This window comes from Trematomus bernacchii, unplaced genomic scaffold, assembly GCF_902827165.1.
Source record: "Trematomus bernacchii unplaced genomic scaffold, fTreBer1.1, whole genome shotgun sequence".
Classification (NCBI taxonomy): Eukaryota; Metazoa; Chordata; class Actinopteri; order Perciformes; family Nototheniidae; genus Trematomus; species Trematomus bernacchii.
Genome location: NW_022988043.1, coordinates 24,909,260 through 24,981,348, shown reverse-complemented (window position 1 = coordinate 24,981,348; position 72,089 = coordinate 24,909,260). Strand labels below are relative to the sequence as shown.

Genomic DNA, 72,089 nt, shown 5'->3' with positions numbered 1-72,089 from the left:
AACCAATTATTAAAATGTGTTTGTTAAATTCGGCATCATGTAAGTTGTGCTGACAGGTACACACACACACTGCTTCGTGCTTCCCCGCAGCGAGGCTCCTCAACCCCCCCCCCCCCCCCCCCCCCCCCCCCCGTTGATAATTCTCGATCGTTGGCACGCTGATAACAATTAATTTTTTTAATGGCACTTCATATCAAAAAGGTTGCCGACCCCTGCTCTAGATGATAGGAAAGGAGGTTTCAAACTTCCTTTATAACCTCCTTTAGCTTAGGAACCACTGGACCTCCCTTTACGAAAGGAGAGGAGAAAATGCTGCCCCACAATGCCTTGCAGCCGCAGCATTTGCCGTCACACAACATTCGGCCGTTCACGGAAACAACCGATTATGACCGAGAAATGATATCATGAAAGTTACGATGCTTATTAAGCTTTTTAAAACGTATGTGGTAAGTTGCCGAAGTGCTTTGTTTTAAACGTTCATCAGTATTATAATCAAAAAGATAAATATGAACGTTAGTTTTTACTGAAATGATCAAATAAAGTCAACATTTCACAGTCTTTACTGAGCTGTGTGGGGTTTGTTCAACTTTTAAAAGATGTTTGAATGGTGATATACACAGTGATAGATGTTAAAGGTGGGGTAGGTAAGTTTGAGAAACCGGCTCGAAATACACTTTTTGTTATATTCCATGGAATGCTCTTAACATCCCGATAGTAATGAATATCTTAAGTGCTTTGACAAAAAATCCATAAAAAAAAAATGTCATCTGTGGAAGCCGTAGTACTGTAAAAAGCACGACCAATCATTTTAGCCGGCCCGGCTAAAATAACTGGATGGCCTACCTGCCTGTCAGCTTTCCATCTGTGCACAAACTTATCTCGTGCCCTCATTGGTCATGCATTCGTGTGTGTTGGAGGAGGGGCTCTGTAAGGAAGATTTTTTCCGGTTGTGTATTTTCAAATTCTCGCGCACTAGAGCTGGTTTCTCAAACTTACCTACCCCACCTTTAAGGACTAACGTTTATAATAAATACATTTGTATTTATTTTAAGATCTTTTCATAGTTCATACAATCATACGTATTGGGATCATTTGTATTAATGTGGACCGGAGGGAGAGGGTGACGAGCATAAGTTTCACTTTCCTTTTTTATTTCAATTCCATTTTTGGTCATGAAGAATATGTTTCTCTGTTGTCCCCGTTCATAAAGCATAAAACAACAGCATCAGAGCACGGTGCAGAGTCTCTTGATGCGTTTACAGTAGTCCGTCGTTCTTATTTAACATCCATGTTGTAGTCCGCTGTATAGAAAACTGTAGTTTCCATAGTTTCCCCACAGCAGCAGACCCACATTTATGACGTCCGCTGGCGCATCATAAACACGTCGGATAGTGAAAGTGCAATCGGATTCTCTAAAGTACAGCAGTCTCTTCTCCTAAGTCCTTTTGAATTCTCCTATCGACTATCCCTTAACCCCGTGACGTTTCACACAGAGGTCAAGGAATAGACGATAGGGTTAGACGTTAGGAGCTGATTTTTTGACTATTCGACTGGAACGTCTCTCTCACTCATCACTCACTCACTCACAAACCACAAGTGAGAATATAAAGAACAAAATAATAACTTATTCTCACACAACAAATAACAACTGTACATACATGTCATTTCCTATACCAAAGTTTGAATGTAGGCCTCCTGCAACAACCTACATTGTAACAGAACATTTCCTATTGGGAATTCAGTTCAACCTGGTCTCACCAGAATGCGTGACTCCACCACGACTCCTTAACACCGCATTGCGTGGTGGAGTCACGAACTTTGCTACATTTACGTGTCTGCACCACGCAAACAACCCCAATGTAAAGTGAATGAGGCTCCTTTGTCGTGGTGAACACACGCATTTCTACAACGTCCAGCAGTGAGCTTTTATTCTATAAAACGTTTTTAAAATCTACTTTATAGCTTGTAGTAACTCACAGGAGGCTTCTTTTATTTTATTTGTATTCATAATAATTTTTATTTTTCGTCAGAATGTATTATGGTGCATTATTCACCAATGTTTGTTCTCAAAAAACAATGCATTGTGTGTAATACAACTGTGATTTTTATTAAATTAGTTCGTTTTTAAGGAAGACCAGAGCTTCAGCTGTGTCAAAGAGATTGTTCCCTTTAGTTAACGTTATTTAAAAGATAATTATATTCCTATTTGATTAAGTACCCTTTATTGTATTACGGACCCAAAGAGCTGAGCGTCCATTCCCATTGGATAACAGAGCATTTTACACCCGGAAGTAAGTATTCTCCTTACTGTCCATTGATTTTATTTACAGTGATATCTGCACTACTCATCAACTCAAAAACACCAGATTATCCTTGTTAATTACACAACATTGATTGGTTTAAATTGTGTACAATGCTTTTGTATTTTCCCCTTTCGATTCGGAGAAACAAATATTTGTTCGTAGTGTGTGGATGGCAGAAGGCACTACACTACCCAGAATCCTCAGCTATGGGACTACACCATGTGCTTAGAACGTGTCCTACCCCCCCCCCCCCCTTAGGTCACAGGCTCCTCCAACAGTGCAACACAATAAAACAGATAGGCTACACAGAACAAATAGTGCAAGTAAATACAAAAAGAAAAATAGTAAAATAGTAAAAAGTGAAATAGTGCAATACGAGTCTATATACAAGTGATTGGATTATGATATATTAGATAAATCATTTCTAAGTAGCAGCCAGATGAATGTTATGGATGTTGTTTCTAAGTTCAGGTGTTTAATAGTCTTATGGCCTGTGGGATGAAACTGTCCCTGAGTCTGGTGGTTTTAGTCCGGATGCTGCAGTACCGCCTGCCAGATGGCAGCAGACAGAACAGTTTGTGGGGTGATGGGGGTCTTTTATAATCCTGAGGGCTTTCTTTAAGGTTAACCTGGTATTTTTACTCCACTACATTTATTTTAGTTACTTTACAGATTTGGATTAATGATGTGAAATATAAACAACCCTTAAATCAGACTTTAGTTACACCTGAGTAAAATTCAGTGAATTCAGCCAACAATCAGGCGAGATATTTGGTAGTGGGTGCTTGAGAAGACTAAATATTTATCTGCAGATCCCTAAAGCATATTCATTACTCGTTATTCTCTACTAATAGTTAATTAAAAACTGTATATAATGGCTATTTTGCACATCCCTTTCAAGATTTCAAGATTTTCTAAGGTTTATTGACATATCATATACACAACTACGGTGTAGTTATGCAATGAATGAAACACTTGGGTCACAGGTTCATCAACAGTGCATCACAAGACATCTATCGATATCTGTGTACCTCCACCATTAAACATATTCTGCACATTTCTTGTACTATCTACATACATCTTATAAGAGTATAATTAATATGTATAATATCAGTTAAAATAAGTGCTTCAACATAGTTAACATTGAAGGAAAGTTGATTGTCAAGTTCCAAAACAAACCATGCAATATATTAGACGTTAAGTACTTTGTCAGGCTTAATATCTGTAGATACCCCCAAAGCTTTTTTCTTATTTAAAAGAAGACCTTAACCTAAAGTATTCTTTAATGTTTAAATAAAGCCTTATTAGTTTGTCTGTTTTGCACATCCTCCTATCAGGCACTAAACTGTTTTATTGTAGAGATCACTTACAGTATCTTCTTGATATTTTCTATTCTATATTATTTATATCATTGACCTTCCACTTTCCCAGTATATTAAGAGTATGTACTCTTAATATTTAAATGTTTTCATCAAATATAACACATTCAAAAGTGCTTTACAAAAATGAAAGACATTAAGAAAAAGGCATTTTAAAACAGTCAATAAAAAGCAACCCAATCTACCTGCATTGCATTACTCTAAACGTGTAATAACGTGCTTTAACCAGTAGGAGGTGCGGGTTAAAAAACTGTCAAGTTTACAGTGTTAACAAAATAAAATATACTGCTGTTTCTGGTTTAGTTTACGACGGATATATTCTGTTATTGTTTTGATATTTGTAACACAAAAGCGATGTAAAAAACCCACAGCAACACAGAAAAGATGGTCTTAACATGACCCAGCGGTCTAGTAGTTAATAAAAAACAATAATATCAAAACAAATTATTACTACTAACTTTATTGTGAAATTAAAATAGAACGGTAAAAGAATAGTTTCCGGTCCATTCTGAGGCCCGATCTCTGTAGATAAATAAAGAACTACGACAGATGTGTAATGTTTAATGCAGCCAAACCATTCATTACAATGCATTCATGTGATGACTTTCAAAGAGTAAAGCAAGCACTGCTGAATAAAGTATGATTTGATCTTTGACGAAACGTTTTTTTCATTGGAATGCAGTTGGAGGTCAACCAATCACAGAGCTTGAGGCAAAGCGGAACAATAGCTGAGGATTCTGGGTAGTGTAGTGTCTTCTACCATCCACACACTCCGAAAACATATTTGTTTCTCCGAATCGAAAGGGGAAAATACAAAAGCATTGTACACAATTTAAACCAATCAATGTTGTGTAATTAACAAGGATAATCTGGTGTTTTTGAGTTGATGAGTAGTGCAGATATCACTGTAAATAAAATCAATGGACAGTAAGGAGAATACTTACTTCCGGGTGTAAAATGCTCTGTTATCCAATGGGAATGGACGCTCAGCTCTTTGGCGTAATACAATAAAGGGTACTTAATCACATAGGAATATAATTATCTTTTAAATAACGTTAACTAAAGGGAACAATCTCTTTGACACAGCTGAAGCTCTGGCCTTCCTTAAAAACGAACTAATTTAATAAAAATCACAGTTGTATTACATACAATACATTGTTTTTTGAGAACAAACATTGGTGAATAATGCACCATAATACATTCTGACGAAAAATAAAAATTATTATGAATACAAATAAAATAAAAGAAGCCTCCTGTGAGTTACTACAAGCTATAAAGTAGATTTTAAAAACGTTTTATAGAATAAAAGCTCACTGCTGGACGTTGTAGAAATGCGTGTGTGCACCACGACAAAGGAGCCTCATTCACTTTACATTGGCGTTGTTTGCGTGGTGCAGACACGTAAATGTAACAAAGTTCGTGACTCCACCACGCAATGCAGTGTTAAGGAGTCGTGGTGGAGTCACGCATTCTGGTGAGATCAGGTTGATTCAGTTACACAATACTAATGAAAGCCTCCAGGAGCAGATGAGCCTGAGGGCTAATAGCTCATCTTCAGTCTGCTGATGTTTGCTATTGCCATTTCTGTGGTGGCAAAGTAAAAAATTAAATAAAAAAGATAACAATTAAGGACAAGTTATGCGCTTTTTCAGCTTTTGACCTCGGTCACAGCCTTCTCTGACCCGGACCGATTTGACCGATTTGCACGTCAGGACCGCTATGGGCCTCCACCAGAGTTTCCTCTGGCTTCGCCCTGCCCAGGCATAGTTCACCATCTTTCGTGTCCTATCGCACGCGCACACGCTCACGCTCCACCTCCCCGGCGGTGCGGGCGAGACGGGGCGGTAATATTTTTTGTAGCCTATTTCAGATTCCTCCGCGTACCACTAGCGGGCCTCAGTCTAGCTTAGGAACCTTCCTAACGGAGTGAAATGACCCGGAAGTACCTCAGTGGCAGCCATGATAAGAGCCATTCGAATTCTCTAGGAGCAAAGGAGGTTTGAAACTTCGGTTGCGGTTGAATAGTCCGTTTTGCTTAGGAACCTTCCTAACGGAGTGAAATGACCCGGAAGTACCTCAGTGGCAGCCATGATAAGAGCCGTTTGAATTCTCTAGATGATAGGAAAGGAGGGCCCAATCCCAAACCACGCCCTACACACTACCCCTCCGTTTGCGCGTTCGCACGGAGGGTCCGCCACATTAAGTGCTGTTCCTAACCAACGAGTGTTGAGCAGTGTGGAGGGGGAGTGGGCTATCAAGCCATCAAAACAGCGAGTCTGCATCGGTGCTGACTTGAGACCGGTCTCTACCTGACCGGTCTCAACACTGTGTGTGTCCGTCAGGAAACACGCTGTTTACAAGTAGTTCCAGCTAACATCCACTGATAAATTGCGATGTTAACAACCTCATGATAACCTCATATATTTTTTTACTTAGGATCGTATACCTGTGTTTAGTCTAGAAAAAGGTAAATGTGTGCCTTTTATTATAAAGTTGTGTATATTTACAGATTGTTGCAAAAACTAAGAAGCTTATAAAAATCAGGTTTAAACCTAAAAGAGCTTTACAAAAAAGTAACACAATTAAAGATGTTTTGAGTTTTATTTTAGTTATTAATTTTAATTTTTTGTTTAAGAGATTCTGATTTGAAACCGTTGTTACATACAGTTACGGCATTTCCTGTTTCTGCCGGAGAGAGGGGAGTTTGTCCCAAAGCTTGCAGCTGTATTTACTCCCTCCATCTGACAGGAGGGAGCCTCATTGAGCTGAGAGTGTCACTCCACGGAGTTCACCCCGTCACGGAGGGGTAGTGGGTAGGGGTAGTGTTAACATTCAGGTAAATATGTTACCAATTTGTGTTATTTGTTGTGCATGACTGGAAGCCAATAGCGTAACAGGTTAAAGGTCAATGATGGGTATAAATAAAGCCACGCCTCCAATGTGAGGGTCCGTTGAATGAAATGCCACTGTCTCTGATGTTTCGTTACTCCGCTTATTTGGATGCTAAACAGCAATGAAGTTATGCTTACTCTGCTAACAGGTTATGGGCCCAGAGACACCCAAATAAGTATTTCCGGCGTTTGTCCACCGATGGAAAGTCGCAACGTAGCACGTGTGGTGGATTAGCAAGCTAAGCTAACGCCATGAGCAGGTTGGGCGCAGGTTCCAGTACCCGCTGGTCTCGGTTAGTGTTTGACGGGGATGAAAAGAACTAACTACTATACGAAATTCTTGGGCCATCTTCGCTTACAGGGACTGAAGAATACTATTTTAAGGAGTCCTACGGACATAATTGAGGAAGATGAAGAGGCGGACGATGAAAGGAAAAATGAAGAGGCTTATGCAGAGCTTATCCAATTTCTTGATGACAAAAGTTTGTCCCTTGTAATGAGGGAGGCGGCGGATAATGGTCGGCAGGCATTGAAGATTTTAAGAGACTATTATGCTGGCACAGGTAAACCACGTATTATCAGCCTATATACTGAACTGACATCACTCCTAAAGTCAAGCAGTGAAAGTGTGACGGAGTATATAATACGTGCAGAGACCGCCATCACCGCTTTGAGAAACGCGGAGGAGAAATTAAGTGATGGGCTTCTTGTAGCAATGGTTTTGAAGGGACTGCCAGAATCATTTAAACCATTCGCCATACACATCACGCAAATTGACCGGATAATAAGTTTTGCTGAATTTAAGACTAAGCTCCGCAGCTATGAGGATACTGAGCGAATGCGCACACCGCCACCAGAGGACAACGTCATGAGGGCGCGGGAACAGTTGAGAGCGAGACGACCCTCTGTACCAAGAGCATGGGATAAAGGAACCAAGTGTGCGGACATTGTTTGTTATAGATGCGGCCTGAGTGGACACAAGGCCGGAACGTGCCAACGTAAGCTGTGGTGCAGTCATTGTAAGAGCAACACGCATCGGGATGCAGCCTGCAGGCGGAAGCAGCGACGGGAGGACGACGCGCGGAAAGCTTCGGATGAAACGACTGGCGAGGAGTATGCTTTCCGAGTCAACGACGTAGACAACAAGGTCCAGCCAGGACGCAGCATCACCGAGAGAGGACTGATGGTGGACACAAGGGCGACTTCACATAACGTCACGGATGTAACAAAGTTCAAGAGGTTTGATGATGACTTCCAGGCTGAGTCCCACTGTGTGGAATTAGCTGATGGTACCAGGTGCAATGGTGTAGCAGAAGGAAGAGGGGACGCTGTTATTATTATGGTGGACAGCATGGGGAAAAGACACAAAACAACTCTGAAGAAGGCGTTGTACATCCCATCGTACCCCCAAGACATTTTTTCTGTGAAAGCAGCTACTACCAAAGGAGCAACGGTAACCTTCAAGCAGGGCAAAGACGTCCTGCAACACAAAGACGGTACAAAATTTCACATTTATGAATTGAACAGACTTTATTTCTTGAACACAGTAAATGATGAATGTGATGACCAATGCAACAGGTGTTATGATTTACAGACATGGCATGAGATCCTGGGACACTGTAATTATGATGATATTCAGAAGTTACAGAATGTTGTTAATGGCATGTCAGTTAAGGGTAAGGTAAACAAACCTCCACATTGTGATGTATGCACTAAAGGGAAGTTTACCCAAACCAGGAACAGGGAGCCTGATGTAAGAGCCAAAGCAGCTCTAGAGTTGGTGCACACAGATATAGCAGGACCAATAGATCCGCAATCCAGAGAAGGCTTTAAGTATGCTTTATCATTCACAGATGATTACTCCAGTGCAGTGTTTGTGTATTTCCTTAAAAACAAAAGTGACACAGTGCAAGCAACAGAGAGATTTCTGGCCGATACTGCCCCATACGGGAAAGTAAAATGTATCAGGTCAGACAATGGCACAGAGTTCACAGGGAAACATTACCAAGCATTACTATGCAGTAATAAGATTAGACATGAAAAGTCAGCACCGTATTCCCCACATCAAAATGGCACTGCTGAAAGGAATTGGCGCACACTTTTTGACATGGCCAGGTGCATGCTTATAGAAAATGAGATGCCAAAAAGTATGTGGACCCATGCAGTACAGACAGCAGCTGTAATAAGGAATAGATGCTTTAACAACCGCACAAAACAGACACCTTACTTTATGCTGACAGGTAGACGGCCTAACCTTTCCAGAATGCACAAGTTTGGGTCAGTGTGCTATGCCTATAAGCAAGACAAAAAGAAACTGGACTCAAGGTGTGAAGAGGGAATTTTTGTTGGATATGACAAAAATAGTCCAGCCTACATGGTCTATTTCCCTCACAGTGGAAAAGTGCAAAAATCTAGACTTGTGAAGTTTGTGACCAAGACCAATTCAGAAAGAGAAACACAAACAGAAACCGTCTCTGATGATGATTTTGAGGTACAGAACAAATCTGGCAAAATCAAACGTGATACTAACGTAAGTCCAGTATCTATACCTGTGGTAACAGAGACAGAAGACGACAAGAGTGAGCTTAGGCGTTATCCTTCAAGAGTGAGGAAGAAGCCAGCTTACTTATGTGACAGTGTATGTGGTAAGGAAAGTGAGGATCAGCTACTGACAAATATTGACTATTGTTACAGATTAATGTGCAATATCCCTTTAACATTTAGGGAGGCTGTAACTTCATCTGAGTCAAAACAATGGGTTATTGCAATGGATGAAGAAATGCAATCACTAAAAGAGAATGACACATTTATCCTGACTAACTTACCTCAAGATGAGAAAGCAGTGGGGGGTAAATGGGTGTACGATATCAAAACCAATGTTGATGGATCCGAAAGATACAAGGCACGATGTGTAGCCAAGGGATACAGTCAGAAGAGGGGTGAAAACTATGATGAGACATTTTCACCTACCGCTAACCTCACCAGTATCAGAGTGTTAATGCAAAAAGCAGCACAGGAAAATCTGATTTTACACCAAATGGATGTTAAAACTGCTTACCTACATGCACCAATAGACTGTGAGATATACATGGACCAGCCAGAGGGTTTTGAGGTCAAATCTAGTAAAGGTGAAAAACTGGGTTTACAAGCATACAGCGATGCAGATTGGGCTGCTGATCTAACCGACAGACGTAGTATGTCAGGTTATTGTGTTAGCCTTAATGAGAGCGGGCCACTGGTTTCCTGGAAAACCAAAAAGCAGCCAACTGTTGCTTTATCAACTTGTGAAGCCGAGTATATGGCTTTAGCAGCTACTATGCAGGAGTGTATGTACTTAATACAACTACTGGAGGGCATTGACAAATGTGAATATACACTACCTACGATTTACGAAGACAACCAGGGTACAATAGCGTTGGCAAAGAATCCTGTTAACAGACAGAGATGCAAGCACATTGACATTAAGTATCATTTTCTGAGGTCAACTGTGGAAGGGGGAAAAACAAATCTGATTTATTGTCCAACAGACCAGATGGTGGCAGATGTTATGACAAAACCTCCACCAAAGTTTAAGTTGATTAAGTTTGCAAAGTTTATGTTTGGTGAGTAACAATTTCTGTAAGGTAGAGAACCTTATAATGTTTTTATTTGTTAAAAGACCACAAATGTGTTATCAAGTGGGGGTGTTAACATTCAGGTAAATATGTTACCAATTTGTGTTATTTGTTGTGCATGACTGGAAGCCAATAGCGTAACAGGTTAAAGGTCAATGATGGGTATAAATAAAGCCACGCCTCCAATGGGAGGGTCCGTTGAATGAAATGCCACTGTCTCTGATGTTTCGTTACTCCTCCGCTTATTTGGATGCTAAACAGCAATGAAGTTATGCTTACTCTGCTAACAGGTAGGGTGTAGGGCGTGGTTTGGGATTGGGCCTACCCAGGCCCGGTTCTACGGGGATGCATAAGGGAGAGTCGTCAGTTGAGTCGTTATGCACCATCATTTGAAAAATGAAAAGTGATATTACATATATAATAACAATAATAATAATAATAGTAGTAATAATAATAATAATAAGAAGAAGAATATAGTTGAAATAAAATAAATTGTAATTGTGGTTAAATAACATTGTCTGCTCCATTTATTTGGTCAATTTAAACGGTAAGTAACGTTATTATGTCAGGTGCGCGTGACCTGTGACGCTGCGCGTTCGTCATCTGCAAGGTGCTTACACAGCAGTCAATGATGGACATCAGAAAATGGTTAAAACAACCAGCCCTTATCGCCAGCAGTAACACTGCATCTACTGCAGGTAATAACAGTTCAGATCATGGGGACATTACGTTACCCGCGGCCACTGTCGTGGACACTAACATCCTCCCGCCTGACTCGCCGGCTTTGCCCGCCTCGCCCACGGAGGCGGAGCAGCCGCAGCCGTCTTCGTTGCCCCAAACACCGCCACCCCTCGGCGGCCCGCAAGTGCCAGAGGACCTCGGCAAAACAGAGCCTGCCCAGGTATATTTAAAAAAGTACCCAACTCGCCTGTACAGTGGGGGTAAGGCGCTCATTTTGCAGCTCATGGTTTCAAAACAGAGATTGGCTGGAATATTCATGTAAAAAATATGCTATCTTCTGCTATGCATGTAGACATTTCGGTCTTAAAAGGGGAGTGATTTTTAAAATACCCATAAAGAAAAAGTAAATCTGTTTACAGTTCTGTTTCATATGGGTGTTGAGATGTATCCATAGATCTCTTCATTTTGCTCTCAAAGTGCACCAGATTGATGCTTTTAACTTCAATATTTAAAAAAAAATCTTCCCAAGGGAGCATGCCCCCGGACCCCCCTAGAGGCGGTGAGGAACCCCTAGAGGGTGTTAGGTCCATTCCCCACTTAAAAAATAGCACTTTACCACTGCACCCTCTCTAATCTTAGAGAGAGTGACCCTGAGTCATTTTGTTCTAGAACCGGGCCTGGGCCTACCTGACCGGACTCAACGCTGTGTGTGTCCGTCAGGAAACACGCTGTTTACAAGTAGTTCCAGCAAACATCCACTGATAAATTGCGATGTTAACAACCTCATGATAACCTCATATTTTTTTATTTAGGATCGTATATCTGTGTTTAGTCAAGGTAAATGTGTGCATTTTATTATAAAGTTGTGTATATTTACAGACTGTTGCAAAAACTAAGAAGCTTATACAAATCAGGTGTAAAACTAAAAGAGCTTTACAAATAAGTAACACAATTAAAGATGTTTGGAGTTTTATTTTAGTTATTCATTTTAATTTTTTGTCTAAGAGATGCTGATTTGAAACCGTTGTTACATACAGTTACGGCATTTCCTGTTTCTGCCGGAGAGAGAGGAGTTTGTCCCAAAGCTTGCCGCTGTATTTACTCCCTCCATCTCCAAAACGCGCAAATATTCACACGCATGTTCGCGCGTACGTTCGCGCGTATATTCGCGCGTATGTTCGCGCGTATATTCGCGCGTATGTTCACACGTATATTTGCGCGTATATTCGCCCGTATTTGCGCGAATATACGGCCGTTTTTACAAAAAAACGGGCGAAATATACGCGCGTATTATGGCACTTTGGGCTTTCCATACTGGCAGGCTGACTGAGCGGAACCTTTTATCTGGAAACCATGATTCCTTCCGGAAGAAAACTAGGCTGCACCAGCTGGCGTTGCACTAGACCAGTTTTCTAGGTAATGTAACAACTGTTTGACTTGCAAAGTAGGATAACAAGTTGTATCATACACGGTAATGAGGTATTAAGTTGATAATACATTCATAACCTGGCTCACATTTGCAGCTTTACCGTTAACAGGCATCCGGTAACGCGTCGCTTTAAAAGTCAACCCCTAGGTGAGATACCGTAAATGACTGCGACTATTAACTGTTAGCCCTTTATCTAAGGGTAACTGCAGCTTCTGAAGAGGTCACAGACCGCTTGTTGTAAAGTGTATTCCCTGGGACAGATGTGTGTATTTTATATGAAGATGATTTTATTTTGCTGTTAGCGTAAGTTGCGTCTGACGGACACCATGGATGAAGAACCAGAGAGAGCCAAGCGCTGGGAAGGGGGCTATGAGAGGACTTGGTAAGATTTATCTAGGGAGATTATTGTAGATGTATGTGCTATAATTTGACGCAATATTGTCTAATGGATGTGTTACAGGGAAGTGCTGAAGGAGGACGAATCTGGATCCCTGAAAGCCACAGTGGAGGAGATCCTGTTGCAGTCTAATGGCACTTCATATCAAAAAGGTTGCCGACCCCTGCTCTAGATGATAGGAAAGGAGGTTTCAAACTTCCTTTATAACCTCCTTTAGCTTAGGAACCACTGGACCTCCCTTTACGAAAGGAGAGGAGAAAATGCTGCCCCACAATGCCTTGCAGCCGCAGCATTTGCCGTCACACAACATTCGGCCGTTCACGGAAACAACCGATTATGACCGAGAAATTATATCATGAAAGTTACGATGCTTATTAAGCTTTTTAAAACGTATGTGGTAAGTTGCCAAAGTGCTTTGTTTTGAACGTTCATCAGTATTATAATCAAAAAGATAAATATGAACGTTAGTTTTTACTGAAATGATCAAATAAAGTCAACATTTCACAGTCTTTACTGAGCTGTGTGGGGTTTGTTCAACTTTTAAAAGATGTTTGAATGGTGATATACACAGTGATAGATGTTAAAGGTGGGGTAGGTAAGTTTGAGAAACCGGCTCGAAATACACTTTTTGTTATATTCCATAGAATGCTCTTAACATCCCGATAGCAATGAATATCTTAAGTGCTTTGACAAAAAATCCATAAAAAAAAAATGTCATCTGTGGAAGCCGTAGTACTGTAAAAAGCACGACCAATCATTTTAGCCAGCCCGGCTAAAATAACTGGATGGCCTACCTGCCTGTCAGCTTTCCATCTGTGCACAAACTTATCTCGTGCCCTCATTGGTCATGCGTTCGTGTGTGTTGGAGGAGGGGCTCAGTAAGGAAGATTTTTTCCGGTTGTGTATTTTCAAATTCTCGCGCACTAGAGCTGGTTTCTCAAACTTACCTACCCCACCTTTAAGGACTAACGTTTATAATAAATACATTTGTATTTATTTTAAGATCTTTTCATAGTTCATACAATCATACGTATTGGGATCATTTGTATTAATGTGGACCGGAGGGAGAGGGTGACGAGCATAAGTTTCACTTTCCTTTTTTATTTCAATTCCATTTTTGGTCATGAAGAATATGTTTCTCTGTTGTCCCCGTTCATAAAGCATAAAACAACAGCATCAGAGCACGGTGCAGAGTCTCTTGATGCGTTTACAGTAGTCCGTCGTTCTTATTAAACATCCATGTTGTAGTCCGCTGTATAGAAAACTGTAGTTTCCATAGTTTCCCCACAGCAGCAGACGCACATTTATGACGTCCGCTGGCGCATCATAAACACGTCGGATAGTGAAAGTGCAGTCGGATTCTCTAAAGTACCGCAGTCTCTTCTCCTAAGTCCTTTTGAATTCTCCTATCCACTATCCCTTAACCCCGTGACGTTTCACTCAGAGGTCAAGGAATAGACGATAGGGTTAGACGTTAGGAGCTGATTTTTTTACTATTCGACTGGAACGTCTCTCTCACTCATCACTCACTCACTCACAAACCACAAGTGAGAATATAAAGAACAAAATAATAACTTATTCTCACACAACAATCTTCTGCTATGCATGTAGACATTTCGGTCTTAAAAGGGGAGTGATTTTTAAAATACCCATAAAGAAAAAGTAAATCTGTTTACAGTTCTGTTTCATATGGGTGTTGAGATGTATCCATAGATCTCTTCATTTTGCTCTCAAAGTGCACCAGATTGATGCTTTTAACTTCAATATTTAAAAAAAAATCGTCCCAAGGGAGCATGCCCCCGGACCCCCCTAGAGGAGGTGAGGAACCCCTTGAGGAAACACGCTGTTTACAAGTAGTTCCAGCAAACATCCACTGATAAATTGCGATGTTAACAACCTCATGATAACCTCATATTTTTTAATTTAGGATCGTATATCTGTGTTTAGTCAAGGTAAATGTGTGCATTTTATTATAAAGTTGTGTATATTTACAGACTGTTGCAAAAACTAAGAAGCTTATACAAATCAGGTGTAAAACTAAAAGAGCTTTACAAATAAGTAACACAATTAAAGATGTTTGGAGTTTTATTTTAGTCATTCATTTTAATTTTTTGTCTAAGAAATGCTGATTTGAAACCGTTGTTACATACAGTTACGGCATTTCCTGTTTCTGCCGGAGAGAGAGGAGTTTGTACCAAATCTTGCCGCTGTATTTACTCCCTCCATCTCCAAAACGCGCAAATATTCACACGCATGTTCGCGCGTATGTTCGCGCGTATATTCGCGCGTATGTTCGCGCGTATATTCGCGCGTATGTTCACACGTATATTTGCGCGTATATTCGCCCGTATTTGCGCGAATATACGGCCGTTTTTACAAAAAAACGGGCGAAATATACGCGCGTATTATGGCACTTTGGGCTTTCCATACTGGCAGGCTGACTGAGCGGAACCTTTTATCTGGAAACCATGATTCCTTCCGGAAGAAAACTAGGCTGCACCAGCTGGCGTTGCACTAGACCAGTTTTCTAGGTAATGTAACAACTGTTTGACTTGCAAAGTAGGATAACAAGTTGTATCATACACGGTAATGAGGTATTAAGTTGATAATACATTCATAACCTGGCTCACATTTGCAGCTTTACCGTTAACAGGCATCCGGTAACGCGTCGCTTTAAAAGTCAACCCCTAGGTGAGATGCCGTAAATGACTGCGACTATTAACTGTTAGCCCTTTATCTAAGGGTAACTGCAGCTTCTGAACAGGTCACAGACCGCTTGTTGTAAAGTGTATTCCCTGGGACAGATATGTGTATTTTATATGAAGATGATTTTATTTTGCTGTTAGCGTAAGTTGCGTCTGACGGACACCATGGATGAAGAACCAGAGAGAACCAAGCGCTGGGAAGGGGGCTATGAGAGGACTTGGTAAGATTTATCTAGGGAGATTATTGTAGATGTATGTGCTATAATTTGACGCAATATTGTCTAATGGATGTGTTACAGGGAAGTGCTGAAGGAGGACGAATCTGGATCCCTGAAAGCCACAGTGGAGGAGATCCTGTTCCAGTCTAAGAGGAAGAGGTGTGTGTGTGTGTGTGTGTGTGTGTGTGTGTGTGTGTGTGTGTGTGTGTGTGTGTGTGTGTGTGTGTGTGTGTGTGTGTGTGTGTGTGTGTGTGGTGTGTGTGTGTGTGTGTGTGTGTGTGTGTGTGTGTGTGTGTGTGTGTGTGTGTGTGTGTGTGTGTGTGTGTGTGTGTGTGTGTGTGTGTGTGTGTGTGTGTGTGTGAAGGTCTATGAGGTTCAGAACTCCGCTACGTGTTCCTGTAGCTCATAGAAAGCAAACCTTGGTGTTGGGCCTGTAAACCGTGAGTTGCAAGGTGCTGTGTCATGAGTAAGAATTCACACTTGACACTTGCCCCTTCTGTTGCTGAGCTAACCCTAACCTGCCATCTCCATTCAAAGGGCCGTGCTTGGTTTCAATGGAGCCGCTCTAGCTTTCACCATTACAAAAGGCACAGCGCCCTTGATGTTATGTACTTACATGTAATATACTGTTCCAGAGCTGGCTCCACTTGCATCTGCAACGTGGTTTAGCTGAGCCAATGTCACTTCCCCAAATCCACCCGTTTCAGGCCTCTATCAGCTTTAAACTCTTCAAGTTTGCAGAGCTCCTTCAGCAAACTTGTGCAGCCATGGCTGGTACAATATCCTCCAAACAAGTTCCTTTCTGCACAAGTCTTGAAGAATCCTTTTGACGGATAGGACCATAGGTGCCAAGATTCCTAAGTGGTCATAGATTGAGCTGACATTAGATAGGATATCATCGTAAAGGATTCAGAAGAAGATGCCCACCACCAAAAATTATTGTAAATAAATACCATATAGAAAAAAACCACACCTTACATGTGACTCCTATAGATTATACCAAATGTCTTTTGCACTGCTATATTGTCTGTTGAATGTTTTCCCCTGGCTGCTGTATTGCTTTATATTCATTGATATAACAGTCTGCACTGGCCACTTCCAAAAAGAAAGCCGTTAATCCTCCAAAATGATTGTTAGTATAATCTTATCTGCTGCTCTTTTCTCCTCATAGGGTGATAGAGAGCCATGGACAAGTAAGGCTTGGAATGGTAAGTGAGTTCTGCATCCTTGCCACAGAACCTTCAATGTTCTGTATGCTTCCAAATAATCCCAAGGTTTCCAGGATCGCATGAAGGCACCTATTCCACCACAATACCTTTTTATACATTTTAGTAAAGCCCAAAATAGCCAAATAACCTTTTTGGTCACCATTGTGTATACAATTACTGTTTGAATGGAATCTTATTATCAGACAATAAATGCAGAGCTTAGAACAAATTCTTGTTTCTTATTTACAATATAACAGTTAATATAACACTCAAGTCCTATAGAGAAGAAGATTAACCTTTATTTAACCCCCTAGGGGGAAATTCAGTTTTTCACTCTTGTATTTATTTTGTATCCACACACACACACACACACACACACACACACACACACACACACACACAGTATACAGGCCTGTGAGGGCAATGTAGCTTGACATAACTCTTGCAGGAATTCATTTGGTATCACAACACTGTACTGTATGTGCCCTAGATGCGTCACCTCCACGTGGTAATTGACTGTTCAAGAAGTATGGATGACCATGACTTAAAACCAAACCGCCTCACCTCCACTCTGAAGGTACGTTCTGCAGCAGAGCATCACTGCACCAGCAGTATATGATGCCATGAGGTGTAAAGCTCCATCTCTTTTCTCCTGTCCTCTGCAGCTCATGGAAACTTTTGTTGATGAGTATTTTGACCAAAACCCCATCAGTCAGGCAAGTTTATACTTTCATGCTTATGTTTACATACTGGTTGTGTTATATTCGAGTAATGGTTGCTCAACAGGAAGCTACTTTTGGCAAAGGCTTCTGCCTCAAAACTTGTGATAGGAATTTCTCATTATTTTTGAGATTTCTTTGACAAATGATGAACGTAACTCAAAGATTAATAAGTAAAACGTATTCATCAACGATGTTGCTGTAAAATGACTACAATTTATTTCACAGGTTCTTCAATTAATTTGTAATATTCCTAACAGGGATTAATACCAAGTGTCTAAGCTTAACAGCTAATTGAGATTCTGAAATAGTTTTCTTTAAAGCCCAGCATGTGAGAGAATCTTTTCTCCTCCTTTATGAATAAATTGTTAAAGGAACCATTTTGATCAGCAACACCACAAATCATTTGTCATTAAAGACAGCACTGCTGCAGTCAGACCAAACACACTGAATTGTTGTAGAACGAGACAATATCTGCAAACAAGTTTCACAGTGGCTGACCTGACAACTTGTGTTGTGTCACTATAGCTGGGCATTATCACCACAAAGAATAAACGGGCTGAGAAGCTGACCGACCTGGCAGGTGAGCACCACACTCACTGCTAATATTAAGCCCTTTCCTACAGGAAAAAAAAAGCTTTTGTCTTTAGTTTAAAACTTTGCCATGATCATTCATTCCCGGGAAAATGATTCTGCAGGAGTAATTGTACTTATCGTCTCCAGCTTAAATGTGCAAAGGAGAAACATGACACCTTGGGAGCCATGCTATGTGACGTTTATTGAAATGAAAACACCGCAAATAAGATCAGCACAGTTTGGACGGGACAACAGTCATTTTATCTTGCTGATCCTCATAAAACAAACTTCTCAAACTTGACAGGAACAAAATAAGTCAAATCAAAGCCATCTTTGTTTATCTTTTCCACTGTTTAAACCTTCACCATCTCTGGTTTGGGAGTTTAAAAGACTCTGAACAAGTAACAATTTACGAGTTACAATTATGATGTACTACTCCTGTAAGTCAGGGGTGTCAAACTCAATTTCATCGAGGGCCACATCAGCATTATGGTTGCACTCAAAGGGCCGGTTGTAACTTTAAGACTATATAAGAATACATATATAAATATTTAATATATATAGTACCTGATGTACTTATATGATTCTGTTTTCTTCAAGTTTGTATCTTCCTGGTCGAGTGCACTTATTGTCAGTCGCTTTGGATAAAAGCGTCAGCTAAATGCAATGTAATGTAATGTACTATATTTAAAATAATGTATTATATTACATGATTGCCTCTGCATTGGATTAATATCAGATATATATATATATATATATAATAACTTCATAATTAACTACATCTGAAAGAAGAAGTCGAGGGCAAATAATTGCAAGTCTCTTCAGTGAGAATGTCACAAAATGATTTAAAAAGAAAAGCCAAATCCTGAAAAAAAAAAAGTCAAAATAAAAAAAAGAAGTGACATTTTGAAAAAAAAGAACAATTCTGAAAAAAAAGGCACATTTTGAAGAAAAAACAGCCAAATTCTGAGAAAAAAGGCATATCTGAGATGCATTGTGGGACATGTAGTTTATGGGCAACGTGCTTCTGTAAAGCGGCACGTAACCGTATAATAAACATATTATATTCTTTGCAAGCTCTTGTGGGGCCACAGAAAATGAAGTCACGGGCCGGATTTGTCCCCCGGGCCTTGAGTTTGACACCCCTGCTGTAAGGCATACTTGTCTACTGGCAGTCAACAGCAACAATAAATGTTTAGTGTTAGTTTGCATGTAAACTACAGCCTACGGTCTATGAAGTGCCCCGTGCTGCATGTATGTACTGTGTAGTTTTGTTTTACCACCAGGAAACCCAAAGAATCACATTGTTGCTCTGAAGAAAGCAGTTGGCACTTTGTGTGTAGGAGAGCCGTCCTTATACAACTCTCTCAACCTGGCCATTCAGACACTCAAGTAGGTTATGCCATGTTTATATTCTACATTGGTTTCTTTGATGTCACTGAAAGTCACTCAGCTGGTGTCTGTCCTTGTATGAAGGCACATGCCTGGACATACGAGCCGGGAGATCCTCATCGTCCTCAGCAGCCTCACTACATGTGACCCAGCCAACATATGTGAGCTGATTAAGGTGAAGTTGAACCCTAAACCCTACCTAAGAGAGCGCAGTCAAAGGCTGCAGTTGGGCTTCTGAGTTTACTAGATATTTCACATTTCATTTTCTATCTGAGTTTAACCGTGTTTGCCCTGTCAGACCCTGAAGGCTCTCAAGGTGCGGGTGTCTGTGATTGGCCTGTCAGCTGAGGTCCGGGTGTGCACAGTCCTGACCAGAGAGACGGGAGGCTCGTACCACGTTATCCTGGATGAGAGTCACTTCAAGGAGCTGCTGATGCTGCATGTCAAACCTCCTCCAGCCAGCTCTTCATCTGAATGCTCTTTAATACGCATGGGTGAGTATGCAGGCGCTCTTTCCTTCCTCTTTCTCCATCTCTAACTGGACATCCGAGTGATAACACCAAAGTGTTATGAACATGCTGTGATGTAACAAACTGGCGTTCTGCTGCCATCACATATGTAGGACTGTTTTACAAATGTAATACAATATTACCGAATGGGGGTTAACATGTCAGAGCTTTCATACAATCATGCACTGTTAGGGCAAATAATACATTTTGTAAGTTTATTTCAATATTCAGGCATCCAAATATAAAACCCCACTGGTAGAATGGTAGAATGGTAAAATGGTAAAATGGTAAAAGACCTGATAGCGGGCCAAGTAAAGGAGGCCTGTTCTTGAACGATGAGGACAGCAATTGGAAGTGGTCACTCATAAACATGAACCAAACACACTAGCTTATTTGAAGTCAATGTAATATATACCGTTCTGCTATGCCACACACTCACTGGAGGACAATGTTTGATTACTGCAACACTGAAAGTTTGAGTAACATTTCTATCAAAACTGTCGTGCCCAGCTACATTTCTTCAATGTAAGAATTCATTTGTGATTAAAGGAATACTTAAAGGGAACTTCAGAGTAACAAGGGGTGAGTTGTTGATATACAAATACACATTTTGTTGAAGTAATTCTCTAGGTTTTGAGCAAAACACTTTTGAACACTAAGAACAGTCCATCCCCTTAAGATCAGAAAGCAACAAATCAAATCTTTCTTTTGTTTCAGAAAAATATATTCTTTTTTTCTCCTTATTAAAATACTAAGTTTGATGTTTATAAACTATATCCATTGAATATTTGTCCCTCGCCAACTTGTTTTCTCAGGTTTTCCTCAACACATCATCGCCTCTCTCACTAATCAGGATGCCAAGCCTTCATTCAGCATGTCGTAAGTTGAAAGCGGTGTTATTTACAGGGTGGTCAGGACTCTGAGTCGCCTCTGTGTACTGACGTGAAGTTTGTTTTTTTCCTTGTGTGTGTCTCCAAGTCACCTGGACAGCAGCAGTGGTGCGGGTCTGTCTCTGGGAGGATACTTTTGTCCGCAGTGCCAAGCAAAGTACACAGAGCTACCTGTGGAGTGTAAAGTATGCGGTATGTGTGAAAGAAGATTTGAGTCTGTGTGTCGTATTAGAGAAGAGAACACTTTGATTTTTAAAACAGTGCTGTAGTTGCAGTAGTCGCAAAAGTTGTTTTGCTGCATGCACAAACATGTATTTCTTTATTTGTGTTATTTAAGCTCATGTACTCAAAAATACAGATGTGCTCTGACTACAGGTTAGTTTGGACCAGGTATCCTACTTTGGGACTCCAGGGAAGAAAGCACAAGCTTCCGCTCTGAGTGCTCTGCTGCTCAGCTTGTCTGGTCTACAAGCATCAATACAAGTTATTTGGCTAGGTTAAGGAGGAGGCAATCAGAGGAGGAGGGAGGGAGGGAGGGTGTCTTTCTTTCCGCAAGGCAACGACACCCTCCCTCCTCACTGGCCTGGGTAGCCCAGTGCAGCAAGTCAGTTTAGTCGCTCCCTGCCGCCATCACCAACTTGCGAGGCAGCTAGTTACTGCATCTAATATGAGTCTTTTTCTTCTCGGATGTGCTGCATCACTAATTAGGCAAACCAAAAATGAAGATGGTGATCTACAAATGTGCGAATACATTTGATGTGCACCAAAAGATCAACAAGCGCATACATATTACTTTTCTTGTAAACCTATTACATTTTTATGTGAAATGTCATATATGTATTTACAGATTTAAGTTATGCATGTTCCAAAAATCGCTCTGTATTTTTGTGGCCATTCCTTAACACAACAAAATAAAAAAACACATGTTTTTTGATAGTGAAATATTTATGGATCATGGGTGGTCCTAGTGTGTAGTTTTGGATTGTCTTCCGTGGGCTACAAGTATTAAAGTCCAATCAAAGACCTCCATAATGCTGCTTTAAATGCAGCATAACTTTGACTGTGTGTGATGTATCGTCTCCAAGGTTTGACTCTGGTGTCGGCACCCCATCTAGCCAGATCCTTCCACCACCTTTTCCCGCTCGCAGCCTTTACAGAGAGTCCTGTGGATGGGCTCCAAGACGACAGGTGGCTCTGACACACAAACACACTCGCCTCACATGCTAAAACTGTGTCTCTCTGTATCTTAACCTGATCTCATTTGGTTTCAGGGTCTGTCAAGCTTGTCAAGGGGAGCTGAAAGATAAAACTGTAAGTACAATAGCTTAATATAATGGCATATTCGGATATAGTTCTAATGAAGATTGTTTAAATTGGATGCAATATTAGTATAAAAAAAGATACTTGATATCTCTTTGCCAACAGAAAAAGAAAAGAAGTCGTAAGCATATAAAGTAGACATTTTCTTAATTTACAAATTGCACACCGTACTGATGGTGGAACATATACAAATACTTTTTAAATATTGTTACAATAGTGCTATCTTCCTAATCAAACATTGACTTTAAAAGTACTCTCATTCTCTACAACAAATGACAGGACTTTCTCAAACTAATCCCAAAATAGTGTTTCAGGTTACTGGACAATTGAAATACAACTAAAACTAAAATGCAATATCCAAAACACATGTTATTCTTTAAAAACATATCTATAAAGCATATATATATATATACATACTAACTAAGCACTTGCATACTAACTAAGCACTTAGATACTAACTAAGCACTTAGATACTAACTAAGCACTTACATACTAACTAAGCACTTAGATACTAACTAAGCACTTACATACTAACAAAGCACTTAGATACTAACTAAGCACTTAGATACTAACTAAGCACTTACATACTAACTAAGCACTTACATACTAACTAAGCACTTAGATACTAACTAAGCACTTAGATACTAACTAAGCACTTACATACTAACTAAGCACTTACATACTAACTAAGCACTTAGATACTAACTAAGCACTTACATACTAACAAAGCACTTATATACTAACTAAGCACTTAGATACTAACTAAGCACTTAGATACTAACTAAGCACTTAGATACTAACTAAGCACTTAGATACTAACAAAGCACTTAGATACTAACAAAGCACTTAGATACTAACTAAGCACTTAGATACTAACTAAGCACTTAGATACTAACTAAGCACTTACATACTAACTAAGCACTTACATACTAACTAAGCACTTAGATACTAACTAAGCACTTAGATACTAACTAAGCACTTACATACTAACTAAGCACTTAGATACTAACTAAGCACTTATATACTAATAAAGGACTGGCTTATCTAAAGCCAGTTGAGTAGCACTTGAAATGTTTCGGCTCTATGAAACCTGATGTACTTATATGATTCTGTTTTCTTCAAGTCTGTATCTTCCTGGTCGAATGCACTTATTGTAAGTCGCTTTGGATAAAAGCGTCAGCTAAATGCAATGTAATGTTATAAATTGCATGCTTAATGTCTTCCTCACTTCAAACCTTCTAGCCGTGTAAACAACAGATAGAATTCTTTAAAAAACTGAAGAATTCTCATGGATGTCCAGTGGACTCCAGGCTTCACACATCATATATGCAACTGGATGAATACAAACCACTTTTGACTTGTTCCAAGCATACATTGGCATTCCTTTTAGTGGAGTTTGGTCCTAAAGCGCCTTTTCGACAGCTTCTGTAGAGCCTCTTCTTTTTCAAAGATTTGATTACCCGTCACAGAAAGTACCGTTTAGCTCAGGGGTGGGCAAACTTTTTGGCTCGGGGGCCACTATGAGTTTTAAATTTGACAGACGGGCCGGGCCAGTAGCAGATCGATAAAAAAATATTTAGCTGTCCACTCCTCATTATACACTCGGCACTCAATATTGACTTTTCTTTTCTTTGGTCCACTCATTGTTACAGATGCGGGTTCAAAGGTGAATTATTGCGTCATTGCGTCATCGTTTGCGTCATGACGTAACCGTTTACGTGCCTTCTTATGACCCACACAGCGTTTTACGTCGCTGATTTTCTCCGCAACACCGCTCACAACAACATCAATAGAGGACTGGGTCGGGTAGTTTTTAATTATACGAAGCCAGATTAAATTAAAGAACTACTTCTCCAACCTTGTACCTTTCTCCAGAGTGCTGTGGTGCATTGTTTATTAATGTGGTTCAGCTGCATTACCGCCCGCTGCAGTGCTGCTCGTCTACCGGAGTTTATTCTCCCGTTAACTCGCGGCAGCGGCCGCTGTAAAGTTTTCACTGTCCGACTGTCACACAAGCAGCTGATAAATATCCCCCATCCCCATAAGTGAATGTGTTTTAGTATGAACGCTGTTTGGCATCACAACGCTGTTATGAAAGTTTCTCTGGCATTCTACAGGTGATGTTAGCATAGCAACCAAAGCTAATCAGACTATCTTGACTACTTGTTGCTATCATATTGTGGCATAAGCCGTTTTCTACACGCATATTTTACCGGCGTAGTTTTCGTTATGATTTTACTTGTGATGGCCACATCTAGCCCATGTATTGATTCCATCCGATAGCTGCAATAATATAAAACAAAAGGAGAACGTCTGCCCCTTCACAATGGTCAATAACAGTGAACGGATGGTTATTAAAGTAAGGTCAAATAAACAGAATCACACTAAGCCTGGTTAGTGTTGCCTGACTTTATATAAGTGTTTTTTATAAGTGTGTGGTCGCGTTCTAGTCACTTTGCTCAGCGCTACTGCTTGTTACAACTTGTATTCGCCGTACTCGCCATGAACTGTTATTGCTCAGGTTAATCTTGACCCCCTCCAATGTAAGCGTGACGTATTTGGTTCTTGGATCTTGCCGGGTTGCCAAGTGGGGCCAGCTGAGAAAATAGACCAGACTCCAGCAAAGGTAAATTGTGTCTAGAGTGCGCCATCTAGTGGGATCAACTGAAATGCCGGGTATTGCAGGAAAAAGGCAAAATGAATGCGGTCTTTACTATAATTTGGACAATTTTGTACCAATATTCGGCGGGCCGGATTCAAAAGCCCAACGGGCCGTATATGGCCCGCGGGCCTTAGTTTGCCCATGCCTGGTTTAGCTTGTATAAAACATTTGTTATACACCCGATCTTCTTCAGTTACAGAGGGGTACTTTGTAACTGATTAGACCATTGGAAAAACAACAAATTATACACAGTATATCCACATTGTTTTTTGGAATACAATTACAAATGTTATACCTTTTTAAGTACAGTAGAGGGATGAAATGCTGGCGCTGCAGTTCATCATCTGTGCCTTGTCCACCCTAATCTTTATCACGTCCATTATAACAAAAGTTCCAGATACAAAAGGCATGCCTTACAAACCAGAAATTTGGTATAGACATTTTACAAGTCCCCAAACTATGTGGAACTACAATATACAATGGTTAACACTTAATATTAAGTGTGTACTTGCATTCATTTGATCATTGTTAGTTAAATCCCTTTATCCATCTTTATTGATCTGCTCTCTCTCCCTATGTCTCAAGGCATTCACCTGTCCATCGTGTCGCAGTGTATTCTGTGTGGAGTGTGACCTCTTCATCCATGACTCGCTACACTGCTGCCCCTGCTGTCTTCACAGTCAGAGCCCCCCCTGATGCTGAGGGGCTGACTGTCCCACACAGACTGAAATAAACTCATAGGTCATGTGCCCTTATTGGCTCATCACATCGATCATATTGGTATCGTCCACCTCTGGCAGAGTAACATTGAACACAGGCTATGGATCATCCACATGGTTATAAGGTTCAAAGGTTTTGAAGATATGCAAAAATGAATGTTTGGTTTGGTTGATCCTTTCATTTTGAAGGTGGAAGCAGTTTGTTGCTATATAGACCATGCTGGCCAAAGAGCTTCTCCTTTTTTAGCGTGTCTGTTACTGCTGTTAAATGGCACATTGCATTATTTTTATAAGAAACAGTTTGATCGAATTGTTTATACGTTTGGTAGCATGCTACAGTTCTGTTTGTGACACGGTAGTTGGAATTTGACTTAGAACTTGTACTTATTATTTTTGTACTATAAAAGCACCATATAAATGCAGTCCATATGCCACCAATGTTGACTCTCCATATTTAAATGTGTACTTTTGGACCAAATAAATAAAAAATAATCACAACTCCCTCACCAAAATGGTATTCCTAGCATTATGGAAACGCCATCTACTTCATGATTTCCAACAGTGTTCGGGTTATTCCATAAGATGGCAGTGATGTAACGAAACGACTGTCCGCTGCAGTAAAACTCATAGAAGAAGAAGAAGAATTCCGGCGGTTTCTTTGAGTGCATTCTGACCATCCTGAGCTGATTCTTACACCTGACTGCAGGAAGCATTCTCAGATCTACAGAGAGACACTCGGAGCTCTGTCCCGGCCCTTCCAATGTCCCGCATGCTGAACGCTATCGTGGCGGTGTGTCCTGACCTGGGCATCGGGAAGGACGGGCAATTGCCCTGGCATCCAGTTAGACTCAAGTAAGTCCCCTGATGGACGGAGGAGCCCGCAGTAATACACTACTGTGGGGGATAAAGCTGGAGTTGAGCAGCACAGTGTGACAGGTAGCCTGTGTGTTAGCTTACATTAACAACTTGATGTTCTTCTTTTATAGTAACGAATTCAAACATTTCCGTAAGATGACAGCGACGCCCTCTGTGGAAGGTAAACTGTTCAGCATGTTCTGTGGGGAATCAAAGTGAATATGTTGAGTTACATGATGTTCCTTACAACCACACATTCTATGTATAAAGGCATGTGGGTTATTCCAGAGTCGGAGAACATTTAGCAAAATGAACCCTTTATTTTCAAATTTTCTGTGATGGTTTTTAAGAAAAACAGCAAGTAAACCATCACATTGATTTGGACAGCTCAGGCTTCAATGGTACATTTGATTAGATATTTTGTTGTTATTTAAACGTTCCCAATGGTGTGCTAGAACTTTGAAATCAATAGAAATAATTTTTTTACAATCAATTTTACTAAACAAAATAAATTTCAGAAAATGCAACCCTGTAACCTTAATTACTCTAATTATAGTAGCAGGGTTGCTAATCAATACTTATATTTGCCTTTACATCAGGGATTATTGCTAGCTGCAGAATGTACTGCTACTTTAAAAGGCACGGACAATATATTTAACTAAAGAAAGATGTCTGAAATGTTTTTTTGTCTTATTCTGATTATATGAGTAACGGGTGCATTAGTTAGAGTGCCACACTAGTTCAAGACTGAAAAAATATGAAAAACACCAGAGAGGACTGACCTTTGGTCGACCCATGGCAGCAGCACCTCTGTCATGTGACTGCAGCCTTTTCACTCCCTCTGCCAAGAGTAATGGGTTTAGGTAACAGAGTTGTGAACATGTTGAGGGACACACCTTCAGTGTAAAATGTCTGGTATTTAAAATATGTTTATGATATACATACAGCTCTGGAAAAAATTAAGAGACCACTTCAAATGTTTCTTCAATCTCTTCATGTATGGCAGCCATTACATTCCAGTGTCGTTCATAGCGACGTCGCTTTTTGATCCTTCGATGTCGGCTCTTCCTATCATTGTGAAGCAGAATTCTCCAACACAGAGAAAGTTGTCAGTTTATATAAACAAATTCATTACAAATAATTTGACTCAAACAGAAACCTATAAATAGTAAAACCAGATAAACTAATAATGATGCAGTGGTCTCTTCATTTTTTTCAGAGCTGTATATCAACAAGATAATAGAAAAAAAAGGCTATTTTAATTTGACAGGCAAGTTGGTCTACAAGAAGGAGGAACATTTTAATTAATATGTTGAAAACAATTTTTCTACAACTGTATTTGCACTTTGTCTAAGTTCAAGTATATTTAACACAAGTGCATGTTTTTGCGTTTTGGACATGGAATATTTGAAATTTCATAGGTGGGACGGAAAACGTCCTTCAATTTCTGGAATGACCCATTTAACAGGCTCCGCTTTTCAACCCTTTCCCCACTGCTGGTTCAAACGCACATGTGTTAATTTGACAGGTTAAGCACTATAGCATTTCATTTGTGATCATTCACAGCTACACTGTGCCCGTGTACAACACAATGCATCATCCATACTCTGTTAGTGGATGACATATGAGAATGACCCCAAATCTCAAATGAGCACACTTTTATTAACTGTGCTGTCTCTTGATGTATATGGTTTAGCTATTACAGATGACTAAAGTACCCAAGAACACCGGCCAATCGGACTCCAGTATTAGGCAAATGTCGATGGCTTATAAAACAGGATATGATAGACAAGGGTCCACACACAGTGTTGAAATGTATGAAAACAAGTTAATCTAGAGATCTAATTCAGATCATTAAGACCACTGGATAATAATGGACAAGCTGATGGCGCTAGCCAGGAGTCAGACGGAATATCTGGAGTGTAGTTTAATGTGCTTTAAGGAAACATAGTCTGACCCATGCACCAGTATTAACTGACAATGTTTCCTTGGATGGCTTCTGGAATGTTTAGGCCGACATGTCTCCATCATGAGCCTGAGTCTTCAGAGACCAACGCGATTGAGTTACAGTAGCACATGTTGTATGCATCGGATTGCTTTTTTTCCCTAGGTAATGCAGAATATCTGATCAAGAATAATTTTATTTCATTTTGAATAAGGGAACATTGTATATTCTTTTTTTCTCTGTTTCCCTAATTAGCTCCTAAATATTTGCAAGTTGCATACCTAAATATATATATTCCATATCCTTGATATGAAACGGCAGCTTTGATTTCACTTGTTAGATATATGGTCAAACTAGTTTGGCACTCTGCTTTACTAGTTAAATAAAACATTACACTAGTCACTCTTTTCAGCAACTAGTGGCACTTTTGTCCGACTAGTTAGCACACAAGCCTTACTAGTTACGCCAGGAGCAGCACTTGTAGCACCAAAGTCCCAACTTGTAAGCTTTTTGATGAACTAGTGCAAGGCCGTATTCATGGAGTCAACATTGGGGGGGACCAACAATTCAATCAAAATTTGAATACAAATTTCCTGCCATTCTAAAGGAAAATATATAAAAATTCACTAACACATGGGATACTTTAAAACCTGTTAAACCCCATGCCCCTGCCCGTGGGGGCAAAAAACAACAATATTCACGAAACTGTCTCAGGCATGGGCGTAGGAAGCATCCTCAATGTGGGTGGGACAATTTGACGGGGGGTGTGGGCAGGTGGGGGACCTAACCTCCTCTAGGGGGGTCCGGGGGCATGCTCCCCCAGGACGATTTTTTTTTTAAATGTTGAAGTTAAAAGCATCAATCTGGTGCACTTTGAGAGCAAAATTAGGGACTAAATCTATGGATACATCTCTCAACATCATATGAAACAGAACTGAACAGATTTACTTTTTCTTTATGCATATTTTACAAATCACTCCTTTTAAACTGTAGTATGAGTTGGAATTATTTCATACCTGTTATTCTCTTATTTTGTATGACTATAATGATCATATAAAGGTGTGCCTTGGAAATACTTGTTTTGCATCAGTCTTGATAGACGGTACTTATATGTTATAGTTTGGATTCCTAAAGCTTTTAGTCTACTATCTCATCATTCAAGGGTGGTTTTCACTATAAGTAATGGTTTATTTTTTGGACGGACACTATCATTTACACTTTTTTACTATGTTCAATATGAATTTACTTTAAAAACATCTATATTGATTCTGACTTTTTCTACATCCAACTCACAGGTTTATCATTGCTTTGAGAAAAAAGATTATTCATTTACCCTTTTTAGAAGTGAAGATATAGTCAATTGTTCTGGGAATGTCATTTTCGAGCCTGAGACCTGAAAAACAGGCTTGGGGCTTAACTGGCTAAAATGTTTTACCATAATGTCTAATTGTGCATTGTATTACATCGCCCTATTTGATCTAGTTTAGCTTTTCTTGTTTCGTTGTTTGTAATGGCAGAGATTAGGGATGAATAAAGTATAACCATAATCATATTAAAGCATTTCAATCCATAGAAAGGTCTGTGCCACGCAATTTCAGTAGAAACAGGAACACTTTATTGCCCTTTTGTTTTGTTGAAATACTATTTCATAATAATTGTAGAGTATTTATTTAATTAATTCTGGCACCTTTGGTATTCCATAGATGTCACACATCACAGTTTTAAATCTTTCCACACTCTACAAATGACAAAATAAAATAGAAATAATCCACATGAATAAATATGTATTGGATTACATCCAAAATGACACCGTCATTTCCACATAGCTGACACTAGCCCGCCAAACCCTGGCTAGCAACTGAAAACCAGCTAGCCGACAGCTAGTTAGCTACTATTCCTGAAAAGTTCGGTTTTAACATCAGAACTACAAGTTACTTACACAAAGAAGCTAAACTGGAGGGTTCATTAACATTACCATTACGAAATACAATAATATAGATTACTTTAAGGCTAACCAGAAAAGATACCAGAACTGATGGAGGGCAAATTAAAACATGACTGACCTGCTTGGAGCATCAAGCTAACTGAAGCTGGACTCAGATGTGCGACAGCGAAATACACCCCCGGGTACAAAATAAAGGTATGCATAAACAAACAAGGCGGAACCAATTTACATATGAAAAGATTATATCATTTTGGTGAAGTTCACAATAACAGAAAATAAAATGTTCAAGTATACAAATAGCCAAAATAAAAAAGTCATAGAATAGCAATTTTATTTTAATAATCAAAAAAAAAAAAAAGTTTTTGTTATTTATTGGGGGGGACATTTTGAGTGTATCTGAATATTGGGGGGGATGTGTCCCCCCCAATGTATATGGTGAATTCGGCCCTGAACTAGTGACCCTCTGACCGTACTAGTGACGCTAAAAGTCTTACAAGTTAGCTAGTGCGCTGCAAAAGCTCTGACATGTTAGTTACAAAAAAGAAGCAGAACTAGTTAACTAGTGGCACCCAGAATCACTCACTAGTTAACTACAGGGTTCTTACGGTCATTAAAAACCTGGAAAAGTCATGGAAATTCAAAATGCTAATTCCAGGCCCTGGAAAAGTTATGGAAAACAATATTTTTCCCAAAGTTTTGGAAAAGTCATGGAAATGTAACTAAAGTTGCATCAAATATAATTTATATTTGATCTAATCGCCGAAATAGTAATACTATAATGATAATACATACTGTATCGTATAGTAATGAAACATAAAATGGCATTTAACTGTCGAGGTGTTTTGCTGGTGAGAGATTTGAGTTGCTTTAGCGTGTAGAAGCTAGTAAGCCTATTTGATTTGTTTTAGATAGGCACAACATGTTTCATATGCAGACCTTATTTTCCTGTTCCATGTTAAAATAAACCATTTTCAGTGGTACCGCTGAGAAAGAGTACTTTTTTTGGTCATGGAAAATTTGGTAAAGGTCGTGGAGAAGTCATTGAAAATCATTGGTGAAAAAGTGTATGAACCCTGTAACTAGTAAAGGCAAAAGGTTCACTAGTTAACTAGTTGACGCCTCTTTTGACCTTACTAGTTAACTAGTGGGGCTCAAAATGTTAACTAGTGAACCCTTTGCCCTTTACTAGTTAACTAGTGAGATACATTTAAATTCAACTAGTGAACTAGTGAGTCTTAAAATGTTCACTAGTAGTACTAGTGGATCCCAAATGTGCACTAGTTGCACAGAATGCTAATGAGGAGGAGGGGAAATAATGCATCAAGGTCTCCTATTGGCCCTAAGCTATAGGGCCAATAGTTTCTTTAAGAGCTTAAATACACTGTGTTTTAAAATACAGTCATATGACCATATTTACAAAAATATAAAACTAAAGTATTTTTGTAATTATGATCATATGACTGTATATCAAATTAGGTAAGAACATTGAAGACTTTCTTAAAATTAGAAAGTTGCTTAAGGACTGCAGACACAAATATAGATCCTATTTAAAACATTTTATTAAGCTGCAATTTGAAAGGTGCTTGGATTTGAATAGCATTGTGATAACAGAGTGACATTAGTGATGGATAGAAAGAGGAAGTAACCCTCTTCGGATCACAGCTTTGAGAGACACGCTTAATTTTGGAACCAAACATTGTAGAAAAACATTTAAGGTGTCATATCCAACTAAATTAGGGATGCTCAATCATTTGGTGATACTTTTGAGATCGCCAGAATTCAAGAAAATGCATTTAGGTGAAGATAAAGGTAGAAATTGACCAAAAATAAGCTGTCAATCAGTTGAAATTGTGTGTGTTGTGTGTGGGTGTGTGTGTGTGTGTGTGGTGTGTGTGTGTGTGTGTGTGTGTGTGTGTGTGTGTGTGTGTGTGTGGTGTGTGTGTGTGTGTGTGTGTGTGTGTGTGTGTGTGTGTGTGTGTGTGTGTGTGTGTGTGTGTGTGTGTGTGTGTGTGTGTGTGTGTGTGTGTGTGTGTGTGTGTGTGTGTGTGTGTGTGTGTGTGTGTGTGTGTGTGTGTGTGTGTGTGTGTGTGTGTGTGTGTGTGTGTGTGTGTGTGTGTGTGTGTGGTCGTGGTCACCCAGCGCTAGCATTAATACAGAGACTGGAGGAATATGGCTTTACTTGGCACAGTCTGCATGCTGAAGCAAACATTTGTTTTTGTCTTCAAATACATACTTACATGATTGTGACGAGCATAATATTTGCTCCCCGCCCTACTCTCTAAGTGCTTGAACTCCGTGACAGGAGGATGAAGTATGTATAAATGGATGGAACTATCAACAAAACAACAGCGTTTTATTCCCCAATGTCATATTTAATAGAAAAATAATGATGCACCACTTATTGGAGAAAGAAGAATAGGGAACAGAAAGGTTTAGAGAGGGACAACATGCTGAAACCTTGCAACTTCAGTGCCAGAGAAAAAAGGTACTGTGAGTACACTTGTGGTTATTGTCCTCATGTTGCACATAGAAAATTCAATTAAGATGTTTACCGCATGTGGGCAAAAATCCATCAATCTTTCAATTTTCTAAAACTTGTTATATCCTTAGAGTCATTTAAAATGAGTTTTTTTCTCCATGCCATGGAGTCTAAATGGGTAAACCTTTGTATTTGTAATTGTACAGCCATGCTAGGACAAACAAATCCCCTTTGCCAATGTTCTCTCTGCACTCTCTGTCACACACACAACATACATAACCCTTTCTTTGCATGACCTCTAAATGTCCATGTGAGCCACTAAAGAACAGAAAAAAAGCTGCGCTACCTTGGCTTTATAGGTGGACAGGCAGGGAATCGAACCCCAACCCTCTATAAGTGGAAAGGGACAGCGGTGAACCTTATAGTTGAGTGCAGCCCTTTGTTAACAGCGAGGGTTAAGAGAGCTGTTTGTGCTCTACATGGAACTGTTTTCCATCTCCCTCTTTGGTTTACATTATTATTATTATTTTTCTATTAAATATGACATTGGGGAATAAAATGCTGTTTTGTTGATAGTTCCATCCATTTATACATACTTCATCCTCCTGTCACGGAGTTCAAGCACTTAGACTTAGAGAGTTGGGCGGGGAACAAATATGATGCTCGTCACAATCATGTAAGTATGTATTTGAAGACAAAAACAAATGTTTTCATCAGCATGCAGACTGTGCCAAGTAAAGCCATATTCCTCCAGTCTCTGTAGTAATGCTAGCGCTGGGTGACCATAAATCCACTGGAATATACCACACACACACACACACACACACACACACATTTTGCAAATTTCAACTGATTGACAGCTTATTTTTGGTCAATTTCTACCTTTATCTTCACCTAAATGCATTTTCTTGAATTCTGGCAATCTCAAAAGTATCATCAAATGATTGGGCATCCCTAATTTAGTTGGATATACCACATCACACACACACACACACACACAGCAAATTTCAACTGATTGACAGCTTATTTTTGGTCAATTTCTACCTTTATCTTCAACTAAATTCATTTTCTTGAATTCTGGCGATCTCAAAAGTATCACCAAATGATTGGGCATCCCTAATTTAGTTGGATATGACACCTTAAATGTTTTTCTACAATGTTTGGTTCCAAAATTAAGCGTGTTTGAACATTTGACCCGAGAGACTGGTGGCCATCTTGGATTTGACCTCTCACGGTCCTCACGGGTAAAATCTGACTTCCCTCCACATCTGAAAATAAACCTTATGGTATGCTCTAACTATGTTAGAAATGTCATGCTTTTCTCATAAAATGCACAATTGTTATAATATGAGAGCTTATCCGCTGTACTATAAGGCTCTCCCTCACAGAGCTGAACTGACCAATCAGAATCTGGGTCCCGCCTGCTTCATTTGCATATGGCTGACTAGTTAACGTGTCGGCCATATGAACGGCAACTAGTTAACTAGTGGATACATATTGCAGCTTACACGTTAACTAGTGAAGGCAAAATGTTCACTAGTTAACTAGTTGAAGCCTCTTTTGGTCTTACAAGCTGACTATTGAGGCTCAACATGTGCACTAGTTAACTAGTGAGGTCCAAATTGTCCACTAGATACACTAGTACAATTGTTTTTACCTTACTAGTTAACTAGTTACACACACTTTATCTCACTAGTTAACTAGTGAAGCCTTAGAGGAGTCACTAGTAAACTAGTGACACAGATGTTTTTCTTACTAGTTAACTAGTGGAGGGCAATTTTTCTCACTAGTGAGGTTCTGTTATAAACATGTTAGACTTTGACCTTACATGTTACACATTTTTCTTACATGTAAGGGCTTTCCTTCAACTAGTTTGGCTTTTTTTGCACTAGTGAGCAACTGTATGCAACTAGTTAGCTATTGATTTAACATGTATGGCTTTTTCTTAAACTAGTGGATATTTTCAGGCCACTAGTTGTGGTTTTCTTCTCTCTAGTTCAACACAATGACTTACTAGTTGACATGTACGTGCAACTAGTTTACTAGTGAATTGTTTCAAAGTCATACATGTTGACTAGTGAATTTTTTTGACAGATCACTAGTAAACTAGTTGCACGTACATGTCAACAGTCATTGTGTTGAACTAGAGAGAAGAAAACCACAACTAGTGGCCTGAATAGTTTGGCTCTCAATAACTTCAGCCTACTTTCAGCTACAGAAACCATTCAAATATCAAAATATTCATCCTTTTCAGCACATGATGGGAAAACTTTTTCAGTACATGATGTGGAAACTCTTTCAAAATATGTTATACTTTTTGAAATATTCAGCTTTTTTAACAATTTTTTTAACATGTAACTCAATGGGAGAAACCTACGAATCCTCTTTTACCTACACCGGGCGCCAAATGCTTCTCCTTCCACATACTTTCAGCTGGAGACTTCATTCCAACTTTAAAACGGTCACAAGACATTCAGCTATTAAAATTCTATTCAGATTTTTTATATATTTTTACGCTTTTTGAGATATTTAACTTAGTTTGGAGCTTGGTAAAGAGGCCTTCTTCAGAGTTTAACATTACTGTGTATTGCGTAGCTCGTTAAGGGTTAGAGTGCGTGATGTCACAGCTAGAGTGGAGGAGAGCTTGGAATTTGCCTTCAACCTTTTTCTTCAATCTGCTATAACTCCCAAACCCTACACTCCTTGGACATCATTATTCATGAAAAACGTAGGAAAACCTCTCTTACGTTGAAAAATACATTCAGCCTCATCTTTCATCACAGCACCAGCTGCACACCTTTTAGTTAATCTGCCAAAAAAAGCCACCTTATTGACCCAAAAATACACAAAAAGCAGACTGAGATGCTCCTCAGGGTCCTGACCAGGGGCCTCATTTATAAAGGGATATACGCTCAAAAAATGGCGTACGCCAGTTTCTACGCAATGTTTGCGATTTATAAAATACTAACTTGACGGGAAAATGTGTGGTCCTCCACGCAAACTCTAACCCATGCTTACGCACTAAGCACAACAACGGGAGAGACGAGAAACTGCGACACCGTTGGCAGAAGGAAGAATGGAGAGAAATATGTGGAAATAAATAAAATGTTACCTCTCATTTATCATATGAAGAATTCATTTTCAAACATTGATTAAAGCCAATCTTAAAATGATTAAACAAACGCCTGTTTGAGACTCCTGAGTGCACACAAAAACATAACTTGGAGAAATAAATAAATACGGATATGTTATTTAAAATCACCTTGAATATGTTGTGTTAATGTTATGAAATGTTTTCTCATAAATGATGCGGTAGCAGGAGGACAGAATAACGTCTAAACTGACGCCGTTTTGCATTTCTATAGGTTGTAGATACGAGCATGGTTTTATATACCATCACGTTTAATCGTGTTTTATGCCGTTTGCCAAGACTTGATAAGTCGCTCGTAAAACACAGGAGGTATGGAAACTAAGAACACCATATGTGGTAAATTGTACAGCTAATATAACACAACCCATTAGTTGTATTTCCTTAACTGGTGGATTATGGATATATAGTTGCTGATCGACAGCTGGAACACAAACCACCAAATACAACAAAATAATTCAGATCCAGTCGTCATGACTCCACTCCGGAGGGATTCCCCCATCATTTCTTACAGTTTCTCATCAAGGGGGTGTCTCCTGTCCCCGGTACAAACACACTGCCTGAGGAAGGTTATGTGTATTTTTTTTGTCATTAACTTTTTTCGGACCACTTATTTATTTATTTTGGTGACGATCCGACCTCCATGCTGCTACTCTGGTTCAAACTGCATCCACCAAACAATATGATTTATCTCGACCTCCCCAAAATAACCAAAATCTGACACGGTGTGAGATGTCTTTTTTAGCTGTTCGGTCATAATTTCCTGCGATCTTCTTCATGCAGTCAGTCAAAATGAATGAATGAATGGGCGTTTCTTTGACTATTTATAGGCAAATATGGGCGTTACGTGAAGCCTGAAAAAGCTGCGCCGCATTTCGAGTCGATTGTGATTTATAAAGGGAAACAGGCGTAGGAAGTGCCGGTACGCACTTCCCTCGCCGGTACGCAATGTTTTGTGAATCGGAAAATGTCGGAACATTTCTGTACCTATTTTTTTGCTTTGTACTACGTAAGCAACCTTCTCACGTCAATCCCACGCAAGGCGTTATAAATGAGGCCCCAGGCCATTTGCTCTTTGGTGTCACCATTTTTTTTAGGGCACAAAGGCCACATGCCAGGGCACAAAGGCCATTGACGGGAACATTTGGATTTGGAGCTTTCAAATAAATAACATACGAATGACATCGAAAACAAATCACTTTTTTAATATCAATAAGGTCAAACATGATATCATCATAGGCCTATGCCTCCTTAGTATTACCGTATATAAAATGAAATACTCTACTTTGAATAATTAGTGTTTGGTATGTTTTCTATCTACAACTTCTCCCTTTCAAAAATCCCAAATCATAAAATAAAAAATTATATTAATATGTAACAAATATATTCAGAGCAGAAGAAACAGCCTTTAAGGGTCAAACTCTGCACATAAATCATTCAGCAGTGCACAGTGAAGCTCAAACATTCAACTGTATGAACAAGCAATACTTTGAAATGCAAAAATGTGTGTGTGTACTTTTTCAAATTCGCGTGACGCATTCTCGCGGTAGCCAATCAGCGGTGAGGATCTTAGCTTGCCGTCACTGACGTTGAATCAGAAAACCAAAACATCAGCCGTTAGCTGTTAGCACACAGAGCTCACAGCTCCTCATATCTGTTCAGAAACTGGAGAAAAGTTAAACATGAACAAAACACAGACTGTCTTTGTCATGGCGAATAAAATCGCTGTTGTATCTATGTCTGTATCATGTTGTTGTGAGTTTGGACGGAGCAGATACAACGTTAGCTTAGCCTGATCGATCCGATCTCCATTCAGAAAAACACGCATTTTAAAGGTTTTTCGCCTGCTGTCTTGTCTGCACACTTGTCAAAGCATTAATTCATGGTTTTTACTAACCGTTATCAGTATGTTGTTACTTCGGCATCATTTTGAAACGTGTATTACAATTAAATTACGGTAGAATATGTTCATTTTGTTGTAGTTGGTTTCTACCACAGTATTTACATGGAGATAAGCCCCGCCCCCTCTCCAGCGGCGTCCGGTGTGAACGCAGCATAATGCAGTTCAGAGACCAGACCACTGGTCTGACGCTTTTAAAGCAACTTCGAGATTTTAACAGTGTAAGGGGCACAAAGTCATGGTGGCCGTAGGACGTACAATTATTTTCGGGGCATCACGGCCAGACTGAGGGGCAACGACCATGGATGTATAATAAGAACTGGATACAGCGTCGGAGGCGGGTCTCGTTCTTTCCTATGAGAGCTGATTATTGGCGCATGAAGGCAAAATGGCCCATCCTTTGAGAGAGCGAAACGTCACAGATTACCCGTCATGCCTGGCTGTCAGAGCAGAAGAACACATATGTGCAGTCACAGAGCATGCGCCCCTTAAGCCCTGCCCCCCGAGCTCCCACTCTCGGCTCATTAGAATGAATGGAGAGAGAAAATAAATCTAGATTCGGCTTTTAGTGCATTTTACAACTTTAAGGACTTAAAGATTCTAATAAGGGCTATACAATAGTTCATACTGGGTAGTTTATTTAGTTTTTAAAAAAAAGGATCCGCTGATTTACAGACGTCTCTTTCCCCATGTTAGTCAATGGGAAAAAGTCTTTCTGGGCCGGGTGACGTCACAGACTGATACGAAAATTGTAGTACCGCCGTTTGGACACTACGAATTTTGGGCACAGAGTCCGGCGCACTTCCTGGGGGCTTGGCAACGACGGCCGTTGCCGTCATGGCCGCCGTGAAATTCCTACCCTGGTCCTGACATGCTCCACGCGTTGACATTTTACCGATAGCTGCTACGGTTTTCAACTAAAGTTAGAAATGTAAGAGGTTTATTTCTCATTCAGAACAATGGAAAGGCTCTCCTTTCACTGCACATCACCTTGGTAACCTTTGATCTCTGGGCTCACACACAGGTGTTTGATAATGTCGTCACATCAAACACAAACACGCTGGGTGTTTCTCAATGTCGAGGAAGGATGCTCCAGAGCCACTATTTCAAGCATACTACGTCATCGAGTGCCGCCGAAGGACTGTTCCAATGTCCAGCATACTTGGAATTCTACCGAGGCCGGCGTATTTCGTAGCGAGAAATGTTGAGGCTGCACATGTGTAGACTCCGCAGTCTTAAAATCCCCACAATGCTTTGCGCACGGACCAATCTCCAAATCTTTGGCGGAAATCGCGCTCCATTTAAGGCGGGGCCTCGCATACGACGCACACCTGCACACCTGTTAGCCTGTTCCACAATTCTTCGTTTTCCGAGGCTAGGAAGGATTCTTGCCTCGCTTCTGAAGCAAGTGATTCGGAAGACATGTGCTACCAAGCAAGCGTCCTCGACATTGAGAAACACCCACAGACTGGAGTTTAACAGACTGTCTCAGCCTATTCTTTTCTGTCTGATGGAGACTTCATACTGACTTCAACATGTTCCACATATTTTATACATTATTGGTGACGTATGGTTTTAGTTCAAAAGTTTGCAGTTAAAATATTCTGCTGCTTTTCAAAGCGTTTTTACTTTCTTTTCTCTTCTTAATACACATTCATTCACTACTACTTACATCTGATATCTAACTCCTTCAGCCTACTTTCAGTTACAGAAACCATTCAACTATTACATTATTCAGTTATTTCAGGACATTGAGGCTATACATGTTGTTGTTTATACCTTTTTTAAAACTTTTCATTTAAATATTAAGCTTCTTCACTATTTTTCCTACTCTTCCAGTTTAAACATTTCACTTTCAAGTTTTCAACAAAGTCATTGCAATGCTTTTGAGCTGTAACAATTTTGAGTCAAATCATTTCACTTTTCTGCATTTCTCCGCTAAGTTCAGCAACACACTTACTTGGTTTCTGTTGCTAAAAGCAGCTACAGACACCATTCAGCTAATAAAATATTCAGCTTTTTCTGTATTTTCAGCTAAATTCAGCAAAGAATTTGCGCAGCCTACAGCATTCGCACGCATTTTCAGCAGGAAATGCATTTTCTAGTTAGACTAGCACTTCCTTGCTGTATCTATAATTCTCACACCTTCACATAGAAGGAATTAGCAAAGAGTCCTAACTTAACGTCTTGTCATCCCATGACTTTGGATATCTCTGAAATGTTGCACATTATAAAATTAGCAGCAATGTAAAATAAACAAGAATATCAATAATGCAACTAAGGAAAAAACATATTGGGAAATTCCCTTGCAGAGATTGTCTCTTACGATACTCATTAAATCAAATCAAATCAAATCAGGTTTTATTTATAAAGCACATTTAAAAGCGATTTTGGTCGAGCCAAAGTGCTGTACATGTAATAAAAACACATTACTACAATCACAATAAAAGACAATAAATTACAACAGATATATATAAAAAATAAAATAAAAAAAAACACACAAGGAAAAGTCAGGAGTCGTGCTCCGCTCTAACTAGAAAGCCAGAGAGAAGAAGTGTGTTTTTAGTGTAGATTTAAATTAGGCTTAGTTAAGGAATGATCTTTAAGAAATGTTCAAATCTATAACTTATCTAAGAAAACAGCAGTCAATGAGTGTTGACTGCAAATGCATGAATTCATTTATTTAAACCTTGCTGTCCTGCAGGCAAGCAGAATGTGGTGATAATGGGCAGGAAAACATGGTTTTCCATCCCAGAGAAGAACAGACCTTTAAACAACAGGATCAACATCGTCCTCAGCAGGGAGTGCAGGTATGTGTCACACACAGTGCATGCTACTATAAAGCAGGGTGTACAAACAACATAACTGGGATGTTTCGCTGTAGACACACTGAAACCTTTTTTTTTAGGTATAACATTTTTATGTATTCTTGGAAGACGGAACACTTACCTCTGATATGAAATTCAGCTTTTAAAGGTCACCAAAATTGTGTCATTTTAAAACTTACCATAACCATCATCAAGGCTGGCATTGGGAGGGAGTGACTTGAGGCCTGAGGCAGATAGAGAGCGTTTTGCAGGTCAAAAACCCAAGGTGCACTGCCTTTTTTGTTGAATATACTTAGATGACGGGGTTGAGTCTAAGGTTGCTCAATTCATATAGCTCCTGATATCCAGCAACCTCAGACCAATAGGAAAGGAAAAAAGAAAAGCAATGACGTGGGGCACAATTCCATTCCAAGTGAACGTTTTCTTTAAACTCTAGACATTCTGGGCACTTCTGCAAAAATGTGGGGCACGTAGAGGCAGAGCAGAATAACACATGCAAATGCAGCTAGCACATTTCATAGTCATTAAAACAATTACAAAAAGGAGCCCAAGGTTTCTCAAAGTGGTCTGTCTAATGAAATCCATTCATCTCTATTGTATTGGTGTGGAGGCAGATAAATCAGAGACAGATACAAAATAAGCCAAGGACAGATATTTGTCCTTTTTTAAATGTAACCTTTCGCTTCGCTCTAATCGCTCCTATCGCATCGCTCTAAACGCTCGAGTTTCACCGCGGCTGCCAGCTGTGTTTACTCGCATCATTCAAACAAGACGCGCTGCCTCGGGAGCTACAACTACAACAAAATGAACATATTTGACCGTGATTTAATTGTAATACACGTTTCTAAATGATGCCGAAGTAACAACATACTGATACCGGTTAGTAAAACATAATTTAGATGTTGTGTGGTTGAACGTCAGTGACTGCAGGCTGAGATCCTCACCGCTGATTGGCTTCCGCGAGAACGCGTCACGTGAATTTGACGCTCGAGTTGAAAAAAATTGAACTCTCGCGATTAATGCGGCACCGTTCAATCGCCTCAATCGCGTGATTCGCGTGATTCGCGCCGCGTCCACCGCTTCATGTGCGAGGCCCCCTCCGCGAGGAGAGGCCCCCTCCGCGAGGTGAGGCCCCCTCCGCGAGGTGAGGCCCCCCCAACGCAGTCTGCGTGATCTGCGTGTAGGGAGGGTCGGGCCTGCATTGTAGCATGCCATAAACCCCTCTGTTTCAGCCCTGTTTCAGAAGTGCTGATTCTCTGTTTTTTACTTTTTTTTTACTTTAGATGAAAATAAGGACCCACTCCCCACGCCCCTCTTACCTCATTCACACCAACGCAACTCCGGTTCAAGCTCCGTGCTAGAGCTTTTCAGGTTCAGAACCGGTTTCTTCGGTTTAGCTCCGGCTCTTTTTCACAGACCGCCCAGAGTCCGACTGGTGCTGCGTCATTGCGTCATCGTTTGCGTCATGACGTAACCGTTTGCGTGCCTGCTTCATAAAGCCAAACTGCGCGGAAACCCCTCACAGCTCACACCCGACAACAACAACAATGGCCGATTGTGCTCCAGCTTCCTCTGTACCATCTTCGGAAGACCAGATTCCCAGTAGGTAGCTGGTCTCTTCAGTGGACCACTGCTGCTTGTTAAGTTTCTCCATCGTTGTGTACAAACTGGATAAAAACGCGGCTTTTTGTTGTTGTTCAGGAGTTGATCCCGCCCCTGCCCCTGCCCCCGTCTCGACGTAAGTGTGACGTATGCGGTGCTTTTGCTCTAGCCGGACAATTTTTTGGTGCTTGAAACGAACCGGATTCCGGAGCTAAGAGGCTGCTCCGCTGCGGTGTGAACAGGAAAACCCGGTGCTTTTCAAGCTCCAGCTCCAAACCGGCCCTGAAACACCGTTGGTGTGAATGAGGTATCTGAGAGATATTTGGTTAAAAAGAACACAATAGCCGCGTTCACACCGGAGTACTTTTCACCGTACTTTTCGCGTTTAGGTCCGTTAGTACCCCTTATGTCGCGTTCACACCAAAAATCGTACTTAATCTCGGGTACTTTTACCCCCATTTTTAGAGCCGGCTGAGAGAGCGTACTTTCCTGAGGGTGAAAAGTGCCCCAGTGCTGATTGGCTGGGCGAATTGCAAACCACGCCCGTACAACTGTGAAAATGTTGTGTGGAGACGCCATTGTTTTCCCTCGCTACAAAATCCCAACGCACCGACGGAGCGTTGGGTTTGTTTTTGAAAGCAGTTATGGCAAGCATCAAGAAATGATGATGAGGTGTCGGCGCTTCTGGAGATCTACGCCGAGGACGCGACCCAGGGAATGCTACTGAAGCCAGTTCAGTAGCTTTCACTCGACCTGGGAATCGTGCACAGCCCCACGGCACACACCGGCTAAAAATAAAGAAACTCGGGCAGGACTACAAACGGCGGATTCAGTGGCCAACGATGACGACCACGACGAAGGTAAAATCAACTACATGCACTGGGGTTTTAATCTGCACAATAATGGTCTCAGATGTACTTTTATTTGCTCAGTAGATCAAGCTAGCCATGCTAGGCTGAATAGGCTAACACCGGCCCCGAGCTAGCTACATCTAGCTAGCTAGATATTCTCGGCCGCTATGAAAACGTTTTGACTTGTGAATAACTGTGCAGTGTTTCTGTAATTTGCTTCACTAACTCATGGCACTAATCGTCTGTTTCAGGCGAGGATGGACAACTCTCGGGATTGGAAACAAGCGAGCTTTGCATTCTAGATCACAGCGCTAGCTCGTCCCCCTTACCAGCAACCAAACGCAAAGGTACACACACTGTAACTTTGTCTTGAAAGAACGTTACGCATCAAACTGATGCTCACAATCATGTTTATTTCCTTCTTGGTACAATTATGAAACAGCGTGAAAACGTATTTGCAGACCGGCATTTACAAATGTCTCTCACAAACATTGTAAACATCTGGGCTAGAGGTCACATGACTTCCGGTACGAAAACTTGCCTCAACAACATTAAACAAAATTCAAGCATACATGAAGCACAATCCTCCGTGTTTGAACCTCTTAAATCGCTGCATAGCCGATTTATTTGGACTGGATTATCCCAGAGAGGCTAAACATTCTTTATAACACAGTTTGAGATTTGTGAAACCTTAATTCTATTTGTAAAAATACAAAAAAGGGAGATTTCAGTGCTTTTTTTACATGTAGACCACATTAGACCAGGTCCTGATCTAAAACCACTATACCTAGACTCATCAAATCTGGACTGGATTATCCCAGAGAGTCAAAAGATTCTTTATAACACAGTTTCAGATTTGTGAAACCTTAATTCTATTTGTGAAAATACAAAAAACACATTCCTAGTATGTTGTAAAACTACATGGCGACTAAACAGATCTTGTATCTTGCTTATTTTCCCCTCTTAGGAAAGCGGACACGGGATGCGAATTTCTTTGACACCGTCCAGGCGTTGGAGGACCGGCGTGCCGTGGTGAAAGAGTCGATGCACGGGGATCAGATGGTGCTGTTCACCAAGGCCCAGGAAACGGAGGACAAGATGCTCACCAGTTCATTTTATATTATTATTATTACTGTTATTATATAGTCTTGATACAACGGACACTTTATTTTATATTGATAATGTTAATTTACATGTACAACTTCTATTTATTTACATTAAATGTGAACTTCTATTACTGTTAAACAGATCCTGTAGCTTGCTTATTTCTCCTGACACTTTATCTTTAGTGACCTGTGTAGCATCCTATACATGTAAGTGGTTATTCTGATACCATCATGTTTCAATCGGTTATAAACTGGCAAAGCTTTATTTGTCATTTATTTATCATCAATGTTGCAACCTTGTGGAGGAATGGCAGGGGCACATACACAAATATGATCATTTATATCATTTAAATATTATTTGACCTAAAACTAAATGTTTTTATGATTATCCTCTGAGGAGGACATGGGGATTTGCAAAACCTATTAATTCCCCCCCCCCCCCCCCCCCCCCCCCCCCCCATTTTAACACAACACAAAATGGAGTCCACTATGGGCCGAAACTAACATTTATGTTTCCATAGTGTTTATGGCAGACGGATGCAGTGGGTCTCAGGAAGATATATATATATATACTAATAACGGTGGGGTTTGCTGCTGAGCCTATTTACTGTGCATACAACACAACCGGCAGCAGTTTATTGTTATTATATTGCCACACTGTACACTATTGTAATGTTGCCTGTCTTGACTGGAAAATAAAAGAGAAACAAAAGCACTGTACAAAAGATTAGCTTTATTGTCAAAATGTTTACAATTTACACGCTGTTCAGATGCCTCATAAAGCTGGGTCGCCGGTAAGGCAGTCCATTCGTCCCTGTACTCATTACTTTCACAAAGGTTATGTAATATGGCAACATGCTGCCACCTGGATTGTGATCTTGTAGTCGTTTCTTTTGCATCAAGCACTGCACCCTGCCCTTCAGTCTGGGCCAAAAGCGTTCTCCACCACCACTTCGTGCTCGGCTTGTTTTGTTATTGTAGCGCAAGTTGCTCAGGCTGCATTAACTCAGTTACAAAGCTGTATAACATGAGGCACAAACAGCACAACTTCAGTCGACTCATCTCCATCATGTCTGAGGTCGGAAGGTAAACACAGACGCCTAATGTACAGCGAGTGGGTGGGCGTCGCAGTATACCGCGGGAAGTTTTTCTTCTTCTTCTCTTGTTTTGCAGCGGATTGCAAACAACTTTAAGGTGCATACCGCCACCTACTGTACTCGCCGTGAAGTGGTTTGTGGCCTGCCAGTAAAGCCAAAGCAGAAGAAGAAGAAGTGACGTCAGCGGCTCATTTGCGTAATCTTCCTCAGGGAAAAGTACTCCGGTGTGAACGCGATCTGTACTAAGTGCCCTGGGGTTAAAAGCGCCGGGGCTCTTAGTGCCGGAACTAAGTAAAGGAAAGTACTTGGTGTGAACGCGGCTAATGGGGCTCTAGGGGGAGATTCAGGTGATAAGGTGGGGGGGGGGGGGGGGTTACTGGCTAATGATTGGCTAATGGTTACACAAGCCAAGAAATCGTTATGACATCATAAAGTGGCCAAAATCTGATCAGCTCATTTTCAGACAGGTTTTTTATATAAATGGATCAGGACAAAAAGTGAGCGAATCTTTTTTCCTGGAACTTTCAGAATCTCTTACACAGAGGGGACACGTGTTTATGTATAAAATACATGAAAAAGTGGCTTTTGCAATAATAGGTGACCTTTAAGTATTGTTTTACTTGTTATAGTTAACAATCTGAATGCTCTTCTCCAGAGCGCCCCCTGCAGGAGCCCATCACCTGGCGCCAGACTTCAGCTCAGCTCTCCGGCTGTGGAAACAGAGCTGGCAGAACGCACTGACCAGGTCTGGGTTATAGGGGGGCAGCTCTCTCTACAGGTAACACACTGAAGTCTGGCAGTGGCTCAGTCAGTAGGGGCTTGGACTGTGAGCCGTAGGGTTGCTGGTTCAAGTCCCCGACCAGACCTAAAATATGGAGTGTGGACTGCTACTTGGAGAGGTCCCAGTTCACCTCCTGCCCTGCTGTGGTGCCCTTGAGCAGGCATCGGACTACCCACCCACTCCCATTGCTCTCCCGGGCGCTGTACAATAGCTGCCTGGAACTAGGATCCTGCCTGGATCCTAGTACTAGGAGCAGTGGCTCCTGGTACTAGGATGGGTTAAAAGCAGAGAACAAATGTCACTGTGTGCTGTGTGCTCTGCATGTGTGACCATTAAAGAGGGTTTCATCCCTCCCATTCTATCTATCTATAAACGTTTTGGCATGTTTTAAAAAAAATCTGTAAAAAAAAAAAGAAAGTCTCAGTATTCCCATACAAGCTTTAATTGTTTTTGTCATTTTTTTTGGTTGAACATTTGGTGGGAAACTGCTACAGATATTGACCTTTTTCAAAAGCATTTCGTAGGGTTGAGCTCAATAATGATCCAGTTTATAATTGTACAGTTATACTATATATATATCACTTATTCACTCTAGCTTCAAACTCTGATCAACAACCCCCCACCCCCCGTTTACCTCCGTACTCGGATAAGGACTTCTGTTTATGTTTTTTTTTGTTTTCTTCTTTGTTTTGTTTCTGTTCTGATTTATGTATTGCGTCTTTGAGCATAAGGGAAAAGCGCTATAAAAAATCCCATGTAGTGTTGTTATTATTATTATATTATTATTATTATTATTATTATTATGAAGATTATTATACTGGTTACAGCTATGATGGTCATGGTTAACATCTTTAGGATGAGCCTAACTTTCAAACACTTGTGTACACACAGTCTTCGTCCTTCTGTAATGATATGTTGGTTGCTTTGGGCTACCCAGGAGCTGATGCAGACCCCAGGGACCAGGAGACTGTTCATCACGCGGATCATGAAGCAGTTTGAGTGTGACAACCTTCCTCCCTGAAATCAGTCTGGACAAATATCGTCTACTGGCCACAGTAAGATTCAGGTTTATTACAATTTAAGATATATTTAGATTTTTTTTGTTTGTAATGTTGAACAAACTAGTTCACAATGTACAACGTCATTTGCCCAGCAGCTTTTCAAAAGCATATTCAAACACATGTAAAAAATCATGGTACCAAGCCCAAATGTATCTTTTTCCAGTAACATCCCTTGAGATGGGTCTTATTTAATTTCACCTTGCTTTACAATATTTAATTTTACATTCTGTTATTGTATATATCATATTCTATTTACGTGTATATAGACTTCTTGCACTATTTTTTATTTGTATTTTTGTATTTTATTTTGCATCGTTTGAGGAGCTCGGGTCATAAGATTTTCATTGCCATTTCTACACTGTGGCGTATGTGGCATATGACAATAAAACCTTGTCACTGACAGCCAGAGGTGGAGGTATGAGGCCAGATGTTATACTTGAGTAAAAGTAGAAGTACTCGGATGTTGTACTTGAGTTAAAGTAGAAGTACTCAGATGTTGTACTTCAGTAAAAGTAGAAGTACCAGAGTGTAGGAATACTCTATTACAGTAAAAGTCCTGCATTCAAAATGTTACTCAATTAAAGTAGAAAAGTATGAGCATCTAATATACCCGAAAGTAAAGTAGTCATTGTGCAGATTGGTCCATTTCAGAATAATATATATGATATGTTTTATAATGATTGATCATAGAAGTGTTCTCAAAGCTGGTAAAGGTGCAGCTAGTTTGAATGGACTTTGGTATACTGGCAGGGTAGCTTGTGAATTTACTCTCCAGGTGGAACTAAAGGCCTGATTTAACACTTGATTATATTTACTCAAGTAAAGTACAAGTGCCTCAGAATTGTACAATACAGTACTTGAGTAAATGTACTTAGTTACTTTACATCTGACAGTGTGACTGCTGAAATACCTATATATCGATTGAATACACTCTAAGACCAGGGGCCTCATTTATAAACGTGGCGTACGCTCAAAAGACGACGTACGCCAATTCTAAGCAATCTTTGCGATTTATAAAAAAGCAAACTTGACGGGAGGATGCGCGGGTCCTCCACGGACACTCTGACCCATGCGTACGCACAAAAACGGGAGAGATGAGAAACTGCGACACCATTAGCAGAAAGAAGAATGGAGAGAAATATGTGAACACATACCATAAATGAAGAGTTCATTTACAAACATTGATTAAAACCGATCTTAAAATGATTAAACAAAACGCCTGTTTGAGTGCACAACAAAAACATAACTTGGAGAAATAAATAACTAACGGATATGTTATTGATCACCCCCTCGAATATGTTCTCTTACATGTTATGAAATGTATTCTCTTAAATGATGTGGTAAACGGAAGAATTACGTCTAAACTGACACGGTTTTGCATTTCTATAGGTTTATAGATACGAGCATGGTTTTATATACTATCATGTTTAATCATGTTTTTTTGCCTGCAACACGTTCCAAAAAAGCTGGGACAGGGGCATGTTTACCACCGGGTTACATCATCTTCCTTCTAACAACACTCCTACGTGTTTGGAACTCTGGACACTAATTGTTGGAGATTTGTTGGTGGAATTCTTTCCCATTCTTGCTTGATGTATGACTTCAGTAGCTCAGCAGTCCAGGGTCTCCGTTGTTGTATTTTGTGCTTCATAATGCGCCCCACACTTTCAATGGAGACAGGTCGGAGGCGTGTGGCGCAGTGGATAGAGCGTTGGTGTTGGGACCAAACAGTGTTGCAGGTTCAAACCCCACTGCAGTCAGCATGTCGTTGTGTCACTTCACCCCAAATTGCTCCTGTGGGGATTGTCCACAGTGTTGAGTATGTAAGTCGCTTTGGATATGTAAGTCGCTTTGGATAAAAGCGTCTAACAAGTAACATGTAATGTCTGGACTGCAGGCAGGCCAGTCTGGTACCCCAGACATGGCATTGTCTTGCTGAAATAAGCAGGGACGTCCCTGAAAACGTTTATGTACCTTCACAGATGTACAAGTTGCCATGGGCACTAACACCCCCCCATACCATCACAGATGCTGGCTTCTGAACTTTGCGCTGATAACAATCTGGATGGTCCTTTTCCTCTTTAGACCGGAGGACACGACGTCCAGGATTTCCAAAAACAATTAGGAATGTGGACTCATCAGACCACAGCACACTTCTCCACTCTGTGTCAGTCCATCTCCGACGAGCTCAGCCCAGAGGAGCCGGTGGAGTTTCTGGGTGTTGTTGATATATGGCTTTGGCTTAGAGTTTTAACTTGCACTCTCACAAACTCATCTCTTAAGCTGCCTTTACATGATCAGCAGTTAAACTGCTCTGCGCTGGCAGTTCCGTTTTGGTTTTATGGAGAGCGTGGTGCTGCCCTACTAGGCGAAGGCGCTACCCTTGGCGTCACACACGCTCCAAATTGTCGGCGAGCGCTGGGCTCAGATCAAATTATTTAAACTTTGAACCATTTCTGTCAACAACTGTATAAAGCAGCAGGTGAGGTAACCATAGAAACAAGACTTGCCTTGAAGTGTTTTACTGCCTGGCGCCCTGCCTTGTGGTGAGTAAGGCAGCTTTACACATGTATGTACCAGATGAAACATAAAGTAAGGTTTGCCTCTCCTTCAGGTTTCCAGGAGTGCCACACGAGCTACAGGAGGAGAATGGTATCCAGTACAGATTTGAAGTCTATGAGAGCATTGATGAACTATGTCAATTTGAAAAAATAAAACCAAACAATGTTAATCCTAGACTTTGAGTTATTTTATTTGTAGTTCTTTACAGTTGGGGGAATCTAAAAAAACACCTGTACGTTTGGGGTTATCCTTATGATGATCATAATTGTGTAAATATGCAAGACCATCTGAATCTTCAACAAATCATAAAATCAAAACTAATCTTGAAAAATATATTCAATAAACAGTGACACCTTTTTTTTTATACCAAGAAGTGCTTTGCTCCTCTTGGGATTCAAAGAGAGTCTTTGCATGCATTTTCAATAAAAACACTACAGTCCACGTGTCATGTGTGCAAAAGCTGCTACAAGAAATGTAAGAAAACATCTAAACAATCTTTCGTTAAAGTTAATTTTGAGGGAAAAAATCGTTTGAACTCAGAGGCCACGTCGGGACCACTCTGGAGGACGGGCTGGAGGGAGGCCACGTCGGGACCCACTCTGGAGGACGGGCTGGAGGGAGGCTACGGCGGGACCCCTTTACATGCCGGGCTGCAGGACGGCGAGGCGGCTCTGGAGGACGGGCTGGAGTTGAACTTGGTTAGTTAATTTAGTCCTAAATTCAGCAACTAAAAGAGACACAGAATCTTAGTCCAACTTTAATTGTGTTTTTAATGAAAAGTGGAAAATGTTAAAATGGTTTAACTGATTTAGTTCAGATTATACAATTTCAAGCATTTGTTTTGAAAGACTGTTCCGTTTTAAATTGGTAATAAAGTTAAATAATCTAAAACAAGCTTCAATTCAACAATTAATTAATTAATTTGTACTTGGAGGTAAGTTCATTATTACTATTACAAAGTTTTAAAATTTAAAAGGTCAGCATTTAATCAATGGGCCCTTGGTGGATTTAATTTCGACTCGCAGGATAATTTGAATTACTATTAGATCTGGCCCGCCGGTATATTGCACGCACACCTTCACTCCATCCTGAGGGTTTCCTCAGCTCAGAGCCTGAGCCCAAACATTGATGACCTTGCACCCAAGATGAGATGCCAAGTATCTGAACTAGTATCACAGATTTTTTTTCTTTGAGGGAAATCGTTTTGTTGGAGCTGTTGTTGGCCTGTGGGAAAATGTCATCATAAGAAATGACTCCGGAAAAGCTGCAGATAGAGCCATAAGAAATGAATGCAACTGATTATTTAATGTTTAATGTTGTTTTATAGGCAATAATTTAAGCTTAGTTAGTTCCAGGTTTAATATGTGCAATAAGTTCATTTCAATACGTTTTGCAATAAACATTGAACCAGTCCGGCCCTCGACTAGTACCCATTTTTTTATTTTGGCCCACTGTGTATTTGAGTTTGACACCCCTGCTCTAGAGGGATCATTTTGTGATCATGGGGCATCACCCTTGTATACAGCATCAGGACAATATCATATGGAGTCAGACACTGGAAGTGTGCTGGAGGCGTTAACTGGGACTGATGGAAGGATGAGGCTGATGAGACTGATGAGACTGAAGAATCTGCGAGGAACTAATTAGCGGCAGAGGAATAATTATATATTAAAAGACAGCAGCATCATAAGAGGCCAACAAGAGTGACAGAGTGTGTCACTTTGCTGAAGGATATTTGTGACCAGCTATCCAGGCCAGACTCTAAAGACTTTCCAAGGGGTAAAAACGCTGCTGCCAGAGTACTGGAAGTATTGCTGATATCATGTCTACCATATCCTCTTAAAATACTCTGTCCAACAATATCAGTCTCAGGAAGAAAGGTTTTTTAACGCTGATTCAAAATAGCAGAGAAACATGCATTCTTGTTCTCAGGAGGGGACATTGACAGAGGATTACTGGAAAAGTACACAGTAAATACTTCATATACTTGTGGGGGTAGTTTCACTAGTACTGAGTCCAACAGGATCAATCTCACGAATAACTAATGGCAACAAAAATTAATTCCCTCATCAAACTTAGCAGAAGTGGCTTGATGTTGTTCTCAGTAGGGGACTTTGACAGAGTATTTCTCAAAACATACACAGTAAAAGTACTTCAATGTATTGTAAATATTAGGCTAACTAATACAAAGTCAAACAGTATCGATTTCATTAAGAACTAATGGTAAAATTGTCTTTGTATCATTCATCAAAGATAGCAGAAAAACATGCATTATGGAGCCTACTATGGAGGGGACTTTGACAGAGGATTACTCACAAAGTACACAGTAAAAGTACTTCATTTCATTTCTGGTAGCAGTTAAACTAATACCGAGTCCAACAGTGTCAGTTTTGTAGAACTTGTAGTAAAAAATATTTGTATCAGGGCCGCCCCTCCCTACAGGCCGATAACGCAGACTGCGTGGGGCCTCACCTCGCGGAGGGGGCCTCATTTTGCGGAGGGGGCCTCATTTTGCGGAGGGGGCCTCATTTTGCGGAGGGTGCCTCATTTTGCGGAGGGAGCATCTGAAGCGCAAATGCGGCGCACCTACAGTGCAAGCGCACCACAGTACACGGATTGACCGTCCTCATCTACGCTCTTATTTTGAAAGGTAACTTCCGGTAGCAGAATATGAAAAACCGGTAGTATTTTTGTTTCTGTTTTCTAGTGATTTTATTTTTTGTTTTGAGAAGTAGAAAATCATCCCATTTTTTAAGTTTAGTAAATCCCTTTTTGACCATGATAAAGAAAAACGCCTTTTATTTCAATTTAGTTTTTTCAATTTTAAAACGAAAATTAAATATCCAGTCGTTTTTTGTTTTTGAATTTCCATTTGTGAAAAGAAAATCCAATGACCAAAACATACACTGACCCGGCTACCTAGACAGTTGACAGATTGGGTAAACAGGAATGAAGGTTTGATCTACATACAAAATGCACTGACTCTTTTTGTTCGCGTTATACAGCGCAAGACAAGCGTTTAACATTCAGTTATTTTGTATTATTCTGAGAATATTTCACATAGCAATGTTTAAATGTTCTGTCTCATTTGCTTTAATAAATGCAAGGGGTCTCAAAGATTTGGTCAAAAGCAAAGCAATATTTCTTTTTTGCAAAGGGCACAAATCACAGTGTCTTCTACTTCAAGAAACTCTTCTGTTGTGGATGTGCACTTCTAGACTAACCAGATCAAATGTTATTTAGGCACCAACAGATCTGCAATTGTGTTGCAATCTGTTTCAACAGGTTTCCTGGTGATATTGTTAATCATGGTCACATACTCTCATATGTATGTGACCATACACATACATATGTGTATGTATGTGACTATGTGTATGGTCATACAGTTTGAACCACTGTTCAAACTACTGATATTTGAAGCACTCCTGCTAAATGTGTTGGCTTATTTTGGTCATTAAAAACTGGCATCAAATTAACATTTATTTTGTATTACAGCTGATTTTTATTCCACATTAATTATATACTTTTAAAAAGAATAGTTGATATTGTGTTGTTAACACATGTATAATCAATTAAACATGGACTGTACTGTCAATAACAGTAATGTAACGTAAACACAAGCAGTAATGAGCTGGTTAACCCGAGATTAGATAGATAACGACAGAAAGTGTGCCTTAAAGGAGAGGTGTCATGCTTCTCCGGTTATTACCCGTCCCCTTGTGTGTTATGAAGGTTTTTATGCATGTAAACGGTCTGCAGAGTCAAAACCCTCAAAGTACACCCTGTAGCGAGTAAAACTCTAACACAGAAAATACCTCCCCAAAACGCCTCGTTGGAGATACGTCATTGTCCATTTGATTCTTCCGGGTACGGCATGATGTCAAGCCGTACCGGAACGAAATGGACCAATCCGTGGAGCCGTTACGTTACGTCTGCGGAGCCGTTACGTTAAGCCCCCGCTGATTGGTCCAAATTGACCAATCCACGGACTTCCTCACACACACATCTGTGTGCAGGGAGCAGGCAGCTCAGCTGATTTCTCCTCCCTGGCTGCAGGCTGATAACAGACAGTTGGGATCGCGGCGAAATTCTCTCTGCAGACCCATTCTCACAGCGTTTATCAACCTTTTTCTTACTCAATATCAAGCCACACTTATTGTTTTTACTTCGGCTGTGACTTTGTGTGTGCTCAGGATGAGTTTGGCTGTGTTTCGCTATGTATCCTAAACAAGGAAACAACACCTCATGGAGCTCAGCGCGATTCACAACGTCCCGACCAATCAGAGCACACTGTGCTCACAGGGAGGGTGGGGGCTGGAGCTGTTGGAGCTACAACGAGCCGTTAAAGGCAGAGAGTGAAATTCAGTGAATACACGTAGTTTACAGAGATGCTGTATGAGAAACCAATGTGAGTTTGGAAAAATGCACAGTATAAATCTATTCTAGTATACCTCAACAATGGAATTATGATCAGTGGAAATGGCCATGACACCTCTCCTTTAAACTGTAGTGGGTAACGTTATAGCATATAAAACTATAGTTTAATGGAGGTTTCATTGAGCTATGCTAACCTTTAACTAGCGCCAACGGTAACGGGACACGATGCCTACTGTCACTTTTAACAGTAAGGTCATGATATACTGTGTATACACAAGATAACACGGATAATGACAGAAAGTGTCCCTTAAACTGTAGTGGGTAACGTTATAGCATATCAAACTATAGTTTGATAGATATTTCACTGAAAGACGCTGTCCCCTAACTAGCGGCCGTCAGCAGTAACATGGCCGTGGCCCGTCGGGTCATTGCAGTAATGAATAACACAAGATAACAGAAATGTTGCCGAAGTATGTGGCGTGTAAAGTATACTTTAAAGAAGTTTTCAAACAGAAAAAAACGTACCTGTCAACCCAAGTCTTCGCTAGCGATACACCAGCAAACGAGCGATGAAGTGGTGGGGTAAAAACTCAGTTGAAAGCGAAAAACACACGAAATGAATACTGTCAGGTAGTAATAAAGACACATTGCACACAAATTCTCTAAGAAAAATGGCTTATTATGTCTTGTTAAGACTGTACAGTGACAGTCTCGGGAGAGCCGCTGTTTCTCTACGTTCGGACAGCCCGCCCACTCCAAACACTCCATTGAACAGTACGACTGTAGACTTCCAATCACATGCGAATACAGTGACTGTAGACGGTTAAGCCTTCTGATTTGCCAAATGTCTACAGTCGGAGTCCCGCCTCCAAACTCCATTGGACAGTACGACTGTAGACTTCCAATCGGATGGAAATGACTGTCGAATTAGAAGGCTTAACTGTCTACAGTAACTGTTGTTGGTTGCAAGGGGATCAAATACTTATTTCCCACAATTAAATGCAAATCAATTCATGTCTCTTCCATGATGTACATTTCTGGATATTCTTTTTGATATTCTGTCCCTCATTATTAAAATAAACCTACCATTAAAATGATAGACTGTTCATTTCTTTGTAAGTGGGTAAACTTACAAAATCGGCAAGGGACAAATAATTATTTCCTCCACTGTATGCATGTGAGTGTGATCACATGTGAATAACTTTGGATTTCATAGGTGTGTGTGAGAGCATTTCATATGTGTATATGAGAGATTTTTACATATGTTTGTAAATGATTTTGGTTTTAGTTGTGTGTGTGAGTGTTTCACACATGTTTATGTGAACGGTATTTCTGAATAATGTCCCTCACGGCCCCTCAAATTTGGGGCCGTGAAATTTGACTAATGCTTTGTTCTTATAATTTTGACAACACACATGCAAACAGTTTGTTGTAGGCATGTAATAGGCGGATGACACCCTCCCAGTTTGTTTTGTTTTATCCTCCTAATGACTACTGCTCCAACCCTGCACCGGTTGCACTTGAACTATGTTTTATACTGACTTTAACGCTACAAGCCTATGGACCTTTCCTTATGTTACTGATGGAAGAAAAGCCCTTAGGGTTAACCGTAACCAAAGAAAAGTGGAAAAAGGACAGGTCCGACCTGTTATCAAAGTGAAAAATAGACAGTCAAAAAAAGAAAAGAAAAGAGAGTGGTAAAACAAGTCAGGTCCGGAACTGTCGAAAAAAGTCACAAGGCAGAGCACATCACAGTAATGCTGAGTCATGACAGAGGTGAAAAAACCTTGACACTTTGCTGACTTTAATTTGACTTTAATTTAAGAAAGGGATCTGAAAACTATTCTGTTGCTTATATGAAATAATAATAATACATGGTATTTTAGCGCTTTTACAGGTGCTCAAATCCGTTCTCAATACTGTGGATAATACCCACAGGAGCAATTTGGGGTGAAATGTATGCCCAAGGAAACAGCGGCATGCTGACTGTGTGTGTCAAGGTGGGATTGAACCGGTACTCCCTGATCTGATCTGAAGATGAGTGCACTAAACCACTGAGCCAACTGCCGCCCCAAAATAGTTTAGACTTTTGAGGACTACTAACAAAATGCCATGCTAACTTCTACTTATTTAAATAGAATAACAAGACCTCAATAATGTATGCCAGTTTTCACCTATTTTCTGAATCCAGCTGTTACAGTTTACTTCAAACTTTTGTGGCTAGTTGACATTTTGTATCATTAGCTAGGCCTATTCCTTACCTCTTACAGGTTGCATACAAAGCCATTTCCCCCCCAAACAAACACACACTAACATCGGTCTTTTGTCAGCATTAGGTGGTGGGACAAATGACTTTTATAAAAATAAAAACAGGGATTTGGAAGTGTTGTAATTTATTAACATAAAAAACCTACACTTATGCTCTCTGCAACGCCACCAGACTTCATTTTCCATTTTCAGAATTTTTGTTCAAACTTTAGAGCCCAGAAGAAGTATATTGCTAGGCCTAAACTAAAATGCAAAAATCATAAATCATAAGAATAATTTCTGCAGATAAACCAACTGTTCTTTTCTTTCTCATTTATCTAGCTTTGGCCTGCTGCAGCGAGACAATTTCAAATATTTTGTCAGACTTTTAGTTTTTGTCTTGTAGTGTCATACTGAGCTCTGTCCTTTGGGAGTCTGGCAGGTCATAGTAGATCCTACTGATGTCAAATTCTTTTCTGTAGGGCAGTAAGTCCTGAAGTATTAACGTATCCTCCTGGCCCGTCCATACTGTTAGAGTGTACCTGTGTAGAACATGATAAAACATAAGCATTTATTAAATAGTAGGTTTGTGCAGTTGAAAAATAATAAACACAATGATTTCTTCTATCACATAAACTGATCACTTAGTTGAGCAACCACATAATTTCACTATATATTTTAGTTTTGTAATTCTCAATATTTGTGACAAATAGAACTCCTTGTGTATTTGAAAAATGGCGTGCACAAGAAATGTTAATATTAATAATAATAATAATAATAATAATAAAAAATTTAATAAACAAGATCACTGGTTTAGTGTCAAGATGTGCAATTTGGACATGTTAGTACACTTTTAATAGAAAATGTAAAAACTAACATTGCTCCTGCTCAGGCTCAGGTACTGCACAAAAAAACTAATGTAAACTAAAAATAATTCCTCCTGATTCTACTGACTCTAAAATTACCCAAAACATGCGGCAATGTTGCTTGGCCTTTTTGCATGAAGTAAATGTTATTTTCTTGTTAGAGAGTACCAGAATGCGTTGTTTACATGTTAAAACAAAAAAACATTTGAGTGTGCATGTGCGTCGCTGTGGAGAACAGGCGTTTTCAAGACTCTTAAAAAAAGACCCCCCCCCCACCCATCTATAATGGTTCCAACGAAAACATTCTGTAGCCTGACTCTGTAAATCCTGTCTATACATCCGGCCTTGCATAAGACTTCTCCAGCTCCATTCTTCTGTTTGCCTTGCACATATTCATTTGTTATTTCAATGAGTAGTATTTTATCTAATTTTACAGTATTTTATTTGACATTTTATTTTTAGCTCATCTTATTCTATTTTACGTGCATATATTTCCCTTCTCCTGCATTACTTGCAACATTATCTTGCACTATTTTATTTGTATTCTGTTTTTTCTTGCACTATTATTGTTTTTTTATTTGTTTTATTGTTTTATGTCTTATATATAATATGTTGCATTTTTGGAGGAGCTTGGGACGTTTCATTGCCATAACAAAATGTAGCTACTGTGTATATGACATAAAGCCTTTGAATCAGAATTTTGAATTTAATTTTAATATAGTGCCTTGCTCAAAAACACCATGATAGTTCCCAGGTGACATGGCATTTCTTAAGTAAGCAATTCAACCTCAGGTTCACACACAAGTTTCAGATAACACACAGGAGCTAGAAGACCCACCTGCTTCGTTAAATCAGCTGTGTGGGAACATTTCGTTTTCCCTGTGGACTACAGTAACGATGGAGTGCGAGTGGTGGATCGGGAGGACGGTGTGTCGGCGTTGGTCGACAGCGGTGCGGTATGCTAATGATAACACCTGGGTAACACACGCCAAACATGCTAAATCATATCAGAAGGCATCACCCAGATTTGCCAATCACCGGAGCCCGGCGAAAGACAACAGCAGTTCAACAGCTTCTCCCCGCTGTTTTTAAGAAGCCAATAGACATGCAAGCCGAGAGACCAAAATAAATAACGGAAGCTATTGGCATATATATTTCAACGGCTATGCGCCTTTGAAACACTTTCTTATTATTTATTGTGTAATATTTTCAAGACATTCTTTTTCGCTTTACAGCTTGATGAAACCTTCTTGTTTGAGATCAGCCATTATAGATACTATGGCCATCTGAGTGTGTGTGGTACTGTTTGTGGTTTGTTTTGAACTGTGTAATACAGTTAATTATTCAAAATGTTCCTTATTTTTATACTGAAACTTGCATCACTGTTCAAAAATAAATAACAACAAACCTGGAATTATGCATTTGGGACTTTTTTTTAGCTTTTCTTGTTGTACCGAACCCGTACCGAACTGTGACCCCCAAAACCGAGGTACATACCGAACCGTGAATTCTGTGAACCGTTACACCCCTACCTGTGTGACTGCTGCAGTAGCCATGTGAGCTGTGAGAGCGATTGGGCCAGCAAAGCTGCACGCACTGGGAAGGTTACTGGATGTTTAAGGTCTCTACAAATCTCCTCCATCACACGCACCATATTCCAGCTGTAACCTGAAAATATTAAAACAAAACAAATCAAAAGGCAATTTATTTGAGATGTAACTATGTTCTAGTATATTTTATTCATCTGTGCTTATAAAGATATAATTGTGAAAGCATATATAAAAAAACATGTGAGTTTGGGCCACGCGGTTGCAATACGTAACCCATAAACAGACAAACTGTAGTGCAGTAAAACTTAAGACATTACTTACTTAGGTACTTAACAGTATTTTAATAGCAAACTCATATGTTCAAACAGTATATTTCCAATGCCAAAAATAATGATCCATCAGGAGGTCTTTTAAAGAAAATAGAAAACTGAAAAAAGCTACTTGCACCAGTATTCACACACTATAATTTGGTAGAGCAACCTTAAGCTTCAACAAAAGCCTGAAGTATCTTTGGGTAAGTATCTACCAGGTCGTTCAACTGTTCTGAGGGATTTCTGACCATGACCTCTGCAGATCTGCTCCAGGTTGTTCAGGTTGGTTGAATGATGCTTGTGAACTGCAGCTTTCAAAAAGTGCCACAGATGTTGGGTGGGATAGAGATATGGATTTGACTTGGCACTTAGGACATTAAGCTTTCTGTTGTTTAACTCTCCTGTGTTGCTTTGGCTTTGTGCTAGGAATCATTGTCCTGCTGAAAGGTGAAGTTTGATTCAACTTTGACTTTGATTGCCTTCTGTTGGTTTTCAGGTTTCCTAAATTCTTCTATAATGAATAGAAACAAGACCTCCACATAAACACAGCCAGTGGCACGAAAGTGTCATCACCTGCATTATCTATCCCAGCAGTCCATCCTGTAGTCCAGCCGAGAGAGAGCACGGCGTGAGTGGGAAGAGTTCTCACAGCAGAAAGGAATGCCTGAGGTTCCAGAGGTGTGGCCTTTCCCCCAGGACCAGAGAGGATATCTGCATTGATCCACAGTGGGCAGCTTGGCTGAGCCAGCATCTCCTCCAGAAGAACGACAGACGGAAATACCGCCTCCATGCTGTTGGAGTACACCACAGTGCTTACATCACAGACAACCACATATTATAAAGAAGGGATATAAGTAACATCTTACCTCTTAAAGTCTAGTTTTATTCCCTTGTTATACTCCTTCACTTTTTCCAGCCACTCTTTCAGTGTGATGTCACTCTCTGTATCAGGTGGATGTGCCATGATGGGCTCTTTAGGATCCCGGCCTCTCATGACTATGTCAGCCTCAATCATATGTGTGGGACCTAGAATGGAAGTTGATGGTCAAAAAAGTTAGTGAAGAACTCTGTCAACACAAAGGTAAAATCTCTATATACTAAATAATAAATATAAAGTCTAAATTCTCCCTTCATGAAGGTTCTAACGTTTGTTTTTTCATACTTTAAGGAAGCATGAATGAAACCTTATGCCTATTTTGGAGGCTTTTGAATTGTATTTCAGTGCGATGAGATGTTTGTAATATTCTGTCTACCATATTGCAATCAATGTTTGCTTTGGATAGTGTTTCTAGCAAACTGGAAAACGGAGTGTTTATGTGACCAATCAAACATGATAATAGCTTATTAGAATGCAATAAAATTCGGTCTGACAAATGACCACGGAATAAGATCTATGTATCTCTAGGAACGCCTCAACAACAAATGGACATTACAAATTACTAGCACTTATTGGAGGACAATGGTACTGAAGTGTTATTATGTAGTCCAGTAAACTTGATTAATCAGCTTTGTTGAATGTTTTCTTAATTAATATGTATACATTATGGGTGGAGAAACTTCATTATGTAAAAATCAAGAAAAACTGACAAAGCATCTGAGCATGAATGAGCCATATATTTGTATTTGTGAGTGACAGGATTACCTTATTAATCAATAAGTCCCAGTGAGCTTTGATAAACCTTCACACTCGGGTTAACTACTGATTCATCTGCAGATCTCCTTCTTGATTCATAAATTAGATATTTGGTATTCTTTGAAAGAGCCCAAGGTGATGTCTTAACTCTTTTTAGTCTGAAAAGTCAAGACAGTTGAAGACGCTAAGATTTTAGATTTGCAATGGTATTAAACACAAATAACATTAAGTCACAGAAATTATTCTCAAACTTCAAATAATCGATTAATTAACTAAGTTTCACTCACAAAATGTAGTGACGAAAACAACTAAGTCAGCACTACTTGGTGGCACAGCTTCATCAAAAACCGATCATGCAGAGTTTACTTTAATGTAAAAAAACGAAAATCCACAGAGTGCATTTTCATCTTTAGACTATACAGATATAGAATGTAAAGACATCTACACACTGTGTATAGAGACCCACAAGCTGTTTATACATCTATAGACTATTTCAAGATATAAGCCCTTTCTCAATTGTCAAGTTTTCGCCTCCTCGGTCCTCCGGTAGTGACCCGGAAATTCGTGTTGAAGGACATCTAATTTCTCTAAATGCCCATCGAGGATCTAGGATGGAGCATGGAGGAGGCTCTCTGGAGGAGCTATAACCAAGGGTACACTGATGTAGAGGAGAGAGGAGAGAGGAGGCTCTCTGGAGGAGCTATAGCCGAGGGTACACTGATGTAGAGGGTAGAGGAGAGAGGAGAGAGGAGGCTCTCTGGAGGAGCTATAATCCAGGGTACACTGATGTAGAGGAGAGAGGAGAGAGGAGAGAGGAGGCTCTCTGGAGGAGCTATAACCAAGGGTACACTGATGTAGAGGAGAGATGAGGCTCTCTGGAGGAGCTATAACCATCACTGATGTAGAGGAGAGAGGAGAGAGAAGAGAGGAGAGCGGAAAGAGGAGAGAGGAGGCTCTCTGGAGGAGCTATAACCATCACTGATGTAGAGGAGAGAGGAGAGAGGAGGCTCTCTGGAGGAGCTATAGCCGAGGATACTGATGTAGAGGAGAGAGGAGAGAGGAGGCTCTCTGGAGGAGCTATAGCCGAGGATACACTACACTACACTGATGTAGAGGAGAGAGGAAAGAGGAGAGAGGAGGCTCTCTGGAGGAGCTATAACCCAGGGTACACTGATGTAGAGGAGAGAGGAAAGAGGAGAGAGGAGGCTCTCTGGAGGAGCTATAACCCAGGGTACACTGATGTACCCTCCGGAGATGTATTTCAGGCAACAGTGATATTTAAAAGAGTCGTGAAGCACGGCTGGACTTATCTCAACCAATGACCGCTCTGCAAACTGTTCCGTTGTGATTATAAATTATTTAAGAGGATCAAATGTGCATCAAACTTTCTGCCCTTTACTGTTTGTTTACTCTCTAATGACATCTCCCCTGGATATTAGTCTACTTACTTTTATTTTATTAACTGCTTTAATGGTGACGCAATGTTTACAGTGAGAACAGCTGCTGAGGTCCATGCAGAAAGCAGAGCTTTTGAAGGCTTTAGTAGATATCTACAAACAACGAGTAGGTCTTTTTCATAAAACCATTTAGTGCTTCACATAATAAAATACACACCGGCTGTAGCCTGATATGATATGCTTTAGGAGCTGTACTGTAGGTATGTGTTGTACAGTGTGTAGGTGTGTGTTGTACAGTGTGTAGGTGTGTATTGTACAGTGTGTAGGTGTGTGTTGTACAGTGTGTAGGTGTTTAGGTGTGTATTGTACAGTGTGTAGGTGTGTGTTGTACAGTGTGTAGGTGTGTGTTGTACAGTGTTTAGGTGTGTGTTGTACAGTGTATAGGTGTGTGTTGTACAGTGTGTAGGTGTGTATTGTACAGTGTGTAGGTGTGTGTTGTACAGTGTGTAGGTGTTTAGGTGTGTATTGTACAGTGTGTAGGTGTGTATTGTACAGTGTGTAGGTGTGTGTTGTACAGTGTGTAGGTGTTTAGGTGTGTATTGTACAGTGTTTAGGTGTGTATTGTACAGTGTGTAGGTGTGTGTTGTACAGTGTGTAGGTGTGTATTGTACAGTGTGTAGGTGTGTGTTGTACAGTGTGTAGGTGTGTATTGTACAGTGTGTAGGTGTGTATTGTACAGTGTGTAGGTGTGTGTTGTACAGTGTGTAGGTGTGTGTTGTACAGTGTGTAGGTGTGTGTTGTACAGTGTGTAGGTGTGTGTTGTACAGTGTTTAGGTGTGTGTTGTACAGTGTGTAGGTGTGTGTTGTACAGTGTTTAGGTGTGTGTTGTACAGTGTATAGGTGTGTGTTGTACAGTGTGTAGGTGTGTATTGTACAGTGTGTAGGTGTGTGTTGTACAGTGTGTAGGTGTTTAGGTGTGTATTGTACAGTGTGTAGGTGTGTGTTGTACAGTGTGTAGGTGTGTATTGTACAGTGTGTAGGTGTGTGTTGTACAGTGTGTAGGTGTGTATTGTACAGTGTGTAGGTGTGTATTGTACAGTGTGTAGGTGTGTGTTGTACAGTGTGTAGGTGTGTATTGTACAGTGTGTAGGTGTGTGTTGTACAGTGTGTAGGTGTGTATTGTACAGTGTGTAGGTGTGTGTTGTACAGTGTGTAGGTGTGTATTGTACAGTGTGTAGGTGTGTGTTGTACAGTGTGTAGGTGTGTATTGTACAGTGTGTAGGTGTGTGTTGTACAGTGTGTAGGTGTGTATTGAACAGTGTGTAGGTGTGTGTTGTACAGTGTGTAGGTGTGTATTGTACAGTGTGTAGGTGTGTGTTGTACAGTGTGTAGGTGTGTATTGTACAGTGTGTAGGTGTGTATTGTACAGTGTTTAGGTGTGTGTTGTACAGTGTGTAGGTGTGTGTTGTACAGTGTGTAGGTGTGTATTGTACAGTGTGTAGGTGTGTGTTGTACAGTGTGTAGGTGTTTAGGTGTGTATTGTACAGTGTGTAGGTGTGTATTGTACAGTGTGTAGGTGTGTGTTGTACAGTGTGTAGGTGTGTGTGTTGTACAGTGTGTAGGTGTGTGTTGTACAGTGTTTAGGTGTGTGTTGTACAGTGTGTAGTGTGTGTTGTACAGTGTTTAGGTGTGTGTTGTACAGTGTATAGGTGTGTGTTGTACAGTGTGTAGGTGTGTATTGTACAGTGTGTAGGTGTGTGTTGTACAGTGTGTAGGTGTTTAGGTGTGTATTGTACAGTGTGTAGGTGTGTATTGTACAGTGTGTAGGTGTGTGTTGTACAGTGTTTAGGTGTGTATTGTACAGTGTATAGGTGTGTGTTGTACAGTGTGTAGGTGTGTATTGTACAGTGTGTAGGTGTGTGTTGTACAGTGTGTAGGTGTTTAGGTGTGTATTGTACAGTGTGTAGGTGTGTGTTGTACAGTGTGTAGGTGTGTGTTTGTACAGTGTTTAGGTGTGTGTTGTACAGTGTGTAGGTGTGTGTTGTACAGTGTGTAGGTGTGTGTTGTACAGTGTGTAGGTGTGTGTTGTACAGTGTGTAGGTGTTTAGGTGTGTATTGTACAGTGTGTAGGTGTGTATTGTACAGTGTGTAGGTGTGTGTTGTACAGTGTGTAGGTGTGTGTTGTAGTGTTTAGGTGTGTGTTGTACAGTGTGTAGGTGTGTATTGTACAGTGTTTAGGTGTGTGTTGTACAGTGTGTAGGTGTGTATTGTACAGTGTGTAGGTGTGTGTTGTACAGTGTGTAGGTGTGTGTTGTACAGTGTTTAGGTGTGTGTTGTACAGTGTGTAGGTGTGTGTTGTACAGTGTGTAGGTGCGTGTTGTACAGTGTGTAGGTGCGTGTTGTACAGTGTTTAGGTGCGTGTTGTACAGTGTGTAGGTGCGTGTTGTACAGTGTGTAGGTGCGTGTTGTACAGTGTGTAGGTGCGTGTTGTACAGTGTGTAGGTGCGTGTTGTACAGTGTGTAGGTGTGTGTTGTACAGTGTGTAGGTCTGTGATTGTGGTAGATTCGGCGGACAGACAGGTTTCAGTTGGTTTGGTTTCCCCTGCTTACTTTTAATAATTGTAAATAAAATGTTTGGCCCGTCATTTGATTTCCCTATTGTAGCGACCAGAGAAGGGGGGGGATATATCCAGTCTCTGATAGTGTCACGTTATTATGAGAGTGCTCTGATACTTGTTTGATTGTGAAATCGTATATATATATATATATATATATATATATATACACGTGTGTGTGTGTGTGTGTGTGTGTGTGTGTGTGTGTGTGTGTATGTCCTCCTCACTGTTATTGTCTCATTATACAACACTGTGAATGAATTAAAGTAAATATATAAATTGCCATGAACACAGTTCTTCTGAGTGCTGTGCCTCCTGTCATCATTAATGGACGTCTCTTTAAAATAAGCGCTCAGAGAGGATTTCTGATTTCTCTAACCGCCTGCTGCTTCCACTCCTCTCTCCTCGGTTCCCCTCCTCGACTCCTCCGCTTGCATCTCCTGTGGGCGGGACTAAGACACGAAGATAGGAGTCGAAGGCCCAATTCCAATAAGCCCCCTACACCCTCCGTTTGCGCGTTCGCGCGGAGGGTCCGCCACATTAAGTGCTGTTCCAAACCAACGAGTGTGGAGGGGGAGTGGGTTATCAAGCCCTCCAACAGTGAGTCTGCCTCGCACCTGACTTCGGCCCAATCCCAAACCACTCCCTCGACCCTACCCCTCCGTGGCGGAGTGAACTCCGTCTGTAGCCACACTCGCAGCTCAACGAGGCTCCCTCCTGTCAGATGGAGGGAGTAAATACAGCGGCAAGCTTTGGGACAAACTCCCCTCTCTCCGGCAGAAACAGGAAATGCCGTAACTGTATGTAACAACGGTTTCAAATCAGCATCACTTAGACAAAAAATGTAAATTAAGAACTCAAATAAAACTCCAAACATCTTTCATTGTGTTACTTTTTTGTAAAGCTCTTTTAGTTTTAAACCTGATGTTTATAAGCTTCTTAGTTTTTGCAACAGTCTGTAAATATACACAACTTTATAATAAAATGCACACATTTACCTTTTTCTAGACTAAACACAGGTATGATCCTAAGTTAAAAAAATATGAGGTTATCATGAGGTTGTTAACATCGCAATTTATCAGTGGATGTTTGCTGGAACTACTTGTAAACAGCGTGTTTCCTGACGGACACACACAGCGTGACTCCGGTCAGGTAGAGACTGTGGGTGTTTCTCAATCGCGAGTAAAGCTGCTTCAGAGCCACTATTTCAAGCATACTACGTCATCGAGTGCCGCCGAAGTACTGTTCCAATCTCCAGCATACTTGGAAATCTACCGAGCCCGGCGTACTCCGTTTGGAGAAATATCGAGTCTGCACATGAGTAGACTTCGCGGTCTTAAAATCCCCACAATGCTTTGCGCACGGACCAATTTCCCCAAATCTGTGGCGGAAGATGTAAGGCGGGGCCTCTCATATGACGCACACCTGCACACTTGCTAGCGTGTTCCACACTTCGTTTTCCGAATGCCAGGAAGTATTCTTGACTCGCTTCTGAAGCAAGATGCTCGGCAGACATGTGCTACCAAGCAAGCGTACTCGCGATTGAGAAACACCCTGTCACTACCCGATCCGTTCACCTGCCCGATCGGTACTGCGCATGTGCGAGATGGTCCGCCATATTGGACAACTCCGTACGGCAACCCAACTAGGACACTTGACACAGTGGCTTTTGGCAAAGCACACAAAAAAAAAACTCAAAAAAACCGAGAGAGATGAGTTATTGTTATTACAACGTGACTTCACTATTATTTAACAACTATTTCTATTGGGTTCTTTTATTTGGGGTTAAGTACATTGTCAGAATAAGTGAGAAATGGATTTAACTTCTGTTAGACAGCTATCATACTGAATAAATATTTATGCAAAAACGTATGGCATAATAATGTATATCTAATTACATTTAAAAATGTATGGCATTAATAATGTATATCTAATTACATTAACTGTGATGTCTTTCATTTTATTTAAAATGAACAATTACATACAACATTTTCCATAAAAAAGTTGATTCAAGAACAAATCTCTGTTATTAGATCAGTACTTTTCTTATATGACTATTATTGCTAAATTTGAAAGGTCTTTACCAGCTTTGGAATTATATATAAAACAAAGATAAACTAGTTCTTGCTACCTTGGTCTAGTTAAATACTATACTGGACTCGTGAAAAATACTGGAAGACAAGATTTACTTTGAGGAAGGATTGCTCTACTTATTATCGTGTTTACAATAGTTGAGATTGTGCATTGTGATACACCACAAAGGGAAGGGGGTTGTGTCTGTGTTTTAGGGTTCCTGCAGTTTTTGAACGGAAAGCACACAAGTTCAGAGGAATAAGCTGTTCCCGTGCTGCTACCATGGACTGGCTGTTACCCACAACCTGCAATATAATTAATCAAGCAAAATTAAAGGATAACAAACTCCAGTTAAATTATTCCATATTAATAAATAATATTACATGCAAATTACATTTCCTGTAGGATGCTGAACCCACCTCTCCCCTCTGCCCCCATTGGACGTGGATCTTAACAACCCCCCCCCCCACACACACACACACACACACACACACACACACACACACACACACCACACACACACACACACACACACACACACACACACACACACACCACACACACACACACACACACACACACACACACACACACACACACACACACACACACACACACACACACACACACACACATACACATAATATATTTATTGTTGTGCCTTTTTATTTGCTCGTATTATGATGGGATATGGTTTAATTTAGTAAATGGTTGTGCGTTGTGTGTGAAAAATGTATATCTCTAAAAAGTGTGTTGGTGTATGATCACATTTGTATATGAAAATGTCTGAAGTTAATAAATACATTCTCAGTGTTCAAGTCAATCACTGACGATGCTTACGATATCATAAAATCTAAGTGTTAATGATTGTCAGTAGAGATGGGATGGCAGAAGGTGCTATATATATATATATATAATTCCAAAGCTGGTAAAGACCTTTCAAATTTAGCAATAATAGTCATAAGAAAAGTACTGATCTAATAACAGAGATTTGTTCTTGAATCAACTTTTTTATGGAAAATGTTGTATGTAATTGTTCATTTTAAATAAAATGAAAGACATTCACAGTTAATGTAATTAGATATACATTATTAATGCCATACATTTTTAAATGTAATTAGATATACATTATTAATGCCATACGTTTTTGCACACATATTTATTCAGTATGATAGCTGTCTAACAGAAGTTAAATCCATTTCTCACTTATTCTGACAATGTACTTAACCCCAAATAAAAGAACCCAATAGAAATAGTTGTTAAATAATAGTGAAGTCACGTTGTAATAACAATAACTCATCTCTCTCGGTTTTTTGAGTTTTTTTTGTGTGCTTTGCCAAAAGCCACTGTGTCAAGTGTCCTAGTTGGGTTGCCGTACGGAGTTGTCCAATATGGCGGACCATCTCGCACATGCGCAGTACCGATCGGGCAGGTGAACGGATCGGGTAGTGACAGAGACCAGTCTCAAGTCAGCACCGATGCAGACTCGCTGTTTGAGGGCTTGATAGCCCACTCCCCCTCCACACTCGTTGGTTTGGAACAGCACTTAATGTGGCGGACCCTCCGCGCGAACGCGCAAACGGAGGGGTAGTGTGTAGGGGTAGGGTGTAGGGCGTGGTTTGGGATTGGGCCTACACCTGCTGGCTGCAGGAAACACGCCGTTTACAAATAGTTCCTGCAAACATTCACTGATAAATTGCGATGTTAACAACCTCATGATAACCTCATATTTTTTTTAACCTGTGTTTAGTCATCATACCTAGGCTATGCATTTTATTATAAAGTTGTGTATATTTACAGACTGTTGCAAAAACTAAGAAGCTTATAAACATCAGGTTTAAAACTAAAAGAGCTTTACAAAAAAGTAACACAATTAAAGATGTTTGGAGTTTTATTTTAGTTATTAATTTTTGTCCAAGAGATTCTGATTTGAAACCGTTGTTACATACAGTTATGTCATTTCCTGTTTCTGCCGGAGAGAGGGGAGTTTGTTCCAAAGCTTGCCGCTGTATTTACTCCCTCCATCTGACAGGAGGGAGCCTCATTGAGCTGAGAGTGTCACTCCGACACGGAGTTCAGTCCGTCACGGAGGGGGAGTGATTTGGAATTGGGCCGAAGGGCCAAAGAGAGGAGTCGGGGAGGGGGAAATTAGAATTGAGAAAGGAAAGGGCTATAGAATGAAAATATATCTACACACTGTATACATCCACCTGTGAGAGCCTCCGTCAGCCTGCTCCTGCTGTTGACAGCGTGCGACCATCTGACCTCGGCAGCGTTCCTCTTCATTATTTCTCTCCGACTCCAGAAATACTCTAGCGTCTGCTCAGACATTCTCTTTACGAAAAAAAACTTGTAATGTCGCCGGCTTATTAGTGCACTAACAGTATGATTTGCGTGAACGTGCAGGTGTACAGGCGTGTATGATGGCAGTGTAATGTAAGCCAGATAGATTGCTATGAAAGCGCAATTAAAGGAAACGTTCACTCACTGTCTTTACCATTAACATTTCAAACAACGTACACTGTAAAACAGCGGTTTAAAACTATCGTGGTAGGCTACTACTCAAGTTAGAGAAAATAGTCCTCTCTTGATGTCACAAAATGTGGATTTTTAAAGACAACTGCTCTTCTACTTCTTCTTCTGCTTCTTCTTCTGGTATTATGGCGTGTGGCAGCCAGCGTTAAAGGTGCATTACCGCCACCTACTGTATTGTAGTGTGGACCAGAATTATCTTTTTTTTCTGCAAACAAGCCGCGCCAGTTGATTGTGTAATCAACACCCATATGAAACAGAACTGTAAACAGATTTTATTTTCTTATATTTTACAAATCACTCCCCTTTTAAACTCTATTCTTGTTTTACTGTCATATAGTATTTCATAACTGTTTTTCATTTATTCTCTCTGGCTGTCCATCTCATAATGTTCACATAGAAACTAGCTTGTCAATAGGAATATCATTCAGAATAATTATAATTTCATGCAAAAATCTACGTTGACGTGGAAGGCCGTAGCGCTGTAAAAAGCACAACCAATCATTTGAGCCGGCTAAAGTAACTGGATGGCCTACCTGCCTGTCAGCCTTCCATCTGTGCACAACTTATCTCGTGCCCTCATTGGTCATGTGCGTGTTTGTGTGTGTTGGAGGAGGGGCTCTGTAAGGAAGTGGCCAGATTTTTTCCGGTTGTGTATTTTCAAATTCTAAGCGCACTCGAGCTGGTTTCTCCAAAATTACCTACCCCACCTTTAAGTTATTATAATGTCATTTTAAGTTTGCACATCTTTATTTATAATTTTTTTCAAATGTACAAGTTTTCAGTTTAGACTTTAACGCATCCACCTGAGTGGACATATAAATCATATTTTTTCTAAATTTGAAAAAAACTAGATAAAAATAAACTAAAGTTAAAATCTTCTTTTTCATGCCCAAGAGCAATAAAAACACTTGGTAAAAAAAGTGAGTGAGGCTTTCATAATTCATGCATGAAAGGGTTAAAAGAGTTTGTTTGGGGGCAGACCCCCACAAAGGGAAAAAAATATATACACATACAAGGTCATCATCTTAACAGTTTGTTATGCTCCATCCGTGAGCAGAGCAAGTTGGCATGCCTATTACAGCTGAATGCGGCGATTATCATGTTGTTCAGCAAAAACGCCTCACAAACTTATTAAGATCAACAGCTTTAGTGCGTTTTGATTCAATGCTGAGTACAGCCAAACTTGACAGTCTCTTCTCTGTAATTGTAGACCGCAAATACCTCGCTTTTTAAAACGGTAACTTGCCAAAGTGCTTTGTTTTGGACGATCATCAGTATTATAATCAAAAAGAGAAATATGAACGTTAGTTTTTACTGAAATGATCAAATAAAGTCAACATTTCACAGTCTTTACTGAGCTGTGTGGGGTTTGTTCAACTTTTAAAAGATGTTTGAATGGTGATATACACAGTGATAGATGTTAAGGACTAACGTTTATAAGAAATACATTTGTATTGATTTTAAGATCTTTTCATAGTTCATACAATCATACGTATTGGGATCATATGTTCCTCTGTTGTCCACGTTCATAAAGCATAAAACAACACCATCAGAGCACAGTACAGAGTCTCTAGATGAGTTTACAGTAGTCCCTCGTTCTTATTATACATCCATGTTGTAGTCCGCTGTATAGAAAACTGTAGTTTCCATAGTTTCCCCACAGCAGCAGACGCACATTTATGACGTCCGCTGGCGCATCATAAACACGTCGGATAGTGAAAGTGCAGTCGGATTCTCTAAAGTACAGCAGTCTCCTTTTGAATTCTCCTATCCACTATCCCTTAACCCTGTGACGTTTCACACAGAGGTCAAGGGATAGACGATAGGAGCTGATTTTTTGGACTATTCGACCGCAAACCCTGCACTCGGATATTAGAGGACTTTCTCATCATAAATGTCCGATGAGCCACAGACTTTTCTTACAAAAAACAACGGTGCCAACTGGGGTGGCAGCTGGGTGCAGTGGCGTCTCCAGAGTATTTTTGTTGGGTAATCTATGGTAGGGCTAGACCCATACAGTGGTGGGGCTCAAGTCAGTATTTGCAATGTAATAGCCTACATACACGCTATAATCGCCCCCCTTAGACAGTGAAAACGCCACGCGTGAGTTTAGATTATTTCCCTGTCTCAATCCAAATTGAACTGTATGAAATAAAAAAGGCACATTTGTCTTGTAGTAATAAAAAGGGCGACCTGGAGCCAATCCTGCAATTTCCCCACAGGTGAAAGAGTTGCACATGCTGAAAACCCACCCCTGCAGGGGGGGTCTGGGGGAGATTTTTGAAATACTAACATAAAATACACATTCTGGTACTCTCTTGAGAAGAAAAATAAATAAATCTATTACTACATAACTACATATTTAAAAGAAAATGAATGCCATTTTTGTTTTTTGTACTTTGTTCTGAAAGCTGAACCTGCTGCTTCCTCACAGAGAGAAGAGGGAAGAGGCTGTGTGAATTACTTTACATTGTGGATAAGGGTGGATAGCCCCCATTGTTCTGTGTGTCAAAATGAAAGACAGCCCACACACCTATCAATCATCAAAACCGTGGGGTCTTATTTCATTACGTGTTGATTTCTATCAACACGTAATGTTGTATCGATGTATATAGAGGTGTACTACCGCAAAAGTATTCTCCGTCGGGACTTCCTGCAACACACCACGCCGTTATCGTGATTCTGATTGGCCAGAAGACATTATCAAAGATGT

At 40.3% G+C, this 72,089-nt stretch overlaps 3 protein-coding genes and 1 long non-coding RNA gene across 8 annotated transcripts; 3 read left to right on the top strand and 1 right to left on the bottom strand.

The window, feature by feature from the left end:
• Positions 1-12,212: 12,212 nt before the first annotated feature.
• Positions 12,213-13,042, top strand: LOC117472976. 2 transcript variants are annotated; one of them, XR_004554973.1, is made up of 4 exons: positions 12,213-12,284; positions 12,407-12,444; positions 12,600-12,679; positions 12,758-13,042. It is a non-coding gene; the product is annotated as an uncharacterized LOC117472976 (long non-coding RNA). The 2 variants fall into 2 exon arrangements; XR_004554972.1 differs by having other exon boundaries at positions 12,276-12,444; positions 12,758-13,022.
• A 2,112-nt stretch (positions 13,043-15,154) lies between these two features.
• gtf2h2 (general transcription factor IIH, polypeptide 2) lies at positions 15,155-26,110 on the top strand. 3 transcript variants are annotated; one of them, XM_034118441.1, is made up of 16 exons: positions 15,155-15,225; positions 15,348-15,385; positions 15,541-15,620; positions 15,699-15,776; positions 16,789-16,825; positions 17,316-17,402; positions 17,491-17,541; positions 18,073-18,127; positions 19,407-19,512; positions 19,597-19,687; positions 19,811-20,006; positions 20,837-20,900; positions 21,000-21,103; positions 21,997-22,099; positions 22,183-22,222; positions 25,479-26,110. In XM_034118441.1, the coding sequence occupies exons 3-16, from the start codon at positions 15,565-15,567 to the stop codon at positions 25,587-25,589; spliced, it is 1,179 nt and encodes a 392-aa protein (XP_033974332.1). In that variant the 5' UTR covers positions 15,155-15,225; positions 15,348-15,385; positions 15,541-15,564; the 3' UTR covers positions 25,590-26,110. The 3 variants fall into 3 exon arrangements, with proteins under 3 accessions (XP_033974332.1, XP_033974333.1, XP_033974334.1); XM_034118442.1 differs by having other exon boundaries at positions 15,170-15,225; positions 15,333-15,385; XM_034118443.1 differs by lacking the exon at positions 15,155-15,225 and having other exon boundaries at positions 15,232-15,385; positions 15,537-15,620.
• A 118-nt stretch (positions 26,111-26,228) lies between these two features.
• On the top strand, positions 26,229-49,954 carry dhfr (dihydrofolate reductase). Its single transcript, XM_034118318.1, is given in 8 exon segments — positions 26,229-26,464; positions 26,599-26,648; positions 40,589-40,694; positions 46,024-46,079; positions 46,082-46,146; positions 47,087-47,155; positions 47,157-47,215; positions 49,825-49,954. Coding segments are annotated over 8 exon segments (627 nt in total). The 5' UTR covers positions 26,229-26,372.
• A 6,003-nt stretch (positions 49,955-55,957) lies between these two features.
• On the bottom strand, positions 55,958-69,510 carry fam151b (family with sequence similarity 151 member B). 2 transcript variants are annotated; one of them, XM_034117536.1, is made up of 5 exons: positions 69,052-69,510; positions 59,990-60,149; positions 59,697-59,914; positions 58,795-58,930; positions 55,958-56,938 (listed from the first exon to the last, which is right to left on the bottom strand). In XM_034117536.1, the coding sequence occupies exons 1-5, from the start codon at positions 69,170-69,172 to the stop codon at positions 56,785-56,787; spliced, it is 789 nt and encodes a 262-aa protein (XP_033973427.1). In that variant the 5' UTR covers positions 69,173-69,510; the 3' UTR covers positions 55,958-56,784. The 2 variants fall into 2 exon arrangements, with proteins under 2 accessions (XP_033973427.1, XP_033973428.1); XM_034117537.1 differs by having other exon boundaries at positions 69,039-69,106.
• Between the last annotated feature and the right edge of the window lie 2,579 nt (positions 69,511-72,089).

Coding starts and splice junctions, on each gene's coding strand:
- gtf2h2 (XM_034118441.1), top strand. CDS start 15,565: ATGGATGAAGAACCAGAGAGAACCAAGCGCTGGGAAGGGGGCTATGAG. Junction 18,128..19,406: donor GAAGCTGACCGACCTGGCAG/GTGAGCACCACA, acceptor TTTTACCACCAG/GAAACCCAAAGAATCACATT. Junction 19,688..19,810: donor ACATATGTGAGCTGATTAAG/GTGAAGTTGAAC, acceptor TTGCCCTGTCAG/ACCCTGAAGGCTCTCAAGGT.
- fam151b (XM_034117536.1), bottom strand. CDS start 69,172: ATGTCTGAGCAGACGCTAGAGTATTTCTGGAGTCGGAGAGAAATAATG. Junction 60,150..69,051: donor GCTGACGGAGGCTCTCACAG/GTGGATGTATAC, acceptor CTTCCATTCTAG/GTCCCACACATATGATTGAG. Junction 59,915..59,989: donor ATAAAACTAGACTTTAAGAG/GTAAGATGTTAC, acceptor GTACTCCAACAG/CATGGAGGCGGTATTTCCGT.